This window comes from Dermacentor albipictus, chromosome 7 (assembly GCF_038994185.2).
Source record: "Dermacentor albipictus isolate Rhodes 1998 colony chromosome 7, USDA_Dalb.pri_finalv2, whole genome shotgun sequence".
Classification (NCBI taxonomy): domain Eukaryota; kingdom Metazoa; phylum Arthropoda; class Arachnida; order Ixodida; family Ixodidae; genus Dermacentor; species Dermacentor albipictus.
In genome coordinates, this window is record NC_091827.1 from 102684220 (window position 1) to 102748601 (window position 64382).

Below are 64382 nucleotides of genomic sequence, written 5' to 3' on the forward strand. Positions count from 1 at the left end.
GGCCGAGAACCCGCAGATTTTCGACAAGTGGCACACAGGCTTTGTACCGCCGTCTGCACCGCCGTACATGCTGACCGTCGAAATCTGCGGGCACCCCATTTCCATGGAGCTGGACACAGGGGCCAGCGTTTCTGTAATGGCCGGGAAGCTCTTCAAGCGTACTTTCCCCGGCGTGTCCGTCGAGGCTTCGGGCGTGATGCTGCGCAGCTACTCCGGGTAACTCCCCCAGGTCCAGAATCAGGCACAGGTCAGTGTTCGTTTTGGCGATAGGGAGGCAACCCTTCCCCTTTACTTAACGAAGGGGTCGTCGCCGACGCTGCTGGGCGGAAACTGGATTCATGCACTGGGCGTTCGTCTGCAACAGTACCCGGAAGCCAGCCTGCATGTGGTGCAGAGCTGCCAAATCTGCCAGGAGCATCAGCGAGCCTCGCGTCATGCGGAAAGCACCCCCTGGCCGTTCCCACAGAGACCCTGGTCCCGCCTACATGTGTATTTTGGGGGACCCTTCAAGGGATATTAATTCCTGGTGGTGGTGGACGCCTTCTCGAAGTGGGTGGAGGTTCTACCTGTCACCACTCCATCAGCAAGCGCGACCATTGCAGCGCTGCGACAGGTCTTCGCCGCCCAGGGGTTGCCGGATGTCATCGTGTCCAACAATGGTCCTGCTTTCGCCAGCACAGAGTACCTGGCCTGGCTGACTAAGAACGGAATCCGCCGGATGATGGTTCCGCCGTACAAAAAAAATTAACAAACTGGGGGTAAGGGGGTGCAGCAAGCATGTGACTATAGTGTACTAGAATAATACTAGACATTATTCTAGTACACTATACATGTGACGACCCTCAGGCATAATGTTCGTTCGCCGCCAGGCTCGGTGGCCTGCTAAGCTCGGCAGGCAACATTGATCACCGCACCGTAATAAACACCGACGAGCACGGCCATCGTTCAGCACCACCACGTCAGTCATCGTTCAGCACCACCACGCTGCGGAGCATCCGTCTATCAGAGGGTGCCTCGAGCCCTCCCTTGTTCATGAGCCCGGGTGGATCTTGACACATCATCAAGTTTAGCCTTATTGGTACACATTGCCAAATTTTGCTGTGTCATAATGTCATGATAACGTTGATGATGCCAGACATTTCAAGAGGAACTTCAGTATCAGAAACAAAATATCTTATGGGTGTTTAATCCTTCATGATTGCGAAGTGTCATCCATTTATGTGCAAAAAGCTCATGGTTAAGTTTTGAACACAAAGATATATGCCAGTTCTCCTTGAGCTTCCGTGTTTAACTGAAAGAAACATGAAAGGAATCATCATTGTACGTGCTCCACCAGAACTTTTTGGTGGGCTAGTTGGTGCATATTTGATCGTATATGATTGTCTATGTGTAAAAAGACCACTCAAGGACGCGTTGACAGGACGAGCACATTGACAGAATTTGCACTCTTCTGCCTATGTGTCCTTCTGTGGTTGTATTTTCATTGTTAGAAAATTATGCTATCAAGTATGTGGTCCATACCATCGAAGAAGCAAGATTCTGTAGAAACAGCTGGTTTTTTTTTTAGGTTGAATCAGCCGATTGGGAACGGTACCGAGATCTTACTCATATGACGTGGACTGAGATGTCCGGTATAGCCATAGATGATGCTGTCACATATTTTACAGCTTTTATACTAGATGCCGCCTCTAAGTGTATTACCCAAGCGAGCGGCACTGGTTCTAAGCGGCGTGTTCCCTGGTGGAACGATGCATGTAGGCAAGCGCGGAGGAACCAGAACAAAGCATGGGCGCTGCTTCGCGATTCGCCAACAGCAGAAAACCTGGAAAACTTTAAGCATGTTAAATCACAGGCGAGAAGAACGCGCCGACAAGCAAGACGAGAGAGTTGGGCAAAGTTTATCTCAAGTATTAACTCTTACACAGATGAGAGAAAAGTCTGGAATAGAGTGAAGAAAGTTAACGGGCAACAAACGTATTCCTTACCTTTAGTAAACAGCCACGGAGAAAGTCTGGAAGATCAAGCCAACTCTCTTGGTGCACATTTTGAATACATATCGAGCTCCTCGCACTACTCCGAAACCTTCCTAAAGAACAAAACGCGAATAGAACAGCAAAAGTTACATCGGAAATGTGCTAAACGTGTGGCGTACAACGAATCATTCTCCATAGCAGAAACTGCAGGCAGCACTGAACTGTTGTAATACATCCGCCCCAGGTTCAGACCGCATAATATATGAGATGTTGAAACAACTACCCCCCGAAACACAAAAAACCCTCCTTTACCTTTACAACATTATATGGTTTTCCGGCGAGATCCCCTCTGCTTGGAAGGAGGCTATTGTAATCCCAATTCTAAAGCAAGGAAAGGATCCTTCCTCTGTATCAAGCTACAGACCCATAGCACTAACAAGTTGCCTCTGCAAAGTTTTCGAAAAAATGATTAATTGTCGCCTACTACACTTCCTCGAATCAAACAATTCGCTCGATCCATACCAGTGCGGGTTTCGGGAGGGTCGATCTACCAGTGACCATCTTATACGCATAGAGGCACGTATCCGTGAAGCTTTTGTCCATAAGCAGTTTTTCTTATCTGTATTCCTTGATATGGAGAAAGCTTATGATACTACGTGGCGGTTCGGGATATTGAGAGACCTCTCACACTTAGGTATACACGGAAATATGTTCAATGTTATCGAAAGTTATCTGTCAAATCGGACATTCCGTGTTCGAGTGGGCAATGTTTTGTCACGGAAATTTGTACAGGAGACTGAAGTGCCGCAGGGCGGGGTGCTCAGCTGCACGCTCTTTATAGTAAAAATGAATTCTCTCCGTCTACACATACCACATAACATCTTTTATTCAACATATGTTGACGATGTGCAGATAGGATTTCAATCAAGTTCTCTCGCAATCTGTGAGCGACAGGTCGAGCTTGGTCTTAACAAGGTCTCCAAATGGGCTGATGAGAACGGGTTCAGACTGAACCCACAAAAAAGCACCTGTGTTGTTTTCTCTAGAAAAAGAGGCCTACATCCTGATCCTGAAATTGTGTTGCATGATGAGCGTCTGCCTGTAAACAAGGAACATAAATTTCTAGGGATAATTTTAGACGCGAAATTAACTTTTATACAGCACATAAAGTATCTTAAAAACAAATGTATGAAAACAATGAATATCTTAAAGGTTCTCTCACGCACAACCTGGGGCAGTGATAGAAAATGTCTCATGAACTTATACAAAAGCCTCATACGCACACGACTAGACTATGGAGCCATAGTTTATCAGTCGGCTACTCCAAGTGCTCTAAAAATGCTAGACCCTGTCCACCACTTGGGAATTCGCCTGTCCACAGGTGCCTTTAGAACAAGCCCAGTGGAAAGTCTGTACGTTGAATCGGATGAATGGTCACTTGAACTGCAGAGAACATACTCCTCTTTCATGTATTTTCTTAGAGTAAACGGAAACAGTCAGCACCCTGCGTATTACACCATAAACGATCTGTCCAGTTGTCAACTCTTTCGCAACCGGCCCACAGTGGCAAAGCCTTTCTCACTGCGTGTCAGAGACCTAGCTGAAGATACAAGAGTTCCCCTGCTTGAATACCACCTTATGTCCCCTGCTATACGGCCCCCACCGTGGCAGTGGAAACCAATAGAGTGTGATACATCCTTCATAACTGTTACAAAGCGCGCTCCTCTCGCGCATATACGAATGTACTTCTTGGAATTACAACACAAATACTCATGTCCTGAATTCTTTACAGACGCATCAAAGTGTAATTCTGGCGTATCTTACGCAGCAGTCGGTCCATCCTTTTCGGATACCGGTGCTCTGCACACGAGCACAAGTATCTTTACAGCAGAGACCTACGCCATATTGGCTGCCGTTAAACACATTAAAGAAAGTAATATCCCAAAGGTAATTATATACACAGATTCATTGAGCGTTGTAAACGCTTTGAAAACTGTCAAAAAATATAAAAACCCTATCATTGTATCTCTTTACTCAGCATTACTAACCACCAATGCTTCCAAGCAGCAAATCGTGGTATGCTGGGTGCCGGGGCACCGCGAGATTGAAGGAAACGTGTTGGCTGACCACCTAGCCACATCCATCCACGCGAACGCTGCAGACATTTCCATGACTGTCCCTGTAATGGACCTTAAGCCCTCCATAAGGAAAGCGCTCAGGGCTTTCTGGCAGCGGTTGTGGGATAAAGAAACAGAAAATAAACTCCATGTTATCAAGCCATATCTTGGCAACTGGCCGCCGGTATCAAAGAACCGCCACACGGAAGTAATACTTTGCAGACTTAGAATAGGACATACATACAGTACACACGCATACCTCTTGTCAGGTGGTGATCCACCCATGTGTGATAAGTGTGGTGAGCCACTAACCGTGCTTCACATCCTGATGCAATGCAGAGAATTAGATGCAAATAGGAAAAGGCATTTTCCATTACCTCACCGGCAACAAATTCCACTTCATCCTCAAATGATTGTAGGCATAGAACCTTTCTTCAAACATGAATCCCTGTTTAGATTTTTAAAAGATGTAGATAGTTTCCATATTATAGCCCCAGGAAATCCGTAGCACAGCCTCTAACAGAGGTTTCTGCTGCGGTAGGTGCAATAAAAGAAAGCACCTGCCTCTCAGCCTTTGTATTCAAAGGCCCCCGGAGGCATTAGTGCTATTTACATATTCTCGCATTTTAGCTCCATGATCACTTATCACGCGTACTATATCTAGAGACCACTACATGTATCACTATCATAATTTTATGCTATATCCTATTTTACGCTTGCATGTCACTGATTGATTTTAGGCCACTTTACAGCCATGTTACATTCCACCATCGCCACTCACAAATCAGCGCTTAACACATCATTATCAGTCATGGCGCTCTTTGGCCATACCTGGCCCTTGCGCCACTAAACAACACACATCCATCCAAACAGCTGGTTTTGCTACATGTCATTTACCGTAGAAAAAAGGTAAGCAACAATGCGTAGTATCATATTGAATTCAGCTATGTTACGTTAAAGGGACACTAAAGTGAAAAATGATTTATTCTGCATCAATAAATTACCGTTATACACCAAAAACCACTGCGGCCGCATTTTGATGGGGGCGAAATGCGAAAACACCCGTGTATACTTAGATTTAGGTGCACGTTAAAGAACCCCAGGTGGTCGAAATTTCCGGAGTTCTCCACTACGGCGTGCCTCATAATCAGAAAGTGGTTTTGGCACGTAAAACCCCATAATTTTTGGAACACCAAAAACACTCTTACAACGATAAGACGTTTGGTAACCCAGGAAAAGGGCAAGAACGAAATACGGGTGGTGACGCCTGCTTAAGTTCCCGCACCTGGGGGCTGTGATGTCTTGGATTTTGATGGCATCTTCTAGGGCCTACTAATTATATATAGGGGTGCAGATTGACTGCATTGGGTTCTAAAGGAACCAAATAATAAACACGGCAAGTTTCGGCAACCTTTACTCCGCCAACGCGGCCCAAATGCGAAAACATACTTTAGAATCCCTGGCGTGACACTGACGTAGTAGAGTCAGGGTTTCGGCGCAGAATTCAAATACTGATACTTGGACCTTCATTTCCTCATCTAATAATCAAACTATTTCTTTTTGAAATGACTGCCTGCAGGATTCTCAAACAATGCTTCATTAGTCCAAACTGATTTAATGTTTCGCTTTAGTGTCCATTTAAGTTAACCTCACCCGAAAGGTAGGTTAATGAGATGTCTGTGCTCTGCAAATGGCTTTTGGGGCAGTCTCACTTAAGTGTATATAGGAGGTCTGCATTGGAGATGGAGTTCTGATAGAATGCCATGGAAGTTTAAATAATTTTGTTGAATATGGCAAGCAAAGTTTGTTCAAGCATTTTATTGTCTAACCTAGTTATGCCATTTTTCTTACTTGTTCAGTGTGAAGGTGCAAAGCCTCAAGTGTGCCTTGAGGTTTCAATCACAAAGTATGCAAATGCTCTAGAAAAAACATTGCTAGCTCATAACTTGTAGGTGGAGAACTTAAGTCTGGCAATGAATTATATGATGCAAATAGATGCAACTTAATGCATTTGTTTTATGACTATAATGCATTACTGACTACTGAGACTTGTTTTCAACTTTCATGTGGTAGGTTTTCAGCAAAGTTACTTATTTAGTTATTTATTTGCCGCAAATAAATAGAATCACTGGAATGGCCAGCTGGTAGCTTTCAAACCGTGTGCGAAGACATATAGTAATATATTTAATAATAGTCATTTTGAAATAAAAGGGCGGTTCCTTTGGAGACATGCCGTGAGTGGTAGAGACCATGAAGTACCTAATGCATGATATGAGGTAATTAGTCACTAATAAAAAAGTCTATGATTAACTTTCAAACTTTCAATATCAGCACGCTCACCATAATCGGCAGTTTGAAGTGAGCTGTTTATATAAGCTATATAAACTTTTGGATCTGGAAAAAATGTGACTACCCATGTAACTGTGGCATGACAAAATTCGTCTATCAGAGAGTGCGAAACCGGAACTAGGAGGCTATATCGCTGTGGCCCGCGAAGCAACTGTCTGCATACATCATCCAGTGGCGGGCCGCTGGCACATTATGTCACTTGGCTCCTCGCTGTCGCAGTACGCTGGCCACAGTGACGCTGCCTGTCTGCTGCTGGGTGGTGTATGCAGAATGTCACTTCGAGGGGGCCTCCTAGCTTCAATTTTGTGCGTTCTGATAGCCACATTGGCGGTTATGAATGTACTGAGTGTTAAACATCGGAACTGCGTGTGAAATTTGGGGCGATGTTTGCGATGCTCCCAAACTCTCTTTGTTGCTTCATGAGTCTTGTCTTGTGTGAAGTGCTGTGTTCACTAAGTCCGGAGCTGTAAGCCTACTTGCATGCATTGAGGGAATTCGTACAAAACGTTTACTTATATACTGGGTCTTGAAGTTGTGGTTACGTTGTGAACACAGCTTGAATGTGCATTCGGTGTTCAGGTTGCTTTCATAGTGCTTATGCACTGTTGTATTTATTTTTGCACCTTTGATAGTGTCCAAATTGCAGTGCACTTGCAGATTTGTTTCTATGTTCTGGAATAATATGCTGCATGTTGACGTTTGTAGTACGTGAACAGGCTTGTGGTTTTATCGCTATAGCAATTATATGGACACTCCAGGCACATTTCTGCCATCACCTTAGCCGTGAGGTTCCATATGAGTGAAAGCGTGTGAAGGTAAGCCGGAGAAGTCGGTTCAATCGCGCGTACGCGACTGCGGAACGCGGCCCGGATGCGTACCCTCTCCTTTGGCGCACGAGACGGGTCAGGCGATGTGAGAGGGGCGTTCTTATCTGGCAGCGGCCAAGGTGCCTCAATGTCCTCGCCTTCCGCTCCACAAAGAGTAGTGCAGCAACATCAAACCGATTTTGCGGAAAAACCGGTTATCCAGTTATACGATTTACCGGTTATTCGAATTTGAAAACCGGAAAACTGGAGTGATCGGTTATGCAGTTGGTAAATCGGTTATCAGCAACCGGATATTCGGATAGCCAGTTATTCGGATACCCTGGTATTCGTTCATCTATACTTGTGCCCAAATTACCTCTCTGACTCCTTTGTATCAGATTTGTAGCTATTATTGCAACCGCTCATGCCAACATGATTTCCTGTCTCGTTAACATTACCTTTCGTTTTAAATTGATCTTTCCGAATTGATGTGCTCTCTAAAATAGAACTACAGTTTTTAACCCTCAAATTATTCCAAGCGCCAGCTATTTTAGTCGAAGCGCCAGTCAATTTGATCCCAGCACCAAATAATTTATTCTACACGCCACGTATTTTAATCCTAACGCCAGTGAATTTAATCCAAAGACGCATTTGCAGAGGTGTTATAGAAGTTCAAAACAATGACGAAATGTTATAATTTTCCGCCCACCAAACATAACTGAAGAGCTTTCTTGAAGAGCATTGTCATGTGACTACAAAAATGCCTTTCCCGTGCGATACAGCATTGAAATATTGCACTGTTATGGACACTATTACTGCCATGAATAGGTCATGCAAAACTAGCTGGTTTGATAGCTTTACTGACATGCATTGAAACAAAGCGGCATCCAGCAACAAAATGTTGATTGCTAAAGCTGATAAAAAGTTGAAAAGAGCGTCACGTGACCTATCATCATTTTGTTTTCAACAAGGCCCGTTGACATGGATATCAAATAAATGAGCTTCGAGAAATCTATGTGATTATAACCACGTAATGCATCTGAGATCACGTGGAAGAGGGCGTTACGAGCTCTCACGTAAGATTGCCAGCATATTCCTGATTCTCAACCATACTGGCATGGATACCAAACGATCGGGCTTTGAAGGAGCTCTGTGATAGTACCCACGAAGGATGCACTAGACCACGTGGTAAAGGATGTCACGTGACCTTGCGTACTTTTCGGAAGCCCACACGTGATTCACAAAGGCAGTGAGATATGGGTGTCGAACGAACGGGAAAATCAAAAGCTATGCGATGGTGTACACATAGTTAACGTACATGAAATCACGTGGGAAAGGCTGTCACGTGACCTAATGTATCTTTCGCTAGCCCATGCATGATTGCCAACCATACTGACATGGATATCAAACGATCGGGCTTTGAACAAGGTCTGCGATGGTACTCACTCCGCGTACTTCAGACCACGTGGAAAAGAGTCACGTGACATCACGTAACATTAGCCAGACCATGGGTTATTAGCAACCATGCCAACATGGATATCAAACGATCGGGAAAATCAAAAGTTATGCGATGGTGTACACGTAGTTAACGTCAAATCACGTGGGAAAAGGTACACGTGACCTCACATATCTTTTGCTAGCCCATGCGTGATTCCCAACCATACTGACATGGATATCAAACGATCGGGCTCAGAACAAGGTCTGCGATGGTACGCGCGTGAATCCACAAGAAAAAGGGTGTCACGAGACATTACATAATTTTCGCCAGGTTCATGGATCTTTGCCAACAATACCGACATGAATATCAAACCAACCGGCTTTGATGAAGCTGTGCGACGGTATGCAAATCGTATACTTCAGACCACGTGAAAAAGAGTCACGTAATGTCATGTAAGTTTCGGAAGCGCATGGTTAATTTGCAAAAATACCGGCATCGATATCAAACGAATGGGAATCGAAAAAGCTATGTGGTGGTACGCACGTAGCGAACCTCAGACTAGGTGGCAAATGATATCACATGACCCCACATAACTTTCGCAGGCTCCTGGGTGCTTCCCACTCATATTTTTCATTTATTTTCACCTCCTTGGACATTGATATTGTCACGATTCACAAGCAGCATTAACTGATTAAAAAAGGGCAAGACACTTCAATTGCAGGCCAACTGAAAAACGATCGCGCAGGGACCACTTCTCTTCCGCAATGCGCGAGCTCTTCGTCCTTCTCTACGTGCCGCGTACTGGATGTGGCATTTGCCTCCCTCCAGACAGAGCATCGTCCCGATGCTCACCTAGCGGCAGGAAGATGTCTGACGAGGTGTGGGCACTTCCTTCCGAACAATAGGGCTTCATGCGCACAATGTGCACAACTTCTGGTAGACGTTGCCTCGCCCTGGAGGAAGCAGGACTGTCAGGGGTGACCTCATAGTTCAGGTCGCTGAGGCGCCATAAAACCTTGTACGGACCAAAGTACCGTCTGAGTAGCTTTTCTGAAACCCCTCGCCGACGGATGGGACTATAAACCCACACTTTATCACCTGGCTGATATGTGATGTAGCGGTGCCGTAGACTAGCGTCGAACGTCGTAGTCCTGTTGTCGGGTGATTCTGACGCGGTCGAGTTGTCTCGCTTCTTCAGCACGTTGAGCGAAAGCTTCAGAATCTGTGCTTATATCACCGCAGTCATGTGGCAACATCGCATCCAGCATTGTCGTCACTTCACGGCCACGAAGAAGGCTAAATGGTGTCTTTTGCGTTTCCAGTTGAGCAGTGTTGTAAGCGAATGTGGTGTACGGTAGAATGTCATCCCAATTTTTGTGCTCCACGTCTACGTACATACTCAGCGTGTCGGCGATAGTCATGCTCAAGCGTTCTGTTAGGCCGTTCGTTTGCGGGTGATAGGCTGTGGTCTTTCGGTGAACCGTGTCGCTGAGGCTAAGCACTGTCTTTAGATGTGTAGCCGTAAAGGCTACACATCTAAAGTTTCTCTGTCCGTTATCACCGTTGGTGCACCGAACCTTAGAACCACGTTTTCAATAAAGAATCGCGCTGCTTCGACTGCGGTGACACTTGGAAGGGCCTTGGTTCCTGCATAGCATGTTAGGTAATAGGTGGCAACTATTACCCACTTATTGCCAGTATTGGAAGTCGGGAATGGTCCGAGAAAGTCCATCCCGATTTGGGCAAATGGGGTCGTGGACACTTGGACTGGTTGCAGTAGCCCAGCTGTTTTCAATATGGTGGTTTGCATCGCTGACGCACTTTCACCTCCATTTTCGTGGTGTTGCGTGCCAAAAGTCACAGTGACTGTTCGACTCCTAATCATTTAGTATGCATACCAGTATGTCTGTAAATCATAAGATTACTGGAGAAAGCGCCGTGAGGTCTTGTAACACTCCTTTTGATTACATATGCTATCCATGTCAATATGGTTGAGAAGCATCTACAAGCCTGTGAAAGTTATGCGAGGTCACGTGACACCCTTCGCCACCTGATCTGAGTTTCGCTACATGGGCACCACCTCATAGCTTTCTCGATTCCAGTTCGTTTGATATCCATGTCGAAATGGTTGGAAAGTATGCCCATGGGCTTGCGAAAGTTACGTGATGTGACGTGGCTCTCTTTCACGTGATCTGAAGCACGCGACGTGCACACCATCGCAGACCTTGTTCGAAGCCCGATCGTTTGATATACATGTCAGTATGGTTGGCAATAATGCATGAGCTAGCGAAAGATGCGAGAGGTTACGTGACACCTTTTCCCACGTGATTTGACGTTAACTACGTGTGCACCATCGCATAGTTCTTGATTTTCCCGTTCGTTTGATATCCATGTCGGCATGGTTGGTAATTAACCATGGTCTGGCTAAAGTTACGTGGTGTCAGGTGACTTTCTTCCACGTGGTCTGAAGTACCCGACGTGCACACCATTGCAGACCTTGTTCGAAGCCCGATCGTTTGATATCCATGTCAGCTTGGTAGGGAATCATGCCTGGGCTAGCAGAAGATACGCGAGCTCACGCGGCACCCTATCCCACGTGATTTGACGTTAACTTCGTGTATACCATCGCATAGCTTTTGATTTTCCCGTTCGTTTGATATCCATGTCGGCATGTTTGGTGATTTCCTATGGTCTGGCCAAAGTTACGTGATGTCAAAGCCGGATCGTTTGATACTCATGTCAGTATAGTTGGGAATCATGCATGGGCCATCGATATATACGTGAGGTCACGGGACAGCGTCTCCCACTTGATTTGACGCTCACTACGTGTGTACCATCTCACAGCTCTTGCGATTCCCGTTCGTTTGACAACCCTCTCACTGTGTTTGTGAATCACATGTGGGCTTCCGAAAGTCACACAAGGCCACGTTACATCCTTCACTTCGTGGTCTGGCATACCCTCCGTGGGCACTATCACAGAGCTCCTTCGAAGCCCGATCGTTTGATATCCATGTCAATATAGTTGAGAATGAGGAATATGCTGGCGAATGTTACGTGAGATCCCGTAACACCATCTTCAACGCGATCTCAGGAGCGTTATGGGGTTATAGCCGCAGAGATTGTTCGAACCGCGTTCATTTATTATGCATGCCAACGGGCGTTGTAGAAAACAAAATAATGAGAGGTCAGGTGACGCTCTTTTTAGCCTGTTTTTATGAGCTTTAGAAATCAACGGTTTGTTGCTGGACGTCCCTTTCTTTAATGCATGTTAGCAAAGCCATCAAATAGCTACGTCTTACATGACCTGTTATTCGCAGCAATGTCCATAAAGGTGCATTATTTAATCATGTATCGCTCGGGAAAGGAATTTTTGTTGTGACATGACAACGCTCATCAAGAAAGCTCTTCAGTTATGTTTGGTCTGCGCAAAATTATAACATTTCGTGATTATTTTGAACATGTTAGAACACCTCCGCAAATGCATCTCTACATTGTATTGAATTCACTGGGTTTAGGATTAAAATATGTGGTGAGTAGATAAATTATTTGGCGCTGAGAATGAATGTGTGGCAGTTGGGTTAAATTCACTAGCGCTTTGACTAAGATAGCTGGCGTTTAGATTAATTTGAGCGGTAAAATGTAGTAAAATTGCATATTCGAATATCCGGAAAACCGGTTATCCATTTCTTAAAATACGGATAACCGGATAACCGGTTTTCGAGACCGGATTCACTTCCCGCCGGTTAAACTGGATAGCCGGTTTGACGTATATTTGCAGGAGGAGAGTTTTTAGACATCAGCGCTGCTTCAATCACTAGATACGTCCTACAAAAATAAGATAACATAACTAGGTCAAATCAACCCAAAACTCAGCCAAACCACCAAACAAGTTCCAGCTTGGAAACACCAGGGCTGAGAACGATGTGTTTCAAACAGGCCAAAGCCAAGTGGGTGCCGGTACTGCACGTCGTCCTTCTCTTCCTCGCTGCCCTCCTAATGTTGTTGCTGCTGGTACTGCTGCTCCACTACCTTTGACGCACTGTAACGGTGATATCCAACCCCCATCAGTATCCAACCTCCACACAGTTCAGACGCCTCTAAACGTATCTTCACGCACCGCAAATTTTACGTCACGATTTTATAAGGCGCCATCGGGTGGTTCTGAAAAAACACGCAATGAACTTACACACGTACGCGTTAAGTGTAAATACTTGTTCTGGCATCCTATTTCGAATATAAATATGCCCAGTACAACTGCAAAGACACCGCCATGTTGCTACCTCTAATATTTTTAACGCTGAAATGCGTCACAAAAATGAAAGGTTGCAACATGGCGGCGCCTTTGCGGTTGCCGTTTTTTTCGCCTAGCTTTGCCTCTATATAGAGCTAAACTCTATCTAACGATCCGCGATTTTACGAAGTTCCCAATCTAACGAAGAAATTTACATTCCCCGGCAGGTACCCATAGGATTCAATATTATCATTAACCCAAATTAATGAAACAAACTTAGTCGATCTCGATTTAACAAAGTTTTTCCTGAAATAAATGAGTAAAAAAAAAGCGGTGATTTCTTTCTAATTTTAGCACAGACGGGTTCTACTTCGAGCGTGCGCTCTAAAGCTGTCGCATTAATGCATCTAGGTGCCATGGTCACAGCTCTAGCTTTATTTTGACGCGGCTACACGACGCGTCCATGCACGGAACAGCCGCCTCAACAGAGCCTCGGGTGGCCGTAGTTGCTTTCCTTATTTCATGGTTTATGTGACAGATGGCTGAATTAGAGGCAAATACCATTCCGTGGTAGCCTTTGCATGTCGCTACGTTACAAGTTTAGATTTCGAAGGACCGAGAATTTTCTTTTTTGATTTTACGAGCTTCCTGATTAAACGAAATAATGCGAGTGGGGCCATCACTTCGTTAAATCGAGTTTCAACTGTATATAACCTTGCCTCTGTACTAACGATTTGTTCTAGATTTGCCTTCTAGATTTGGTCGTAATAACTCTTTGTGGAAAACATGTGATTGACGCCGAGATTAAGCGGTGTCGCCGCTTGGCGGGCACTGGCTGAACTGCGCGTAGTGCTTTTCGTCTAGCCTCTATGTATTTACATGTGCGCGCACGGTATGCGCATCTCCTAAACATCGTTTGTTTCATGGTGTAGCGCATTCGTTATAAATTTTTTGACAGTATTTAGAAGGCACTTGGCATCATGCTGGGTAGTATATATGCTGCAATAAGATCAAGGATTAGACCTACTTAGGATCACGATTAGACCTAATTATGGGGTTTTACGTGCCAAAACACTTTCTGATTATGAAGCGCGCTGTAGTGGAGGACTCCGGAAATTTTTACCACCTGGGGTTCTTTAACGTGCACCTAAATCTGAGTACACGGGTGTTGTCGATAGCTCGCCTCAGAAATTGTGAAGGCCACCTATCGCTCTGCTTTCACAGGTTGAGAAGCCAACGAACAAATACACCAAGCAGAACATAGGGTAAATTACTTGTACTTACTAATTGAATTAAAGAAATGATAAATTAGTGGAATTGAAAGTGGATGAAGAAACAACATGCCGCAGGTGGAGTACGATCCCACGTCTTCCAATTACGCGTGCGATGCTCTAACTAGTTGAGCTACCACGACAACCTTTTCCCATCTACTCTCTTGGGTATTTATATTTTCGCTACTAGAACTAACCTCGGGAGTGTTAGCCAGTGCCACCACTCACAAGCCTTGGCGGCCGATGTGGAACATCCTTTCTGTCGCAGGCGTCACGCGTACACGAACTTTTTGGGTGAATGCAACCGGTCAATAAACCCACATATGCTACCTGAAGGCATCAATCTTGCCGGATTCGAGATTTCACAGGTGTGAGTCAAACTGTGGTTAACCATCTACATTTAGACCTTTTCAACCACTTTTGACAATAAAAAGGTGGTGCAATAAGTTCACGTTGTTGTACAGAAATTTCTTATATTTGTACCGTGTTTTTCCCGAAGTACACGCCTACGTCGTGGCTGGCTGGTCCCCCTCGTCGTCGTTCTGTCGATAGACGAGCCAAGCCAACTCATGGAAAACGAAGGCGAAGGCAGCGCCACTTTACTGCTGACTACAACCGAAGGCTTATCTGCACATTGTATGTCAGGAAGAGCTTATAACAATAAAAACTATACTGCATTTCAATACGAATAAAAAGACCAGTAATCGCGTACACCAGCAGAAGGTCACGTGGTGGACATCTTATGGAGCTTCATGTTTTTGCCGCGTGGGGCGCCGAAGGTCATTTTTCGCGACATTTGTTGACGAATTAAAAATATGAATCCACGTTTAATGGGAAAAACATGGCTCATTTTAGCCACTTCAACAGGGAATTATTCCATCAGCGGCGTTATCTCGATTCATGTTCTGAGCGGCTGTTTGTCCCTTTAGACTAAATGATGTCGCTGCCGCGAGACGTGAATGAAGTGCTTTGCAGCTGCTTGTCGTGATGTGTTAATCATGCCGTAATATTTATGATACCACAAAACATGAACTGGTTGCAGGGCACGAGGACCATCCAACAATAGAAGAAAATTATGCAGAAGCTCCTCTGGGGTTGTCTAAGTATGCCTAAGCATTGTGCCACTTCCTCATCTCCACGCCGACCATTGTCATTATCAATATTTTCAGACTTGATCCGATCAGTATAAGCACTTATCAACCCTCATCGGTCGTTATCAATCCTAATGCAATCAATACGATCCTTATGAACCCTTATCTGTCCTTATCGACCTTATCGTACTTTATCCGACCATTACCAACCCTTGTCTCTCCTTATAAACCTTATCAGAATTGCTCCGTCTACTATAAGCTCTTATCGCTCTTTAGCACCTTATCCATCAGCGTCGAACCATTATCAACCGTGATGAGACCCCTATAGCCCCTCATCGCTCCTTATTATCCTTAAACCAACTGATTGGGTGTTACGCGACGCGAAGCACATGAGCCCTCTGTGATCGGCGGCATTTCGGTCGGTGAAGGGACGCTCCAACGGAAGGCGCCTCCCGCGACCCCGGAACGTAATGGGGATATGGCGTGTTTGGCACTAAATTTTGGCAAAGCCAGAATTTCGCTGATGACTACAAGTATCTAAGTCGGCTCTACATGTGGTCCTAGAGATGGCTTTTATTCCACCATCCCCAAATTGTTCAACAAAGCCTTCGTAAAAACTGTCCTCCTTTGTTTTGTACCACCGGTATAACACATTCATATAGTTCAGATATATTCACCTTCTGCATACGTGTGTGTTTAGCCTTTCAATAAAAGATAAAGAAAGGTGGGTATTTAGCTCATTAATAAATATAGCACTTGTAAATAACCTTTTCCGTGCACCTATGTATCGAAAGCAGTATCTGTCTCCATCTGGTGGGGATGTTATTTGCCGTGTCTGCAGAATGAGTATACCGCCAGTACCGAAAACATTTCTTAAGCTCCACACTTCCACCTCGCCATTTAAAAATAACTATATGAAAAATAATTGTATGTACCCTAGAATACAAATTGTAGGCTTTGCAATCAACCCGAGACAATAGAACATTGCTTTATTCTTTGTCATGACGCATTTCATTTTAGGGACCTTTTAAAATAAACTATCAAAAAAGAACTTTCCCTCAGATCTTACGCTATCCGGTTCATTCCTTTCAAAGAGACAGTCAGTAATGCATCACATCATTAGTTTATGTTATTAAGACTCTATTCATTATGGAGAAGCCGCATGACCGAAAGACACGCCGAGCTACCTCGCTCGACAAGGTCTGTCTTTCGAGAAGAGGCTGCCCAAGTGCGTAGTGTGGTTGGAACCTTTGATCCCGTTCCTGAGTGGATTTCACATCTGAACGCTTGTGTTTCTATGCCCGACTTTTGCATTTTCATTGGACTGCGTAGCATGTGCGCATTTGTTTTTCATGTATGTCTATATTAAATGCACCCGCCATGGTTGCTCAGTGGCTACGGTGTTAGGCTGCTGAGCACGAGGTCGCGGGATCGAATCCCGGTCATGGCGGCCGCATTTCGATGGGGGCGATATGCGAAAACACCCGTGCACTTAGATTTAGGTGCACGTTAAAAAAAATTAAATTATGGGGTTTTACGTGCCAAAACCACTTTCTGATTATGAGGCACGCCGTAGTGGAGGACTCCGGAAATTTAGACCACCTGAGGTTCTTTAACGTGCACCTAAGTCTAAGTACACGGGTGTTTTCGCATTTCGCCCCCATCGAAATGCGGCCGCCGTGGCCGGGATTCGATCCCGCGACCTCGTGCTCAGCAGCCTAACACCATAGCCACTGAGCAACCACGGCGGGTTAGGTGCACGTTAAGGAACCCCAGGTGGTCGAAATTTCCGGAGTCCTCCACTACGGCGTGCCTCATAATCAGAAAGTGGTTTTGGCACGTAAAACCCCATAATTAATTAAATATAATGCAACTGATTTTCGCATAAAACTACGCATAATTCCTCGAACAAAAAGGTGGGCGTTTAGCTCACATTTTTTTTACTGACCTTATAGCTCATGTGTCTTGCCGCAAAGACTTGCCACTCTTTGCTTTGTGGGAATTATTCAAACAGGAAGCTAAAATGATAGCTATCGAAGAATCATCAATATTAGCGTTTGAAAAAAAGAATAATTACAAAGCATTGTATAGACTTTTGAGTGAATTGCATGAGCTTGAATGCATACATCCGGGTCAATATATAGATGATATTCATAAGGTCAAGGCACAGTTACAAACTTTGAACGCAGAAAAATACAGAGCTGCACTAGTGCGGGCGCGAGAGCAGCGTTTCCTGGAAGAACAGCCTTGCAGTAGGACCCTTGGTGATGAGCGCCGACACGCGCTCTCTAAACAAATATTAGAGATAGAGTATGGTGGAATCATTGTTAACGAGCCTACTCTAGTAACTAAAGCATTTTTTGAACATTATCAAAAACTATTCCGAGGCCATATGCCATTGGATACAGATGCTGCCAAAAAAATTGTATCGTTGCTGCCCCAGTTAAATCAGGATGAGTACGATTATACAAACGAAAACATTGATATCAATGAGGTAACTTCATGGCATCGATTCGTTAGCGAAGGGCAAAACGCCCGGCCCGGACGGCCTTACTGCCGAATTTTATCAGTGTTTTCGTTCCCTCTTATCGCCATTATTACTTCAGCTCTACCGAGAGGCCTTGGAAGTAGGGTACCTAACCGCCACAATGTACGAAGGACACACCGTCCTTATAGCCAAAAGCGATGATGAAAAGAAATTGCAAGGAGTTGACGGATATCGGCCTATCTCCTTATGCAATGTGGATTATAAAATGTTTGCTAAGGTATTAGCTAACCGTTTGCAAGTTGTAGTAAGATCTGTGGTCGGTGATCATCAAACATGTGGCATCAGGGGGCGGTCCATTCAGACGAACATTCATGTTGCGAGATCGGTGCTAGAGTGTGTAGCTGAGGGGATTGGACAGGTGGCGATGGTACAGCTAGATCTGGCTAAGGCGTTCGACAGGGTGAATCACTCATTCCTATTTACTTTACTAGAGCATATAAATATCGGATCTCTGCTCCTTAGAGGTGTCCGGATATGTTATGCTAATGGCTCAACGCGGCTTATATAGTGAATGGCTCTCTCTCCGATCCGATTAGGCTTTTATCATCAGTACGACAAGGATGCCCCTTGTCACCGCTTCTGTTCTGCTTGTATTTAGAGCCACTTTGTATGGGCATTCTTAAAGAACAAAATTTTCAAGGGTTTAAATAACTGACTAATGAGGTTCGAGTTCTTGCGTATGCAGACGACGTGGCCTTTTTCTGTACCGATAAGAAGAGTGTAAACACTGCTCTTGCAATTACAGAAGAATTTTGTGCTGCTTCTGGTGCAAGCGTTAACTTTGAAAAAAGTTCAGGTTTTTGGTTTGGGTTATGGGCCACAATGCCATCACATTATGCAGGAATCCAATGGAAAGAAGATCTGCGTTATTTAGGTGTGCCTCTCTCGCAGTATAGAAATAGCAACGCTCATCGGTCGGGAGAAGTTGCCAAAATTCAACGTAAAGTGAATTCATGGCGGGGGCGGAATTTGTCAGTGTTCTTTCGTGCTGAAGTGTGTAAAGTTTTCTTAGCTTCCCGCCTTATGTATGTGCTCCAAGTACTGCACTGCTCAAGACTTCGCCTTCAGGCACTGCATCGCTTATTTGCAACATTCATTTGGAGTTCGAGCTGTGAATGGATGCGGCGCGACAATCTGTTTCTCCCCCTTGAACGTGGTGGTCTAGGATTAGTACACCTCTTCGTCAGGCAAATTGTTTCTCGCCTGTTTTTCTTTCGAGACAGTGACCATCCGTTCTTGCGTGAAATGTTGCAACTGCGTTTAGTTCATTATGTTCCTAACATAGTAGTGTCATCAAATGTCAAAGATGTCCCACAGGCTCCTTGGGGCTTTCTCAAGGAGGTTGTTGACACATTTCTTTTCTTGAAAGTTAGATTCAGCCTGGAGTACGTGTTCACAGCGAGTCGAAAAGCAATTTCTGCGGCACTGGTTGACTCTATCTTCCCAGATCCTTTGTATCGTGCACCTTATTTAAACCGACCTTATCAGGATGTACTTAAACGCGTCCGAAAAATGTGTGTGCCTCCTGGAGTAAAAACATTTTTCTTTAAATTACATTCGGAAACACTCCCGGTTAAAACTTGGTTGAATTCGAGCGGTTGCTTTGTGCCGTGGTCAACAAACTGTCGGCGCTGTCCACGTGCCGAAACTATAGATCACTGTTTCATAGACTGTAGGGATGCTGTATTTTTTTGGGACATTCTCCAAAGGACGCTTAAAAAGGACATTGACATGACTCCATACTCAATTAGGTTTCTACCGTTTAAGGTTACAGGTGGTCCTCCCTATGACATGTTCATTGTGCTTGGTTTATATAGCCTGTGGAGAAGCAGACTCTGTGATCGCCATGCCGAAAGCCCACGAACTACAAAATCCTTCTTTCGCGAAAGTGCTGCGTATGTAAGAAATGTGTACGCTGTGCAGGAACCTCCGCCAGACTGGATGCACTTGTTGGATGCATGTGTGTGTTTGCCTGAGTTTTAAGTGTGTAGTTGTGTCCACTTTGTAATACACCTTCAGTTTTCTTTTCCATCTAATAAAGAAAAAAAAGTGGGCGTTTAGCTCAGTGCTAAGACACTCGGCTTCTGAGCGTGGGGTCGTAGGTTCGAAACTCTCACCGCTGACATTTTCCCTTTTGAATTTATTCTGCTTTCTTGTGCACCGTGTTATGCGTGATGGACAGACAGACCGACCGACGGACAAATTGCCTTGATGAGTCGCCTAAGAATGCTTGATGAGTCGCCTTGATGATGAATTTTATTTTAGTGAATGTGATGATGATGAATCGACTTGTTGATGAATTTTCTTGATGAGTCGCCTAAGAAGTGAAAAACCCAACCGAAGGACTCATATTTTACTGCGGGATACACTTGGTGACTTTCGTGTAGTAGCGACGCAGCCAGCCTTAGCTGTGCCCGAGCTGTCCTTCCATTATATGATAGCGGCGCGACCACCGCCTCCAAAGCCGGCGAAGAAGAAACGGGCTCGCGTGCTGGCAGCGCGAGAAAAGAACACGCTACAGCGCAGTCTACCTGAGCAGCCGCGGTGTCGGCCGCTCTCGAGATCTGGCTGCATCATGGCTGGTCGGGCTTAAATAGGCCGTGGCTACGGCGGCCACCTCTTCGCGCCGCCTTCCACAATATCACGCTGGTCCCACTATCATTTTGCCTCGCAAGTGGATTGAGGCACTTTGGGTACTTTGATTCTTTGCAACAGTAGGAAGGTGGAAATATAGTATCACGCGAGAAAAATATGTGACGTGGCAATGGCTAGACGCAAGATATCATAACACTGAGTTGCCGGCAGCTTTATAATCCGCCCTTTAGGGCTGTTACTTCATTTAAGGGGTAGCTGCCATTATTTGCTTAAATAAACAAAACAACATAATTTTTCTTGTCGTGCACATAACCGAACGAAGACAGCTTTGTTTCCAAATGCTACGTTGCTACTGTTACTACGATAACAGTAACACTGTGGGCACTAACATGGCGAGAATGCTAACACATTGGCATTCACAGCGACGCAGCTTCTTTAGTAGGCATAACTCAAGCCGAACAAACAAGTAGAAGCACCAAGAAAGAGCGGAAACACAGGATGTGTTGCTGAGTGGCAGTCCTCCTTTGAATGACAGTTTGCGCTGCAGTCACGTAAAGCAGAAACATTCTACGTGCTTTGTGCATAACTGTGGCACTTGAGGGCAATGTATTATGAATTCCGTGCAAAAGTCCCAAATCACCCACAGTGAAGCGCCACCATGTACATTTCAATGCGTGCCGCCAACCACCTATCCACACAAACGCGGTGACGGTGCTGCTACCTGTATCTCTATCTCGCGGCCAATACGAAATTTTCCCAGGGACGTTATTGAGGCCAGCCTCTGCAGGACTTCGGTGAAGGAACTAGAAGAACCAGGGCTGCTGGAGCCAGAAAGCAGGAAGCTTCACTGAGTAGTGCCTCAATGACGGCGGCTGGGGTACGGAGGAATCTGCAGGGACCACACATTCCGTTGTCCAGGTCGCGTATTAAGGAAAGCCGGTAGATCGCGATAAGGGTGGCTAGAACTCACTAGCCATCCTAGTCATGACGAAAGTTTTTCCATTCCAGCCGGCGACGTTAGCGCTGCCAGGGAAAGGACGGGAAGCACACCACGCCGCGAATATACGCACATCTGCGCCTTGGGGATCAGGGCTTCATCCAGTACCCTGTACCGCGAACATCGCTCATAGTTCCTTCACTATTTACGTAGGTGCGTGCCTGGTAGTAAATCGAACCCACGACCTCTACTTCAGCAGCGCCAATGACATATCCGCTAAGCTTCTGCTGAAACCAGCATGTCTACTTTGCTGCTCACAGGAAGGAACTTTGGAGCAAGTGCATGCGCATCGCTTCTCATTAATACTATTTTAACAGTATATCATGGATATTGCAATGCATCTTTGCATGTCTTACCTGAACGCGCATCATAAATTGGAAATTTTTTTTTCACTTTCATTGCCTACTGAAACAGCATTTTTTTATTGTGTTCTTTTTATCTTTCTTTTTCTCTCGTGACCTCAAACTTCTAGTTCACAGCTGCGAGGGGAAGACCAAAGTGTCGCATATAGGTGGATAGTTGTGAGGGTTGAATGGTTGACAGATTGTCGAGGTGGATGCCCAAGCTTCACAGGAAATATGTCTCGACCTTCATTTCATTGTGTCGCGGCTGGACATTACAGGAGTCAGGATGGATCATATCGTGACGAGGCCGGCTCGCCGCAGATGCATCGCTCAAGCCCTTTTGATGCATCAAGAGTGGAGTTTGAAGTGTCAGCAGTGTACGCTCGATCCACACTGCTGTCACCCCAAACTGCGTTGGCCGAAATACACGCGCGCGTCCTGTACATAGAGGGCGTGTGTGGGTGTGTTTTCCAGTACTGACCTGCGTTGAAGCGCAGCGGCCGCTGTTTTCAATGCCCATTTCGAGCTTTGCAACACCTAAGCTGTACGGATGAGCCCCAACGTTTCCTGGATGAGCTCCAGGAAACGTTCGATGCCAAGACGACAAACCTGCAACATCAACGTGTCCTTGACAAAATTGATTAGAACTTTGCAATGACTGTATATATACCGGTACAAATGCGAAAATGTACCATTTTCCCTGTCGCGGATCAAGGAGCATCAAGCTGGAGGATCTCCTTTCTCCTTTACGGTTGATATTCGCAAAGGTTGTACATATATGCGGCGCTTGTTCCGCGAGCAGGAACGGTATATATCCCTCCTATGCCAAAAACATACAGGAATGAAGCATTCCCTGCGATTCGTTTTTTTACTCTAACTAAAAAACGAAAAAAAATACAAGCCCTATTCGACGTCGTCGAATTCGTCGGCAAGTTACCAAACGCTACGGAGGTTCGCATTCACGCTGATTCACCTGGTGCGCAGAAGAAAAAAAAAATGAAGAAAGTCACGACACTACAAGTAAACTTTGCAACAAAACATAGGCTTCACTGTATGTCACAATTTCAGTGTTACGCTATATTTGATTGTTTGCGGTACATCAGTACAGCAACATGGTTGCGGTTCTTTCAGCCACTCGACCGACCAAGTGACTTCCTCAAGATGTTTATTTGCGATCCCTCTGCAGCTTCCCTCCCCGCGCGAGGCGTGGCGTCCGTGGCGCAGAGACAGCGGGGGAGAAGGGGAACGTGTTGGTGTCGTCACCCACGGTGACTGTGCCGTTGAACTCGGCCTAATAAGCATACAAGATGCTCGAATAGACTAAGCCTGAACTCAGTGTGCCGCATAACGGAGAATTAGAGCCCACGGATTCTGGCCGACCAGGCCGTTCTGAAAGCACGTCTCTACGGGCAGTCTACAGGTAAGCAATAAATAAAACCTGAAGCTTTAGCCCATATGCGTTAAAGATGATAGATAATGTCAGTCATTTTCGAGCTCTGTGCGATGTATGCCGTGGAAGACAGGTCGTTCACTGCAGCAAAATCACGTGCAAATTATTCCGAGCGGCAAAAAATACGGGAAGCGGCGGAAAAAAAAGAAAGCTTATGCGGTCGCGGTGTTTTGAACTCGGCGTCACACAGCTGCTACGCACGTTCCAAGCAACGAATTAACCCGCAGTTTTTGGGCATCGTGCAAAGCACAGACACGTCCGCATCCGCGGTGCGTGCCACATTTGAGAACATCTGCGCGTGCCCTGCACAAGTGGAACGTCCCCGTTAGCCGAGTCGAACGGCTGTGCCGGGCCCGCATAAGCACCGGCAGCGGGCCCTGTAACAGCCGTTGTGCGAAGTGTTACGTGTAGCAGTATATTCTGATATAAAAAAAAGGGAGTGTGGTAGAGAAGCAGCCAACAACTTGTGTGGCCTATTGACGTGTACCACTGGGGGCTCGCGCTGTGATTAACCTGTGTTGCAGAGGACCATCTATCAAACCCCATTTCTTGGGAGGATGTACGCTGCACGTTAGTGGTCAAAGTCACGCAACGGCAAAGTAAGGTTCAAGCAAAAGGCTTCGCGAACGGCACGTGAAGGTGAGTTTAATGCGAAAAAAAAAGAAAGCAATTTCCTGTAACTGCCGAGTAGAGGTATTAGAACTGCAGATATGCAGAAAGATTCGCTTTGAATATTTATCAAATACGGTACAATACGGTACAGTGCCAAGCAGTGCCAAGTCACCGTATGGTAAGTGCGGTAATACCGCATCGACTCAGGACTGCGCATGAGCTCACTTAATCTTCCGGCATACTAGACAGTAAGGAGTCGGTGAGGCTTAGCTCGCACCGAGTTTTGCGAGCCGAGCCGCCTTGGAGGGCCCCTCACCAGGTCTGGCCATTTTGAGCTGACAAGCGCAGAGCGTACATTGCGCGATAACAATCCTGTCTGCAAAGTATTACACCGCTACGCACCGTGGAAAGATCTGAAAGTTCAATCCGAACGCCGTCTCCCTCTTCACTCGCGGCCGCCGCGCTCCAAGCCGGACGGTGACGTAGTCGTGCCCCTCCCTCTCCTCCGCGCGCCTTTGCGAGTCCGGCCGGACCTCGAGGTCCGGCATGGGAGAACGCAGGGAAGGAATTTCGCTTGCACAGGCTAGATGGAGCGAGTGGAGAGAGCGTCTTGTTTGGCAGTGGAGCCCGCCTGCTGAAGTCATGGGTTCGCGGCACTGAAATATTTATATCTCGGCTATTATTGAGCCGATTTAAAATTTTTTTTTTGCGGCAGAGCGCTCCCTAGAGGACACCTAACAACTTCCAGCGTATAACCTAAATTTTTTATGGGGCCTGATGAGGAGCCCTTTAAGCCAAAACATAGCGAGAAAATGGCGTGCGCTACAGAGTCCACGCCCTGCAAGTCCGCGTCTCGCGTGCGTTTTCACCTCTTATTCCAAGTGGCAGCAACTTCAAGTGTGACAGCCCTTCTAACCGTAAGGTAAACTTGAGCTGAACTGAACCTGCGACCGCAACCTTCGTGACAGGCGAGTAATATAGCCAGGCCTAAAGAGAAAAAAAGAATATTAAAGAGAAACGAAGGTCACCTAAAGGAAAAACAAAAATAAAACGCGGCAAAAGAAAACAACAACACTTTATAGCCCTCTACACTGAGGGGCTTTAAAGGGACTGACAAACAATTTTCATGGTACCCATATTTTCTTTAGTGCAATGGAAAGCTTACCGGTAAAAGTGTTTAGTCATGAAACGCTAACGCAGAAAACGCTACGGAACATTTTTTATCACAATTTTTCGATTTGAATTGAGGCTGTAGTCGTTGAGACGGCAAGAGGTGAGCGCGGTATAGCGATTATACGCCGGCATCCACCCCCGGTGTTTGGTTGCTCGTCTATGAAACTTTTGGTTCTCTTACCTCCAGTGCATTATATAAGTCTTGGACGCTCTTCAACAGCTTTTTTGGCCAAAGATAATTTATGTACTCCATCCCAGACACATCGCTGTTCCCATATTAATTTCTTTTACCAGCTAATTACTGCGCATTAAACCAATGACACATCAAAAGTAACCTCGTTATCATCCGGATATACCACCGGACCAAAGCATTACTTAACAGCAACTCCCTTTCGCACGTGTGTTAATATCTTCAAGTACTAGTTCCTGAGAGTTAACGATTGGAACAGTCTAACAGATGCTCAAATTCTTCAAGCAACAGTTAACTTTTTCATTTCGAAACTAGTGTCACCAAATTGTGTTCTTCTTTTATGGTACGACTTGTTTCTGTATTTCATAACTGCGAATGTTTACAGTTTTATCGTAGACTACCCAGTTTCTATGTTATTTACGATTGTCGTATTAATGCCATTAATGCTACATTTCTTTCATTCGCGTCGTATTTAGGACAGAAGTTACCCCAACAAACTGCAAATATATAGTCGTCGAGTAATTTTTGAGAACATTACTTATTGGATCACTCGATTATTCTGACCTACCGGCGGCAGCACCACCACTAATATGGCAGGTGAAACGTTGGCAGCAATTACGTGCATATTGTGCGTATTAGTAATTACACGCAGTTGCATATATGTATGCATGCATGCATGCATGCATTTATATGCAAACGTCACGAACATATCTATTTTTCTGTGATGTGAATAATTTTTTATGCGAATATACAGAAACGACCTTGCAGCATGAAGTCAGGTAACCTTCGTGTGTGTGCATCTTGAGAAAATGTAAAAACGCTCAATATCTTTTCACAAATTATCAGTAGTTCTTGGCTTCCACGGTAGTAGTTTCTTACATTTTGAGGTTGTCAGGTCTGGCATTTCTTACAAAATTAGAAAATCCTGCTACCAGATTTGCTTTATAACTAACCCTGGCTCTTGGGCCTCGAAAGAGGATCAACCGCGGTCGCCTTGCACAACTTCGTTAGCCGTGTACTTGCGTGCGCCTAAAGTTGTACGGAAAACTACACACTGCCTGGTTTCAAGCGCTTCTCTCGTCGACGATGAGAGGCAGGTCACCGCCACGGCCTTCTAGTGAGCAAGTATGGTCTCTCAAACCCGTTAAAAGTCTGGCTTCCCAGGAAAGCCGTACGAGTGACAGCTTTTGCCCGGAGCTCTTCTTCGTGTCTAAAACGGTACGTATGGGTGGCCGTTACCAAGGTGCTTGTAACTGTCGGCTCATTCAATAGGGCCCTCTCGTGGCCGGAACAGTAGACTTTCGTGGTTCTCCTTATCCGTGCCAAAGCGCATTGCGCCTGATTTCTTCGCACTAAAGCGAACACACATCCAATATTGCTTGGAGGTCAGAGACACTATACCTGCCAGTGCCACAATATCATCTGCGTATAGCAGAGCGGGCGGAATGCGTCTGCAGTTGTTCCCTCCCAACATGTATGAAAGATCGAAGCCTCGGCTACATTCTGTCAGCCGCATATGCCAGAAATGAATAGCACAAAGAGCATTGCAGACACTAGATAGCCCTGTCTCGGACCCCTTTGGACCACTAGTAGCGGAGTGATGCCACTTTCCCAGTTATATACTGCAGGGTTGTCTCCATAGACTGCCTACAGTATGTGGAGCAAGATGTCAGGTATTGCCCGTTTCTGCAGTATCGTCCATAGCACTACCTGCTCTGCGGATTCGTATGTCTGAGCGATGTCTGGAAAGACCATTGCTATTTCTCTGCCCTCAAGTGTAGCAATCTCTATTGTATGAGACACAATAAACAGGTGGTCCTATAGACATCGGCCAGTACTACAATAATTCTGCAAGTCTCCTAGGACATTAGCCACTTCAACGGAGCGCCGAATCCGAACCCTGAGAAGGTGACCTCCATAGAGCCGATGCCCCTGTTATTGGCACATAACTCTCAGGAGTGCCTTCGTCAGCACCGTTCCTCAGCTTGTCTGATCTTGGAGACCCTCCAGCTTTGCAATATAGATACACTTAGCTGTAGTGTATAAAGCACGTTCTGCATTACTTATCGCGTCCGTTTGCCACGCTTCTTCAGCAGCAAGTGGGGTAAGCCATCCAGCCTAGCTGCTGATTTTCCCGCAATGCATTTCAAGGCGCTCTCGAGCTCCCCTTGCGTAATGTGTTCTTCCGCTTTCTCAATTTGAAGACGAGATGCGAGCACAGGGTTGTCGGTATCATGCAACAAGTCTATAAGAGCAACGAAATTGATTACAAGGTAAGAAGGTGAACAAAAAAAGTCTCGAATCCACACTGTGAACGTAGCTGGACAGCGAAGCTGTAAACAACTGGAACGAGTACCTATTGCGAGGTAGGTTGAAAGTATTCACGTGCCCACATTCACATGTACTTTACCTAATTATTAGTCTAAAAAGTTTCGACGGCTGGTGACTTGGCTTCCACCGCTACTTCGTGCACCTACAAAGATCTGACCAGAGAGAAGAGAAATTCGTCACGCCTGTACGCACGCTGCTCTTCAGGAGTCCTCACTACACGGGGCCTTCACATAGAACTGTCACGACACAAACCAGTTGCTAGGCGGGTTCTTCTTTTATGTGCGAAAGTGTAGTTACATCACTCCCTGCTCCGCATGCTACAGTCAAGCTGCCGTGGGCGCGGAAACTTGCGTAACAGTAATTACCGGCAAGCCCATGCGGGGAGCGCTGCGTGTTTCGCATTGCTTATATGATATTGCTTTATTGCTTATTATAGGCGCAGGAGTGCCTTACCATCAATTAGGTGGTTCGGATGCTTGTTTTGAGCATGTTCTTTATTGAAATGTATGCCGTTGTGTATTTTGTATACATGATTTCAAAGAATGTATGCACTGTTCGCTTCACTTTGATGAGTGCTTGCAGGGACCCAAATAAATGCGTCGTCGGTTTCCAGAGCGAGCGCTGCGGAGGCAGAGGAAACTAGCTGTAGTGTTAGGCATCACGACGAGACCGCACAAGGGAGTGCGTCATAGTTCTGACGGACTCGCAGACGGCATGCAGAAATTTTTCTAGGGCCAAGAGTTCCAGGACCGCACATCGTATTCTAAGTGGGGAACACCAGCTCCCGCCATTCATACAAGTTGTGTGGACTTCGGGGTATGCGTCCTTACGCGGCAATCAGCAGGCACACACCTTCGCTCGAGCGCATGCACACCAAGAGCCGCGAGAGGGTCACGCTGAGCAGTTCCACCCCGAGCTTTTACTATTAACTTACAAGCACATCCTACAACGCTATCGCCTTTCACGAAGACCACTACCGCCAACTCATAATGCTCTGACGCGAGAGGAAGCCGTAATATGGCGAAAACTCCAAACAACCACGTATCCTCACTTCAGTCTCTACCACGCCACGAACCCTGCGCTGTATTTTCCTATAAATGCCCACACTGCGATCAATGCGCAATGCTTCATCACATGGTATAGGATTGCGCTAGCACACCACAGCTCATACCCATAACACACCCCACCACACGGCAATGGGAGGCAGCGCGGTCCAGCTCAGACTACAGTGGCTAGAATAGTTCTGAGACTCGACGGACCTGCTCAACCTGGTCAACCGAGCGAGAAGGGTAGCCAAGGCCGTTGGACTCCTGGACTGAGGAGACCACCCAATGCAGAGCTACCTACGCTCATGTTCTCTTTTCTATAGAGTTTACTCTCTCTAGCCACTGCTGTCGGCGGTATGAGCCATTGAATTTAGGAGTATGAGCCATAGATGATGATAGTTTTCTGCCGATGCTACGCCACGAAGAAATCCTTGGATCCCCTTGACAGCGTTGCTGTAAAAGAGCAAATGAGGGCTGCAGAGATTAATAAAGAGTGATGAAATTAGCTCCGTTTGTCGCTGGACATGAGTAGCTAGAGACTTATACTAGGGCACTTTGTTATTACTGTATTTACTCGTATATAGGTAAAACACGAATAAAGGCCGACCCCTATATATTGAAATCGCCGAGAACTAAAAAAAATAAAGATTCGAATGTAGGTCGACCCTTATATTGACACGTGTATTCATGTATCTTTCTCCCATGACCGCTTTTCATTGGCTAAGAAATGTTAAACGTATTCGGTCGGTGCAGGATGCACCTACATGTATCGGAACTTTCTCGAATGTCAGCGGTATAGTTCTATCAGTTGTCTGCTGTCACCGAACCTTGTGCAATCTGACTGCATGCGCGACGCGATTGCACAGTACTTTCTGGAAAACACGCAGGTACCATAGATTACGCTGAAACCTTCGACGAGTTGTAGTGACTGTGTTCCTCACAGTAACTACCACGTGACAGTATAGACGCTGACGAACTTGACCTGCTGATCAGATTTTCGACGATCACCGACTGCGCTCGCCGCTATCGTTGTGTTTTGAGGGTAGCCTGTTTTCTGTGCACGGATTCGCCCAATAAAAAAGATCGTTCTTGGAGCTGTGTTTTTCACCGTTACTACAACGTAACAATATACTGTAATAACTGTAATTTTCGGTTTTCTAACGTATCAGCAGGTGTTCCTCAAGGGTCAGTCCTGGGTCCACTTCTCTTTCTAATCTATATTAACGATCTTCCGAACTGCGTTCTTTCCTCTTCCATAAAGCTTTTCGCGGATGACTGTGTTCTTTACCGTAAAATTACTAATCCTTCAGATTCCCAAGAGCTGCAGGACGACCTTAGCCGTGTAATTGAGTGGTGTTCTAATTGGTGCATGCAATTAAATTCAAATAAATGCAAGGCCATGCGTATATCTCGTGACACTGCCACGCACACCTACGTTATTAATGGTGCACCTGTGACGTCAGTTAGCTCTTACAAGTATCTCGGCCTTCACATATCAAATAACCTTTCTTGGCACTCGCATATTGACTATGTTACTAAAAACGCTAATAGCATGCTTGGTTACTTACGCCGTAATTTTAGCTCTGCCCCTTCTTCCCTGAAGCTAACTCTTTATAAAACTTTAGTTCGCTCCAAATTGGAATGTGCTTCAGCCATTTGGGATCCGACTCAGTCGTCATTAGTTTCTACTCTTGAAAGTATTCAAAACCGCAGTGCACGCTTTATATTATCTAATTATTTTCGCTATGCAAGTATTTCTTCAATGAAACGAACTCTTAACTTACCTGATCTTTCGTCACGCCGCAAATCTTCCCGTCTCTCCCCTTTTCACAAAGTTTTTCACTTGAACCCCCTTTTAAAAGAGACCCTTCTTACCCCTCCGTCTTATATTTCTGCCCGCACTGACCACAGCCTTAAAATCGGGGTGCCATTGTGCCGTACTAACCGGTACAGTGACTCATTCATCCCCAGGACAAGCACGGACTGGAATCGCCTTCCCGCCTCAATCGCACTCATCACCGACCCTACTAACTTCAAAACCGCCGTTCAGAATGCCTTTTGTTAATATCTTTTGTTAATTTTTTGTTAATACTTGTTTGTATTTTTTAAAATTTTTTTACTGCATTACTTCTTGTTTTGACTCCACTACATTCTGTAACGCCTTCGGGCCTTGAAAGTACGTGAAATAAATAAATAAATAAATAAATAAATAAATAAATAAATAAATAAATAAATAAATAAATAAATAAATAAATTGAACTTGTTGATAAATAAAAAAACAAATGATTGTAACATAGGTCGGCCCACATCTTAGAAAAACGAAAAGCTCTCAGCATGACAAACCTTTATTTAACGTAAGCTCAGCTGCTTAACCTCGCCAGTCGGTGCCGCAAGCTGCATCCTGGTCGGAACTGTCAGGGAAATCATCCTCGTGGAATGCTTCGCCGGCGTCTTCGGCACCGTCGAGTGCGCTACATATGCAGCATTTCTTAAAGCCGGTGTGGATAATCTCCAGACTGAGTTTACGGCGGGCGAGACGAAGGAATTCCATTAGATTGGTGCTACAACTACCTTTGTTCACGAATATCAGTCAAGACTCTGTGGTAACGAATAAGGTAGATAGCTCATTTTGAGTATCATAAAAAAAAGAACGATCGATATTAAAATAAACATGTTAACTGCTAGCTGCCGCTATTGACGCCTCCGCATTTGAGCTGCATCTGTTCAAGAATTAGCGTACGTTACGTTCATTCGCACAACATTAGAATACGCCTCGGCGATCTGTAACCCGCACCAAAAATGGTTAACTCGATCGAGGCCGTTCAAAATCGCCCAGTGCGCTGCATTGGCTCGCATTACGACGGCAAACAAAGTGTCAGTGCAAATAAATCATCCCCGGACCTTCTCCCGCTCGCTCACCACCGACGAATAGCCCGTGTACGTCTGCTTTCGTAACTTCTATTACAACTTCTCTGGCTTGCGTAATTCCTCTAGCACGTATTTCGCGAACGCTGCTTATCTCTTTATGTATTCAGCGTTTATTCGGCAAAGCAGTAGCCGTTAATGAGTCACTGTTACCTGCTGCCACTGACGACTGCATTAAACTCCCATATATGATTGCAACGGAAACGTAACTCGAAAAGCTTAAGGAGCTAGTTGCTACTTACTACAAGTGGTAACGTACGACATTCATATATTATTATGTCATGTTGTATATCGTTTTCTGTGTTCGGCTCGGTAACTCTATCGTTATATTTTTCAACTTTTTGCCTTTCTCGCCTTATGCTTCCAACTTTTTCAGACATTTTTGTAATTTCTTCTCCCTCGTGTAATGCCGCACTGGGGCCTTTAAAGGTAAAAAAAAATAATATGCTTGATGATGATGACGACGAACGATGGATACCGGTCGGACAGCAGCCGCAGAGTCATGCTGTGGAGCTTGCTGAGGACTTGGTTCCTGGCGACGAGCGCTTTCTACGCCCTGCGGCCCGCCGTCAGCGCGGCGCTGTTCCTGGTCTTCGGGGCGTGCGAGCTGCTGCGGATGTGTCTGGGCGTTGCGGCAGCTGTCTGCCTGAAGGGCCGCTCGGTGCTCGAGGTCAGGGAGAGGACGGAGGAACCGGAGTGCCTCAGGGACCCGGCCCTGGGAACTCACGAGTTCGTCACTTTGGATGTACGTGAGTTCACTTAACCGAGCCACAGAGAGCGTATACCACTCTGTACGCTCGCGGCTTGCACCTGTGAATGCGGCACTCGCTATATACTCAACGTCTGTAACTGCTCGCGTCATGGCGCCGATCGAATCGTCCGTGTGCCATCACAATGCGGGGAAAGTCAGCGATTCACCAGGCTGACGAGGTGGCGGGCACATATACAAAAGCAAAAAAAAAAATCTTTGTATACCTACGAGGGTGAATCAGAAAGTATTTGCTCCTACTTTTTGTTAGCCACAATAAGGTACATACATGTAATTACCAATATACGTACCCCATCCCCCCATCGATTCAAACATTTGTCCCATCTCAGCAGGAAACTTGAGATGCCCTGGTCGTAAGTCAGCGACGCACGCGGCCCCTCCGAGCACTGTCATGTAAGTCTTCACGACATTTAGCGAACTCGCAGCGACCCCCCCCCCCCCCCCCCCTTCACATTTCTCAAAGCGCGACACTTTTTCCCATACGTCGGCTGCATTTCCCTGTGGATTTCGATGGGCGGTCGGCCCTTGCTCCACAGAAGGTGCATCACACTTTGTTGCTTGTACGCCATGGAGGTGTGAAGTACAACCGCCATCTTCAACAACTGACAGCAGCGCCGTGCCACGGAGCTATCGGCAGATAAGGCCGGGCCGGTCCAAGAAAGGTCCACCACAGGTTATGGATATGTCGACTTCGCATTTGCAGCCATGATTTGGCAAAAAATAGGGGCAAATAATTTCTGATTCGTCTTCGTAGGATGCAGGGATAACGCTGCGAAGCGAACCTTCCACGTGGGTGAAGTTGCATGTTGTCCTTCGTGACATTATTTCCTTCTTTCAATTCAACTTTATATTCAACTTCAATTAGCATATTTAAATACATATTCAACTTTCAATTAGCAATTTCGAGAGAGTGTGCCCTACTAGTAACATGTGTTTTTGTGATACTTAATCGTAATTTTCCTGCTGCGTAATAGCAGTCTTTTAACCCAGACCAAAACACTGCTATAACGCAGCAAAGACGTAAATAAGCATCTTAAAAAAAAAGCCTACCCTCTCAACGGTGCTGAATGTTGCTGAAATTCGGGCGGGCTTCTGAAATGTAATTTTGTTAAAATGCTGTGCATTGAGTTACGTTGGTGCTCTGCGGTGAAGTTCGGCAGGTAAAGGGGCACTGTCTAATAATTCCTGTACATGAGACGGTTCCGAGCCCCGTGTTCGCATCTGATCCATAGAAACTAGGGCACATTTCGTGAACACTGACGGCTTCTCGAAAATGATGCCGTATACTATGTGAAACTACTTGATGATGGTGGACTGGTTGATTAATTCCTTTCAAGTAAATAAATTTTGAACACTCTTATGGCGGCCTTACGAGAGTTCATGACGGCCGGTAATAGCGAACACGCTTATTGACATGCTTATCTGGCGTTTCCACCAAATTTCCACATGCCGTATTTTGCAGCCCACAAATAAGGCGACATTACGTCTACTCGCGTGTGTTTGGAACGCCACGTATACAGTCCTTGCGTGAGACAAACTCATTTGTATGTGTGCATAATGTGTGAAGTGCGGTGCACGTGTTGATTGCGTGTCTCTCTCTCTTTGTCTTTTGCCTCTACAGGACGGTGTGACATTGCACTATGTGACTGCCGGAAGTCGAGAGAGGCCCATGGTGCTTTTGCTCCACGGTTTCCCTGACATTTGGTACACGTGGCACAAGCAGATACTCGAGCTCAAGAAAAACTACTGGTACCTACGTTTCTCTATCTACCAAAACATTTCCCTTTCTTTGCATTTGTAGTATGTCTCATTGTATCACGTCCAACTTATTGCGGTGCGCTTGGTGCGTCTTGCAAAATATTAGACTTATAGTGAACTCATATATGCGTTGGAACAGGCGATCTTGTTTCACCGGTTACCACATGAACTGGCCATAGTGAGAATGGCGCAAATATACAACAATAGTGTTTTTTCATACGTGATGGGTGCACGGAAATGAAACAGTCCTGAAGATAAAGGGAGACTGGAAAAAAAAGTTTAGGTCCAACTAGATTGAGAGATTTGTTTTATTTAACACCAGATTCGTCATTCGCATAGAGAGCAGGGCTTTTGTAAGCGAGAAAACGACGAAAATTGATAAATCAGAGTGGCGCAACCTATTACGGAATATGTATTGCCTCTTAAGTGACGCCAGCGCGGGCCGATTCACAGAGAACGGTAGAGACAAATGCCACGTGGAGATTACGTCAACTTGTCCATTGTGGCACGGGGGATTAAATATGAGGAGCAGATGCGGGAATAGTTACTGATAATTTTTTTACGACAAAGTCACATACTGGCACTGTATACGATGGCAGACTTCTAGACGAATAATCTCTTGATCTAACTAGGCGAAATACTTTTAGTCCCCTTTAATGGAATAAAGACCATTATTAAATGAATGAAGTAAGAAAATGATAGTCGACCAACGTACCACTTCGGGCTAATTGTCATTCCGCACTAGAAACTTTATTTGCGCTGCGAATACGAGTGCAGATGCTAGTACTACAAAAAACACGTGTCATGACGTCATGTTTCACCCATTTGACACGAGGCCATGATTTCTTGCTGCACGCAGTGTTTTTTAAAGGGAAGATGCTGCTTTATGGGAAGTATAAATTGCAGTAAACGTTGCAGAAAGAGCTTACTAATACTAACTAAACTCGCATGACTGATGTCATGCAGCCAAATTTCTCAAGTGTAACGTTTTATGCTACCGCTCCCTTCTCCGGTTGACTGTGCCATGCCTCCGAAATTCAAACAACGCCATCTTTTTAAACCCTCAGTGCGCGCTAAAGGCCTTCTCGAATCGGCCTCGCACGTGTCGCTCCCTCTTCCCTAGCCTTCCACCGCTTCAACTATCCTCTGGGGCTTCGCGCTAGGCTCAATGCAAGGCTCGATGTTCAAGGACATCGCCACACCAAAAACGTTTCTGGTTACGAGAAAAAAAGGAGCGCGGAGGGTGCACCGTGTTAATTCTTGATCTTGAGCTGGATTACTCAAAGAGGCGTGCATTACTAGCATGAGCAACCGAAACACATGTTTAACTAAATAACAAAAATTAACTAATGAACTATCTTACAGCACACGCTGAAATTTACATATTGTAGCGGGTGAGTTTTCAAGACGTGTCCACTTGAAATGAATTTCCAGAAGCACATCCGTTTCGATATATTGTTTCCCCAAAAGCGGGACAAAATATACGGCCGTTCCAGTTACTTCTGTGCTCGAATGCAAAAAGAGCTGCCGATTAAAGTTGCACGTTGGGCTTGTTTGCATATCATGATGAAGGCAAAATGCGTAGCGCATCAGAAGCAGGACAAAAGAAGAATACTACACACACGGTTAGCGCAAACGTGTGTGTCGTCTGTGTTCTTTTTTTCTGTTTCTTACGCGCCGCGTCTTTTGCCTCCTGCAGAAAGAGCGTTCCGTAAATGGAACAACAGTGCATTCTCGCGGTCAGTTTGATGGCGCATATCTCCACAGTGGTGTCATTCTATAAATTTATCCCAAGGGCATACGCCTTTTAAACTTAGCGGCTACAATTCGTAAATTGCAATACGAGCCGTAAAGCAACTAAATGAGAATTTATTTGCTGATATTTTTATGAATTAGCTGAATATGTGTTTGATTTCTCGTGCAAGTAATGTCGGCCTCTCTGAACAAGCTAGCTATGGGACTTGAGTTGGGGCATTTGCAAAGCCAATTTTTAAAGAATCCGTAAAACTTAGAAATGATGCCCCTATGGACTGCAATATTATTCTCAATTACTCAATTAGTTGAGACTGTTCACGATCTCGCACAGGCAATTAATGAAGGGAAGCAAACAGATATTGTGTTCATGGATTTTCGTAAAGCATTTGACAAGGTATCACATAACAAATTAATCCATAAATTAGGGTATTATATAAAAAATGAACAGATACTTACATGGATCAGAGCCTATCTTACTAACAGACACCAATTTGTCACCTTAAACAATACTTCTTCTAACAATACAGAGGTTGCGTCTGGAGTCCCCCAGGGATCAGTTTTGGGACCACTTTTATTTCTATTATTTATAAATGACATAGTCGCAGAACTTTCAGTTTCCGTGAAACTTTACGCAGATGACTGTATTTTGTATGAATAGATATCTTCTGTTGATGATCAGGTGCGTCTAAATAATGACCTGGCAAAGGTCACTGCTTGGTGCGAACAATGGCAAATGTCTATTAATTTTGAAAAAAACTGTTTTTATGAGAATCACACATAAGAAAGAACCTCTTCAATTTGCATATAATGTTGACAACGTATTCTATCAGAGGTAAGAGAGTAGAAATATTTGGGCCTATGGATAACCAATGAGCTTTCCTGGACGAAGCACATAGATACTGTTGTTGCGAATTCTTTGCGTAAACTGATTTTCTTGAGGCGCTCACTGAAATCATCTACGTCTGATGTTCGTTTACTGGCGTACAATTCCTACATTCGTCCGTTGTTGGAATATGCCGTAATTATTTAGGACCCATTCACTTTAACCAATATTAAAAAACTGCAACGTGTACAGCATAAGGTAGTTAGGTTTGTTTTTAATTCATACGGCCGCGCGTCTGTTGGTGAGCTCGTAAGGCGCAGTAGATTACCCCCGGTGACTGTGCGCAACCGTATCTGTCGATTAAAGTTCCTCTTTCAACTTGTAAACGGCCATTAGAAGGTTAACACTTCCAAGTTCTTTACTTACTCATCAGGTTATAACACGAGACGAAGGCATGCTTTATCGATAACCCCCATCAACGCACGGAATAACTGTTTCAAATATTTTTTTTTTCCTAGGACAATAACAGACTGGAATAATCTTAATTCTCATATTGTTACCCAGAATTCCTTATCAATGTTTGAAAAATGCTTGCAAATGTTATGAATTCGTGTGCGTTATCTGTTGTATGTTTTTTTTTCTTGTATGTATTCTTCACCAATGTCCTAAATGCCTGCATATGTGATGGATTTGTATGTGTTTACATGCTTGTACATTTCTATGTATACCCACCCTGCTATGATCTGATTTCAGATCGCAGTATCTATAAATAAAAAAAAAATAAAAAGAAATATGTGCGTTGGATCTGCATGAAAATTTTCTCTCGCGGCGTCGCCCTAAGAGGGTTTCAGGCAGTTAGGACAGCAAAGACATACACGCAAATACATACAAGGTGTTTCAGCGAACACTTTCAAAAATTTTTAAAGGTTGCCTGTGGCGGATATCACATCTCTAGTTGATGAGCTGGTCTACTCGAAGCGGCGGACAATACTTGCTGAAAAAATTGAGATGCAAAATCGACTAATAAATAAAGATCACTAATTAAGTTTCTAACTAACTGCATTATGGCCCATGTCGTAATTCACAAATTCTAGCCGTGGACTTGGCAAGGCGGATCCACTTGGAACGAATTTTCAAGATGACACCAGTTTCGAGATATAAATTCCCAAACTTTGCGGAGTAATGCATTGGCGTTCCAGTTAATTTGTTAACAAAACGTTGTTTCATGCACTGAAGCACACAAGTAACTGGAACGCCAATGCATTTCTCCGCAAAGTTCGGGAATTTATGTCTAAACTGGTGTCGTACTGTAATCTCGTTCCAAGTGTATCCGCCTTGCGAAGTCCATTGCTAAAATTTGTAAATTGTAGTATGGGTCATAAAAGAATTAGCCATTAAGTTAATTTGTGAATTCTTGTTAATTCGTCGATTTTACATTTCAATTTTTTGTGCGAGTAGTGTCCGCCGCTTCGAGTAGACCACCTCATAAACTAGAATTGAGCTCTCTGCCACAGGCAACCTTTAAACATTTTTTAGTGTTCGCTGGAACGCCCCGTACATACATACATACATACATACATACATACATACATACATACATACATACATACATACATACATACATACATACATACATACATACATGCATACATACATACATACATACATACATGCATGCATACATACATACATGCATGTATACATGCATGTATACATACATACATACATACATACATACATACATACATACATACATACATACATACATACATACATACATACATACATACATACATACATAGGGACATGACGCCGATACCCGTCCGTAGTGAACGAGAAAAAGGGGGGTTGACCGAGGTGCACGAATTTTATTAATCATACCATGAGAAGCCAACAAACGAAGACGCCAAGGACAACATAGAAAAAATTAATTAAACTAACTAATTGAATTCAATAAATTATAAATTAATGGCAACGAAAGTTGATGAAAAAACAACTTGCCGCAGGTGGGGAAAAATCCCACGTCTTCGCATTACGCATGCAATGCTCTATCATCGCATCAGAGCATCGCACGCGTAATGCGAAGACATATGGCATCGTTCCCCACCGGCGGCAAGTTGTTTTTTCATCCGCCTTCGTTGCAATTAATTTATCATTTATTTAATTCAATTAGTAAGAAAAAGCAATTCCCCTATGTTGCCCTGGACGCCTTCATTTGTTGGCTTCTCATGATAGCATTTCCCTAGTGAGGCTCGAAGGTCCGTATAATTGATCTATCAGTAAAAAAAAAAATGTCTCGATGGCGCAGTGAATCACAGCACCCATTTTCTTGACCGATGGTTCCAAGCTGGAAGTTCGCATGGCTTAATTTCATCAATTCTTAATTTAACACTAGGCGTGACCAAATGGCCACGCTAAGGGTACAGCAGTGTTGTAAGGCAATGACTTGCAGCGATGAAGGAAATACAGTTGTCAAGTTTTTTTTATAATAGCTAGGTTCAACGCGTAGTTTCCTTATCTCTAATAAAATCAAACTCCTCCTTGCGAGAAAGAGGTTATTTTTTAATGGCTTACTGTCTTCTAGACACCAGGTTTGCACGTCTTGAGTTGGTTTACTCAGAGAAGCATCACATTTATTTCATACACGCCCCTGACTATTTAAAGACGTAGCACGCGCAAAGGCACGCGCACAGCGTCCGTTTTGCTAATAGACGTTACCTTCCCAATTAGGACAATTGACTTGCTTAATTAATGCAGTGGTTCCTTGTACATAATCTTTTAGGTGTTTACTGGCGCGGATATTATTGAGTCATTGATTTCTTGCCTGCAGGGTCATAGCACCAGACATGCGAGGGTACGGACAGTCCACGAAGCCGTCCAATGTTGAGGAGTACCAGATGTCGTACCTGATCGATGATGTCAGAGGACTCCTGCAGTCGTTGGGTAAGACTCAAAACGGCAGATCTGGAAATATTATTAAACTGATAGCAGGAGCTAAACAAGGACGCAAGCAAACATGTAGACTTCGCTATATCATGCTATGGTTGCTCGCGTCACCTTAGCCCATTTTAGACAACTTCTAAACGGTATCGGGCGTGATACGGCACCGCCGTACATTCGAAACGCTGAAGACTCGTCGAATTATGCCGAAATTAGGATGGCTAGCTAACGTGATGACTGTTGCCAGTGTGGACACGAGTCGTCAGATTGTCCGTGAGGAGCTCCTTCGACACGAAGAACAAGTACGTTGTGTGGCGCCACATCACGGTTCCTGCACTTTCCCAGACGCCGTTTGCGCAACCCCCTCGACTCCTTGGCAGCACTCGATAAACGCTGCGGACTTTGACAGCTATAGAGACGGCCCGCATTATGACCTGAGCGAACCATCCTATAACGATCCTTGTCACCGAAGCCTTGATCAGCGCCCACGCTACGTTCGTTCTCGGCGACCAGCCATTGCCTATAATTTACAAGGCGAGAATATTTGATACTCTCCACGCACGGCCGCGGCAGAAAGTTGTCATCAGCATTCCGAAGTTCGCCATATGCCAGTGTGCTACAGCTTTGGCACACCAGGTCGTATGACCAGATACTGTAACCAACGCCTACCATCCGGCTATGGGCAATCGATGCCGTATACGTGGCACAGTGGTCGCGTCTTGGTCATGCAGCGGCCAGGGAACTCCGCTCTAGGAGGCCACTTTCGAGAATACAAGCCACGTGTTTCCACCCTAGGAAGCTAGTTTGGAGAAAGAAGAAACCGCAACCGTTCGCCTGCTTCCGATCGCACTGTGTCACCATCACCAGCCTTCCGAGCGCACCGATCACCATCTTCCCGGCGGCGCATCACGTGCCGCTTCACGTCACTCCCGCCGGAAGACTAGCCAGCGCGGCCGATGGAGGTGAGGTCGCTGGAAAACCTCCGCTGCCGACTGAGATACCTCCAAATATTTTTATGCTGAAGAATAGGGTTCATGTGCTTATTGGCGATGTCTCCTCCATGGCTTTAGTCGACACGGGAGCAACTGTTTCCGTCGTGAGTCTGCTGTTTAAGGGCCTTCTGGGACCCAAGGTTCTGTTTCGTTCGGACCAGAGCACTAGTTTTCGTGGAGCGAGCAGTGACTCGTTATTCCCGGTTGGTGTTTGCAATGTGGATGTGCCCTTGAGCGGCAGCCCGCACGACAGCCGCCATCGACAGCCGATCGATCTCTGAGTGTATGACTCGCCACCGCAACAACATAGGGTCTGCCCAACCGATTCGACAAAAACCCTATCGTGGGTCGCACGAAGAGCGCAAGGTAATCAACGATCAAGTCGAAGAAATGCTAAGCAAAGAAGTAATCCAAGAATCATGTAACCCTTAGGCCGCACCGGTGATATTGGTAAAAAAGAAAAATCGGTGATTTTGCGTTAATTACCGACGCCTAAGCGCCATTAGAAAGACGTGTACCCGCTTCCCCGAATTGATGACGCGATCGATTGCTTTTTTGTGGTCCCTTACTTATCTCCTGTTGATCTGCGGTCAGGTTACATGGCAAATTGCTATGCACAATGATGATAAGGAAAAAAACAGCGTTTGTAACTCCTGACGGATTATTTGAATTTACCGTCATGCCTTTCGGGCTGTGCAATGCGCCCGCAACGTTCTAAAGATTCATGGACACTATCTGCGCAGCGTGAAATGGGAAGTTTGCATGTGCTACCTGTACGACGTTGTGATGTTCGAGCGAACATTTAGTGAGCATAACAAGCGTCTGAAGTTGGTGCTGAAATGCTCAGAGAAAGCCGGCCTTGTCCTGAATTTGAAGAAGTGCCATTTTGGTAAACGACAAGCTCTTGTGCTGGGACATCAGGTCGATAAATACGGCATACGACCAGATCCACAAAAGACTACGGCTGTAGAGGCATTTAAAGAACCTCACGGTGTCAAGCAGCTACGAAGCTTTTTAGGCTTATGCTCCTTCTTTCGCCCATTCATTCCTAGATTTGCCGACGTGGCCCATCCTCCGACGCGCCTTCTCCAGAAAGGCTTTCCTTTTCAGTAGACCACAGAGTGCGACTTTTTGTTTTGTCTATTAAACTTCCTCTTGACGTCGCAGCCTATTCTTCGCCACTTCAATCCCTCAGCACCAACAGAGATTCTCATCGACGAGAATGGTGTTGGCATCGGCGCTGTGCCTATTCAGCGCATCGGCGGAAGTGAGCACGTGATCTCGTACGCTAGCCACTCCGTGAGTCGCTCCGAGTGCAATAATACAGTGACCGAGCAAGAGCGCTTGGCGGCCATCTTCGCGGCGCAACGGTTTAGTTCTTACCTCGACGGGCTCCCCTTCACGGTGGTCACGGATCGTCATTCACTGCGCTGGCTCGTGAATCTTCTGGAACCTTCTGGTCGACCTGCGCGTATGGACTCTACGTCTGCAAGAGTACGATTTTGTTGTTTCGTACAAGAGTGGTCGACGACACGCTGATGCTGATTGCCTCTCTCGGATGCTTCTTCCAACGACTGAATGCGACGCTGACAACTTCGATCAGTACATCGCTTTTTATGCCTGGGATTTCCAGAAATCGGTACCTTCATCTCCGAACAGCAGAAGGACGAGACTTGGCGACCACTCTTCGCGACCGCACACGAGCCTTCAGGAAATAGCCGCTTTCACCTACGTGACGGCGTACTGTATAAGAGCTACTCGACCACTGGCGCGCGCTACCTTTTATTACTCCCCAAGAGCCTCCGTATTCAAGTACTACGCACCATGCCCGAGGATCCAACTTCTGGCTATCTTGGCTCCACAAGAACGCCCTACCGTGCTCAAGAGGGCTTTTACTGGCCCAATATGCGTCCCGATAACGAATGGTACGTCGCCAGCTGCACCGAATGCCAGCGTTACAAGCGACCTCCAAGCGTACCACGTGGTCGACTTCAGCCAGTTCCGCCTTCCAGCGCCCGTTTCGAACAAGTTGGTATAGGTCTCCTGGGCCCCTTCCCGCGATCCTCGAACGGCAATCGCTGGATTATTGTGTGTAGACCACCTGACCCGTTATTGCGAGATGGCAGCGCTGCCATCGGCAACAACAGAAATCTCTTTTTTCTTATTATATTCCGTCATTGTCCGACATGGGCTTCCTCGCATTGCAATCAGCGATCGTGAGAGACAATTTAACGCAGGCGTTGTTGAAGAGATCCTTCGTCTGTGTTCAGGTAGCTTCCGGCATTCGACGCCATACCATTCACAAACTAAAGGTCTGGTTGAACGTACAAAGAGAACGCTTGCCAATATGCTATCCATGTATGTCGATTCCGCACATAAGAACTGGGACAGTGTGTTGCCTTTTGTCACCTATGCAATCAACACCGCAAGGCACAAGACCACCGGTTACTCACCGTTTTTCCTTCTTTATGCTGGTCCGCCTCGCAAAGTGCTGGACACCATGTTTCCTTACTTGCTCATGACAATGACTCTATTACCAAGCTCCTCTGTCGAGCAGAAGAAGCGAGAAGCCTTGCAGGGCTACGCACCCTGGCTTCGCGGGACCAATCAAAGTTCCGCTACGACGACCGTCGCCTACATGTATATTTCGATCCTGGTGACCTTGTGTGGCTCAGGGCGCCGTTACGGAAGTGCGGCTTCTGCCAGAAGTTCTTGACCAACTACGTTGCACCTTACGTTATACTCGATAGCCTCAGCGAGGTCGACTATCACATTGCACGCCTCACAAACAGTGGATGACACTCGGCCAAAACTGAAGTCGTGCACGTTGCCCGCCTGAAGCATCACAATCCACGAGCGACTGACTGACTTACCCGGCGGGCTTCGTCTGCCAACGGGGAAATGTCACGAGCTCTCCTAACAAAGGGCAGAAGGAGCGCGAATGACAACAAAGACGGGAAGTGGAGAAAGAGGACGACGTTCGGCCGGCTACCTTTGGACTGGTCCAGAAAAACGCCAACCGTTTCCATTGATCTGCGTTGCATATTGTTAAAGTAAAAGCTGCGCCCCTAACAACATGTTGCCACTACCGATATTCACAGCTCATTAATCAGCCTTCACTTTGTCAGCTGGGGAACGAAGGCTTCTCCCAATGATCCAGGTCCGCCTTGTACACTCTGCTCCCGTTGACTGCCACGAGTGTTCCAACACGCGAAATTCTAACATCATCTCTCTAACTCTCTGTCGCCCTGCCAAGCGTTTTAATTCGCTTGCCATTCGTTCCGACTACCTGTTGTCATTTCTGCATGCATGGCGTTACTTGCCTAAGTCCGCTTGTTCTTGTTCACCAGAGAAATAGTAATAGAAAATTTTACTAGTGACAACTGTGGCGCTAGTCTATATGGGAGCTGCAGGTGTGGTGGACCAGTCAGCATGGGATGATTTGGAGAACATTGCTTTTCCTAAACTCGGTCCATCTGGGTCCAAATATGGGTTTGTGAATTCGCAAGCGGATCAATTTTAACAAAATATTGCTTTGTAAATGCAATGCTTTGCAATGACTAGCCATGTGTGCAGAAACTTATTGCCCTCGTTGTTAAAGAAAGGGGTTTTGGAAACTTGGAATAGTAAATCATAATAAACAATGTCACAAGAACGCCTAAAGCTACAACCACGAAGACTACAGAAATCCATGTACTATCTCTCATTTCCACGGTAAATTAACGATATTTTAACGCCAGAGATTCCCCCAGCAATTCGGGTAGGAATCTTTACGCTATTTGCAGTCGTCCGCGTTTGCTCTCTAATCTGTACACTTACAGGAACACGAAAGAAAAGAAAATAAGAAGTTGGGCTAGGTTGAAAGATTAGTCTTCTGTACTGAAGAATTCGTCGCTCGTAGCGAAAGGAGAGCTTTTGTAAGTTATAAAAGAGGAGAAGTAGGAAACAACTTTAATAAATCGTAGAGGAAGAGGGAACCAGGTCGTGGGGGGAGGCTAGGTCGGGGCCCAGGGGGCCGCAGCTGTCGCCGTCCATTCCGCCAGCCTGGACTGTGATTCTTGGCCGACAATTCTCAGCGTTTTCTCCCATTCCTCAGGTGAGGGGGCTAGCCGCAGGAGCTCTTTTGGGGGCGGGTGGCGGTCGCATCCCCATAACGTGTGATCCTGTCCAGCCTTAGCTAAGCCTCACCGAGGAAGATGGCCTTAAGCCCGACTCTAAGCTCATCAGCTTCTGGGAAAAGTAGCAGACTCTCCAAGAAGAATGAATGAAGCAGGAAAATAACTGCCCATTTAAACTAGCACTGGCCCAATCTGACGCCTAAGTGCTGAAACATTCACGCAAGCTAAATTCGGCTCAATGGATGCAGCTGTGCAGCAGGTATAAAGCCACAAAAATGAAATATCAAAGTGGCGCCACCTGCTGTGGACTACGGTACCGTTCATGCAACGTCAGCACTGTCTGATTTACAGATAGCGGCATAGAAGGAGGTCAGATGGAGGTTACAACTCATCCGTTGGGTGTGATGCGTCGTTTGGCGAGTAGCATCTGTTGTCCCCACCAAAATTTCTATTCGTTTTGAGCACATGATTAGTAACTGAAAAAAAAAAACTGTGTTTGACAGCCTTTGCGGCTCGTGCCCTCTGGAGGCGCGCCTTTGAAAGATTTTCGTCCAATTTAGCGGCACAGCAATTTTGTTGATGAAACTACTCTAAACCAGCGTTTGAATGTGAGTGTTCATGGGACCAACGAATGTCTCTTTCTGCCGATGTCTATAATACATTCCAGTTTTACAGCGAAGCTGTTAGCCTCTGGTTGGTCGGGGTTTTTCGTGCCGTGCTCACCCAAAACCAAGTGGCAGCTGGAAGGCTTTGTGTTTACGTTTCCGCCTAACAGAATTATGCTTTGTCTTATATTCCAATTACAGTCTGATGCTATTATGTTTGGAGGTTGTGTGCAAGTCGTGCTTTACGCATTTTCTGACGCATTCTTACTTTGAGAAATTCAATTAGTTAAATACCGCACTTCCGCTAGGCGGAGGGCCTACAAGAATGAGGATGTGTGCTGTGCTAACACTACCGTTACATAGCGGCCGCGGCCACTCAGAGAGACCTCAAACGGCAGCCGGATAAGGGCTTTGCCTTTCAATTTCTGCGTACTATATTTAGGTATTCTCGTATGTTCGAATGACAATCCAAAGCTATCATGCCTGCAGCTTGTTTGTAAGTCATAGTTTACGCATTTTCTGACGGAATTCAGTATTAAACATTAATTTAGTTCACTAATGCACTTGCGCTTGGCGGAGGGCCTAGGAGAATCAGGATGTATGCTGCCCTTCCGCACACGCACGCACACACACACGCGCGTGCACGCATCACGCATGCCGTTTTGGTGATAACGTCGTCTAACATCGCCAACAGCTTCGCTGTACATCCGCTTTCGCAGGTGGAATGGAGACAGATTTTCTAGGGCTAGTGATTTTGCCATTTCATCGTATTCATCATGTTCCAGTGAACAGCCAATCTTACATTGGAGGCTTGTAAGGAAAAGCGCTCACCGCAGTGGCTACCCTTGTTGGCCTGATCAGGCGTTTGTTGACAGGAAATAAAACCAGACGCGACGGATCTGATTGTGACAGTACTTATTTGGCACCGTCTTTTCTTAGGTCGTTACTTAATAAACTTTCAACACTTACTGCGACAAGCACGTGAACGAGAACATAGACTGATCGTGTTAGCTAGCTAGTTTGTCGTGGCTCGGGTCCGCGGCCCTGTATCAGGTAACGAAATGAAAAAAGGTATCCGAGCAAGTGTACCTGTGACTGCACGCTCATTCAGAGGTTTCAAACCAAGCGTTCAAATAGGATGCTTTTTGATGGGACAGCTTGCACTTAAGTTTGCTCGCACTTCTTTGAATCAGTTATTGTCCCTCCTCCCCGCCCTACCTGTGTTATGCCCAAATGGGCCTTCAGGTAAATAAATAAAATATACACATATATACGTCAGCAATAGCTGGGCAGCAATCGTTTCAAATAAACGTTTTGTAGTTAAGAGGAAGCTTTAGCTAAGGGGCCTAGTACGATTTTACTACTCAAACGCATCGAAAACGAAGAAATACTTTTTTGAGACTACCGGTGAACCTGTTTGAATGAAATTTGCTGCATTTGAGAGGTAAAGTTAAGCTCTAACAACTATAGCCGAATAATACCGATTTACGACTTCGAATTTTTAGAGCGCAGTTCTTTGGCGCCCGTTTTATGCATTTCGTGTCGCTGTCGAGTCTCGCCGTCGTCCCTCGCCGTAGCCAGCTCCGTAGCCGGGGCCAGCGCGCTGCTCTTGCTGTGCGCGCTCCTGGCGCCATCTCTTGCGCTCGGCGCGAGCCTTGCTCTCTTCGCTCCTTCTCTAGTGCCAACACTGTGCGGTGGCAATCAGAGCGCCGGCTCGATGGCGGCTGATCTCGATGATGAGCTGCTGGCCGAACCGAAACGCATTGCGCCCGCCATGCCACCGTCGTTCACTACTGCAAGTATCCCTGCTCTGTGGCGGCGACCGTGCGCTCTCGCGCAGTGTTTCCCGGTTGCCGAAGCGCCGGCTCGCTATCACCGTATCACGGTGCGCGCTTCCCACGCCGAAACGTACAGTCACCTTCAGTTGACTCGCTAGCAGCGTCAGCGGCGTCGGTCACTCGCTGCCATCGCTTCGCCGCGCAACGTTCCTATGCGCATACGCGCTGCCTCCCGCGATCCCCCGATAAGCGATGCAGTTGCGTCAAGCTACGCTCCGTTTGCGGCGGCTGGTGCAAAATGTTCCGCACGAGGCGGATTGTCCGAGGCTCATAGACAGACGGTTTAGCTGAAACAGCTGAAGTGCTGCGCTCAAATTTCGCATTAGGAAGTAATCATCGGCGATTATTTTAAACAAAAATTTCCCAAGAACTATTATAAGAAAGAAAACAGTGGTTGAAGCAGCATATGAGCGATCTAAGCAAGAAAAAAATGACCTCAAACGCATTGGCAAAGCGTGCAGGTGACTTGGGTCACAAAACTGATTGTGATAACGCCAAGATATTAGAGAAAAATCCCTGCCCAAGCACTCTACCAATGGTTCGTCAACCAAGCTGAAACGTGTGGCCCCGGTGTTTATCGATGGGGTAATCCCGACGGTTCATTAAACGACGGCTTGGTAGGCTGCCGGATCCTCGATAGGCAGTTGCTGCTTGCGCTCGGTGGCACGAGCCTGTTCATGTGCCGGGGCTGCAGCATCGGCACGGCATAGACGAGGGCGTTCCCGGTTCTTCTCCCTGCGTTGCTGATCGAACGCTGCCTTCTCCTAAGGAGCGCGTATGACGCGTGGCCTACCAATTTCGGAGTCGGAGAAAAATTTCTGTGCGCGCGATCGGCTGCACCGGAGAGCAACGATGACACTACTGGCGCTGCCAATCGCGCGCCTCTCTTCATTTCTTTCTTTTTTTTTCGCGCATGCTCAGGAGTTTTCCGCGTATTGGCGAGAGATGTACGGCCGAATCGGCCTGCCATATACAGCTTCGCTGTAAAAAAAAAAATTGACTTCAAGACACCACATCGAATCCATTCTCACCCAAACGACAGATAGCACACTCAACCGAAATGACGGAGCCCTTTTCCCCATCTGCACGGGCTACTTGCGTCATACAGGTTTTCTTTCGCTGCACCAAGTTTTCTAAATTAGAAAAATATAAATCATGGTAACGCTATGTTTACCACTTGAGTGTACGGATAGGCGGCCTCTAGATACAGAGCAATTTCCGCAATTACCTGGGTAATTAGCGAAGTTACAGTAGTTAACTCTCTAATTATCAACAATAAGTAGCTACAGCAAAGGAGTACTTTGTGGCCCGTCCTCGACACTACCTATCCCAACGATCAAATTTTGAATAGCTGATATCATGTTGGAGTTACGCGAACAATTAGGGCCCCTTGGCAGGCTCCTTGAAACCTAAACTCACTGGAAAAACAGCGTCTGTGTCGTCGATGTCGCCGCCCCTTGCCTTTCGTCACGTCTCCGAGATCACCACCGGTTCTACCGGCAAGCAGCTTGCGTTATCTCTTTGCTGTCTGCGGCGTTGGCCTAGCGCTTCAATGCCGGCGGGCCACCAAACTTACTTCGTCATTCCGTTGTGTGCAGAAAGAAGCGCTACAGATAAGCCTGGTTGCTGCATGACGCATTTGTCAGCGTTTGCACGCACCGGCGCGCCATTAGAGGCCACGCGCAAGCTTCGTGGCGGCGGTGGTAGATAGCGCTGAGTGTTCTTAAGGAAGTGCGAAAAAGGATTGGTGCTGCAGTACATGCCTCATGCATAACTCATTTCAATGGTGGCATTACGTTGTGTCGCTATGTTGACTCAATGCTAACGTGTTGGAATCGACATTCATAGCGAGATGGGTTGTGCTGCACTTTCGGAATAAATATTCATAAGCTTGAAGGCCCTCGCCACACCCTCTTCCGTGATTCACACGATCAGCCTCGCAGTATCCTACCATTTTTTGTTCGTTTGCTTGTATAGTACACTGGAGGAGGAGTAGATTTTAATGAGCAGAAAGGAGGAGAGGTCGGCCTGGAGAGCGTGTCTCTAGCCTGCTACTCCTCACTGGGGAAAGGGGAAGTGGGAAATACAGGGAAAGGTAGGTGGCGGGTGATTATGATATGGTACAATGATATACTATATACACGTTATCCAATATGCGGGTGCGCAGTGAACGCGCATACACGTAACGGTAAGCTTGTCCATACAAAAAGTAATATTGTCCCAAAAAGTTATTGCGCAAATACGCGCATACACGTAACGGTAATCTTGTCCATACAAAAGTAATATTGTCCCAAACACTGATATTTCATGCAGGCAATGCGTGTGTGTATACAAAAAGTAATATTGTCCCAAAAAGTTATTGCGCAAATACGCGCATACACGTAACGGTAATCTTGTCCATACAAAAAGTAATATTGTCCCAAACACTGATATTTCATGCAGGCAATATGATTATGATATGGTACAATGATATACTATATACACGTTATCCAATATGCGGGTGCGCAGTGAACGCGCATACACGTAACGGTAAGCTTGTCCATACAAAAAGTAATATTGTCCCAAAAAGTTATTGCGCAAATACGCGCATACATGTAACGGTAATCTTGTCCATACAAAAAGTAATATTGTCCCAAACACTGATATTTCATGCAGGCAATGCGTGTGTCCATACAAAAAGTAATATTGTCCCAAAAAGTTATTGCGCAAATACGCGCATACACGTAACGGTAATCTTGTCCATACAAAAAGTAATATTGTCCCAAACACTGATATTTCATGCAGGCAATATGATTATGATATGGTACAATGATATACTATATACACGTTATCCAATATGCGGGTGCGCAGTGAACGCGCATACACGTAACGGTAAGCTTGTCCATACAAAAAGTAATATTGTCCCAAAAAGTTATTGCGCAAATACGCGCATACACGTAACGGTAATCTTGTCCATACAAAAAGTAATATTGTCCCAAACACTGATATTTCATGCAGGCAATGCGTGTGTGTATACAAAAAGTAATATTGTCCCAAAAAGTTATTGCGCAAATACGCGCATACACGTAACGGTAATCTTGTCCATACAAAAAGTAATATTGTCCCAAACACTGATATTTCATGCAGGCAATATGATTATGATATGGTACAATGATATACTATATACACGTTATCCAATATGCGGGTGCGCAGTGAACGCGCATACACGTAACGGTAAGCTTGTCCATACAAAAAGTAATATTGTCCCAAAAAGTTATTGCGCAAATACGCGCATACACGTAACGGTAATCTTGTCCATACAAAAAGTAATATTGTCCCAAACACTGATATTTCATGCAGGCAATGCGTGTGTGTATGCTTTAACACACACGCATGCACGCACGCCGACTCGGATTTTTCGGTTGCCCCTCACGCACCTTTAACGTCCATTCTGCAGGGAGGAAGAAGGTCATCCTCATTGGCCACGACTGGGGTGCCGTGGTGTCGTGGTGCTTCGCCAACAAGTACCCGCAGATGGTGGACAGGCTGGTCGCTATCAACGGAGGCCACCCGGATGCAATGAGGCAACTGCTGCAGACCAGCCTCACGCAGATGCTCAAGTCGCGGTGAGGCCAGGCCCTAAATCACAGGGGCACACATTTACTGTTGTCCCGACAGCTACCTAGTACTGTAATATGAGATCGTTGTTGCTGACTGTTTTCAACAAAATGGAGAACTGGGCGAGTTGTTGTGGATTCATGGTTAGGAAAGCGGCGAAGACACACAAACCAGCGAAGAACACAGGCCGAGTGCTTGTTATCAGCATAAAAGATCTTATTTGACCCGCACAGAATATATACAGTGCACTCTCGTTAAGACGAACGCGGCTAAGATGAATTCTCGCATATAATGAACAACATAGGCACGTTTGTTTCGTTTTCATAGATTCAATGCAAGAAAACCGCTTAAGACAAACCGCCTGAGACGTGCTCTTCGGTTAAGACGAACATTCGGAGTGAACGCCACCTAAAGCCCTTCCATCCACGCGCCACCGCCGCTTTCTTAAGTAGCGACAACCACCTTTCCCCCTCACACCAAATCCGGTTCCAGCATTTCCGCTTCCGGCATTTTCGGTTCCGGCATGTCCGGTTTTAAGATTTCCGGTTCCGGCGTTTACGCTTCCTGGAGTTGCGCTGCGAGAATTTCCACTGTGATTGCAGACGATGGTGAGACGCCCGTGCTTAGCAACCGGTGCTAATTTGAGTAGCTCGCTCTAGCCATTCCACCAAGCGTCATTCGTGTGCATCTACGTGCTTGTTTGCGTACGCTGCGCCCGCACGCTTTGCCTGTCGTCCCCTTTCTCTGACAAAGTGCGGAAAGCCATGGGCTGGGGCACAACACACGAACATAATTCGCCGTACACATCTGCTCGCGTCACAACACTAACACAATTCGCCGTACACCTTTGCACGCGTTACAACACGCACGCACGCACCAATTCACTGCACACCTCCGCTCATATCGCACAAGAAAAGCACACTTGTTTTCACCCTGTCACTGAATGCCCTCCACGCAAATTTGAACTTGTTATATTTCATAGCTTCACGTCATTGCAGTTCTTCACGTAGTGCACGCACTTGGGACGTTCGTTACCTTCGATCTGCCGTACGAGACAAGTTCAACCTCGGAATCAAGAGCATAAACTCTATGCGTCTGCCGTACAGATTGGCGTCGCGAACTCCTTCACTAAAGTCCCTCCATACGTGCTGGCTGGAGGGGATGTATGCTTCAAAACAAGAAGAATGCAAAGGGGACAAGCTGTTGTATTCCGCTGAAGTAGTAGTTTGCGGTCGCTGTTTTCCAAATGCACGGAAAACGGGAGCGGTCTCCAAGCACCCAGGCCCTACATTCCCCTGTACGTTGTCTCTCGTGGCACAACCCGTCGCAGGTTGACGCGAAGCAGCGAACACGACCAGATCGCCGATTACGATAGGCGGTGGTTCTTGGATGGAATCGCATTAACACTTTCAACCGCAGCTGGTGCAATTAAAGCCTCTCCGTAGACGCGAAAGTAAACAACGCTAAAAGCATCGCGTCACTTCCACTCGGAACAGGAAGCTGAAGCTACGTAAGTTCCGCTTGACGCCGGAAGCTGAGGGGGTGAGTGGGAGAGGAGCGTGGAGGAGGAGGGTAGGTTGGCGGTACTTAACCTGGTCGGCGGTGGCGCGTGGATGTAGGGGCTTTACCGCCACCCAGCCCTGGATTAAGGGGGGGGGGTGGCTAAGGGGGCTGCAGCCCAGAGCCTCACCTCGGACAGTAGGAGAAGGTGGCACATTTATTCTAACCTGCTTATATAGTATATGGAACCAAGGGCAACGGAACTTCGAGCGACATGTATGAAGCGAGAAAGCCAGAACGAGCAGACGGGGCCCCCGCCTAATGTAACAGCATGCGTTTAGCCTGATCATTTGGGGAGAGTTTGTCGAGCTGCAAAAACAGGAATCTCCCGCCACTCCAGCGGGTCCCTCTTTCTTACGAAGCGAGGTGCGTTTGCTTGGAATAGTTTTCATGGTTTCCTGTCAGTCCGTCTGTCCAGTGCTGTCTGGAGAGGAGGGGCAAGGGCGAAACACCTAAAACATGTAATGTGGGATGAGGACCTAAATCTCACTTGCCCCTCGTCACTACCACAAGTAGATCCGCCGCTGTCGTTCTCATAGAAAGGATTTGCTGCAGTAGCCAACAGTGCTTCCCATTCGACTTTTCTTTACCGTGATGATAATTTGGGCGGGGGAGGATGAGTCCGATAGCAGATGATGATGAGTCTGATGGCAGAGCCGAGGCAGGAAAGGAAAGAAGACGTCACACGCGCTTTTGTCCGCGTGCCGTGGGGCATGGAATGTTCACTGTTCGGGCTAGGGTTGTGGAAGAGTGAAGGGGGAAGTTGGAGAGCTGGACACAAATGCCTGTCTCCAAGACCCATTTCTGGCTAGTGGCTGCGCACACTCGCGCGCGCTCGACGAAAAAAGTGGGTCAGACTAGCTGCCGAATTTTCCAGAAAGAAGTAGAAAAAGATGCCTCAGAGGCGACGGAGGGCGCGTAACTTCGCCCGCGCTAGGAGTCGCCCTCTGCCCTTCGTTCTCGCGCTCGGCGTCGACGGGGCGAAAGCAAAATCGAGAACCTCCAAGAACAGACGACTGCTCCTAGCCAATAGGAAGACGAGACCGGAACGGGAGAAGGAGTGAGTTTGTACGGAGAAGGAGGGATTTTGTACGAGGAACTCTATGCGTATGTGAACGCCTGCTTTGGCGCTAGGAACAGCCAGGCGCGGCGCGCGTCTATAAAAGGAAGTTGATCGCGGGCTGCGATTCAGCGCCGAGCCGCCGGTTAAGCTTGCATAAACCCGCCCGCAGAGGAGCTCCCGGAGGACGCACCACTCTCGGCCAGCCACGGACCATCCAGGCAGCGTGCGCCAGTCATTGAGACGGCCACAGTTGGACACCTGTGGTCACGTCGGACTGACGAAGTGCCCGGTGAACAATTAGCATCCATTCATGCGAAAATGCTTGGTCGGAAGCATCAAAGTGGTGCGTTAAACGAAAAAGAGAAGAGCGTGAAAAGAAGCTACAAAAGTTGACAAAGTACCTACTGAATGCAGCTTCCGCGGAGTAGTATGATCGCTCTACCCAGAGTCCGTGTCAAACTCCCAATAGTACCGACTGTGCTTCTGTGGAGGACTTGCCAACTCCGTCACCATGGTTTACTGGCAAAAAACAAGGTTTGACTTATCTTGGTTGTCTGGATTCTGTGAAAACGGTTACATCCTTTGTCGTCCATATTTCTGAGCAACCGATGCTAACGGAGCCCTGTCCTGTTCCTGAGTCAGCAACGTCTATGCTACTCGGCCGGGCCCCTGCCACAGAGCTCCAGGTGTATGGTCCGCCACGCCCGATTTCTACTACTGCTGATCAAGAGGTGCCAAACCTCCCCGATGAGCCTCCTTCTACTGACGAGCGCCAGGAAACAACACCACAAGAACAGACTCACTTGTTTCCTGTTTGTTGGGCTTCAAATAAACATGTTCCCACCCACAAAGTGTGCCTCGAGAGGATGAATGAGGCGGCTTCTCGTTGCGGCAACGGAGAAGTACAGACACCCCTGCAGCAACAGGTACGTCGCGGGTTTCTCCGAAGTGACCCTGCTAAGTGGCCGGACGTTACTACTGACAGCTTTCGGAGTGTATGCCTTGAGAAAGGGTCATTGTATGTTCAAAATTGGCTGGGAAATTTTCCGTCTTCCGAAAGGCAATACAAAACTCAGAAACGCTATATGTCCCCTTATCTTTTCGTGCGAAAGGATGTAAATGGGGAGGCGTACGAGCGACACTGGTTAATGTACTCGGAGTCCAAAGGTTCCGTTTACTGTTTCATGTGCAAGGTATTTTCTATTTCAAGCAACCTCAGTGCTTTCACCACGCACGGCTTTTCTGATTGGAAAAGAGCAGAAGAAAAGGTTTGCGCACATGAAGATAGCGTCGAGCACCGGAGCTACGTTGCAGCATGGCTCGCCCGCTCTAACTCGAGCAGTACAATTGACAAGGAGCTGGTTAAGCATCTTGTCACTGAGCCCGCTCACTGGACAGAGGTGTTGAAGCGCGTAGTCATTGTAGCTAAGCTTCTAGCTGAGCGCAACCTAGCGTTTAGGGGCAGTGAGGAGATTTTTGATTCGTCGAGAAGTGGCAATTATATGGAAGTGTTTGAGGTCATTGCCAAGTTTGATCCCTTTCTAGAGGAGCGCATCAAACGCTACGGTAACAAAGGAAAAGGTCACCCATCGTATCTGTATCTGTCAAAAACCATTTGTGATGAATTTATCGAGCATATGACAAAGGCTGTCAAGAAACGTACGTCTCGTTGACGAAGTGAAGCGCGCAGAATAGTTCTCTTTAATTGTTGATTCGACTCCAGACCTTACTCACCTTGATCAGCTGTCAGTTGGTTTACAATACGATTTAAATGGGAAAGTGTACGAACGCTTTTTGGATTTGTTCCAATTGAATTGCATACCGGCTTGTATCTTTTTGATACCGTGATGTCCCTCTTGATGACCAATGGCATCTCACTTGATGATTGCAGGGGCCAAGCTTATGATAATGCAAGTAATATGTCGGGAAAATACAAAGGACTGCAAGCTCAAATCAAACACGTGAATGAATTAGCAGTCTACGTCCCATGTGCTGGTCATTTACTGAACTTCGTTGGCGCGTGTAGCGTTGACAGTTGCCTTGAGGCAGTCAAATTTTTCACTAATTCAGAGACTGTGTGTGCTTTGCTGTTTCACCTAAGCGATGGAGGTATCTTTTGGACAGTATTAGCGGAACTGGCCAGCAGCTTGTTTTGAAAAGTCTCTCTGAGACCAGGTAGTCAAACACGCTGAATCATGTAAGGCCATTCTGAAAAATTTCAATGCAGTCTTGTGCTGCCTTGAAGTTAAATCAAAGAACGAGGAAGAAAACGGTGACACTAGGAACGAACCGCACTCTCTCTTCAAGAAAATGACAAAACTAGAAACTGCATTCATGGTGATTTTCTGGAGTGAAATCTTGGAGCGCTTGACGAAACGAGCGTAGCACTTTAGAAAACAGGCCTAGACATTTCACCTGCTGTCGACCTGCTGAGCTCTAGAAGGCGTTGCTAATTCTTCGCGACCTCTCTTTGATACCTTCGAAGAGAGAGCACGCACGCTAAGTGCCAATCAATGTTATCAGGATGAGGGCAAACGCATCGTTTTGAGTAAGCACCCGGACGGAAAAAGCGATAGTACGCTACAAGGTTGAAGAAAGTTTATGGTTGAGGCCTACAATGTTGTATTTGACAGTCTAGGCTCTGCTTTGCGTGTGCGAAAGCCTGCCTACACTGAACTCTGCGAAAGGTTCGATTCTTAAAATTGCTGACAGAAGTTGGGAGCGAGGCCTCTCTGGCACAGCAGGCTGAGAAGTTGGTGAAAACCTACAAAAGTGATTTAGAGCCAGCATTTTACGCGGAAATCGTTCACTTTGCGAACTTTCTGCACAACTCTGTATGCCAGGACACTAGTCCCCTGGGAATAATGAAGTTGCTGCACGAAAGAAAGCTTATTGATGTGTTTCCGAACCTTTCTATTGCTTTGCGAATGTACTTAAGCATACCCGTGGCAAACTGAGACCGAACGATCGTTTTCCAAGTTGTCGCTGATAAAAAATCGCCTTCGTTCGAGCCTCCTTGACGACAAGGTGAACTCGCTTGCTATCATGCCCATTGAAAGTGACCTCCTCCGCGATCTATCCTTCGAATAGACTATATCTGATTTCGCCAAAGCGAAGGCGCGAAAGATGCCATTTTAAAAGAGGACTGTTTGCGCTATACATGAACAGTTCCAATAAGTTCGTTGTGTAGCCTCCCAGCCTCCACGTTGCCAATGAAACGCTGAGCAGTGTAATTCAAGATGGGGAAATCTTCGTCGTCCGTATCTTGTTTGTTCCTCTTGTGATATTTAGCGAGCTTATAAAGAACTCTATGTTTTTTTATAATGCCACGTTTATTTGGCGTAGTCCTTGCTTGTCTTACTTTTAACGAAAATATTTTCAAATGACGTTTTGTAATTACGGTTGGTAATTTTAATCTGTATTCTAGTGCATTTTATTGGTGTTTGTATTGCCTTAAGTATTGTATATATCTATTGCATATTTATAATGTATAACGATTACTGCAGTCTGATGCTTGAATTTTCATAAAGAATCTTTTGGATACAACCATGCATCTCCTCACGGGATTAAACTTAGTGATGAAAACAAAGCCTAGCTCCCGAAAATTTGACATCTGATCTGTGCTGTCTTTTCTGCGTTCTTGTTCGTCTTGAGGGCACTAAACGTTTCCTTAAAGCCTAGCTTTTCCTGAAAACAGAATGCAGATTAATCACAAAGTGAACACATGTGTTGGTGTTTACAACAGCACGCGTTTTAAGCAAGTTTTGTTGTTTTGCTTATAATAATAGCAACGATAATAATCCCGTTGATCGCGCTTCGTTCTTTTTAATTTGGTGGAATTAAAATGAAACGTGACATATTTCCAATAGCGTAGCAGGCGACAGAGAGGGGGCGACAGTATAGAGAAAGGGGGCCTGCATGTGCGTGTGCATGTGCAAGGGAAAGATTGTGCCACGGGTCCAAAAAATCAATAGTTTTATAAGTTTGCGCCGTATTTTCGGAAGCAATACATAACGTTGGTGGCCTTGAAAAGACTGAATCACAATTTCTTTTTCCCTGTAGCTACATGGTCGCCTACCAGTGTCCCCGCATACCGGAGGCATGGCTGACCATGAACGACTTCGCCAAACTGACGAGCCTGTGCCAAAGCGGTGACGGCGCACAGGGAACCTCCGTGCTCCAGTACACCTTCTCGAAGCCAGGTATACATCGCAGTAAAAAAATTACGCAGATCCTACGCACTGTGGGAAACAACGCTAACGCTAGGAATTTGCCTCACAACGCTTGCGATGATCATGGCTTTGTGTCACGTGATGGGAGCATATTGCATTAAAAAAAAGACTTTAACTCGACTTTGACCAAAGAGTGTGTGCTGCTGAGAAGCGCAGCACACAAGCGGGCCACAAGCGGCTCCCTAGGAGGCTATCTTGCAGATCCTTCGTTTATCACTGAAGTTTTTTTTTGCACGTCTTATGCCTCCCAATATTTTTTTTTTCTCAGAAAGTTCAAGAAGTACGCAGTGCCTGCGGAAGTAGTGAAGCAGCGAGAAAAAAATATGTCGACTCTTGAGACTTTCACTATAAAGGGGCTGTTTTAATCACTCGAGCGAGGAGTTGTCCTATTATACGCAGAAAGAGCGGTGCGCTACAAAGCAAGAAGAAGAACGAAACATGAACTTCGCTCAAGCCATGTTCAAGTTTTTCAAATGAAGTATGGCTTTGCGTGAGTGCGTAAATTACGAGTGTATAAATGAGCTGTTTGTCAAGATCAAGCTCCTTGGTGAAGTTAGTTGTTAACTGAAAATAATGACGAACGAACAGAGCATGGAACCGCACCGACACGAGCACTTATGCCTACGAGCAGTGACTCTCGTACTGAACATTAACGACGAAAGGCATAGGAATACTTCACATTTGCGAAGGAAAGGCTGTTGCGACGCATAGCGTAGACGAAAATAGCAGCCGATTAGGTTGATCCTGTTTTTCTTGTGTTTACCACTGTAAAACGTAGTCTTTGCCATGTAAATGAAAACCTTTCTTCACGTTTTAGCTTATAGGAATTCTGGCCAGTGATATCTTGCTGCATGGGCTGGAACTGACGTCAACACCACTGCATACTCCTGACATGTCATTTCCGAGCTTATTGTAATGAGCGAGAAGAGTCTGGAGAATATCGGCACTCACTCAGGAGTATGCTAGCTCGCTCCGCGCTCGCTGCAAAGGCGTGACTTGTTAGATGGAGATCTAGTGTTTGACGAAGAGAGTGGGTGGACGTGAGAGTACGAGCGAACGCCGGTGGTATTGAATGGACGTGAGTGACTGTCGGCCAGTGTGCGGGGACGTATGCAAGTGAGTGCCGACGAGCGTGAGTACACACAAGTATGAGTGCGAGTTGTGGCCACTTATTTTCCTTACCCATGATCTGGAATACCAACGAGCTCATTTTTTATTATCGATCACACGAAGACAACAGGCAGTGAAGCCGTGGAAAGAACAAGAAACATTAACCGTTATTTTCTTTATTGCATAGTTTATTATAGATCAAGGCAAATTTTACAATAAGCTTAATATTCACCGACACCCCCCACACACACATACAAAAAACGAAGAAACAGAAATGAAAGTGGAAGAAAAGACGCTTTGCCACTAGCAGAGGCGAACCCGTAACCTGCGCATGACGCATGTGGTGCTCCACCAATTGAGCTACGGTCACGGTTTTCGCTTTCCTCACTTGCTGGGGTATTTCTGCGCGCGAGTTCGAACCAAGCACTGAGAATGTTTGACTCAGCGCCGCACATGGCCACGTCCACTGGATGTGTAACAACCTTTAGACCGCAGGCCCTTAGCTCACACAGTACGTGATCTCGGGTTGCGATTAAAAACGCGGTGACCTGATTCTCCTGGTTTCTCTAGCTCAATCCATAACGAGGGCATCGACGCCTACAGCTTTGATGTCGTGAAGTACAGCATGCAATGTTTTATTGGCCAGGTTCCTGCTACGAATATTCTGAGATTGCAGCATTTCGTTCCGCTGCTGCAACAACGCAGCGTTCTATAATTTCGAAGGTTGTTTTTGGCGCATTGCGGTGTCACCGTTTGCAGTAGATGTTGCGCACGAACTTAAATTCAAGAACCCAGTGCTCTGTTTGGGCAATTTCGTTGGCCCGGTTCTGCGCTAGAATTTGCGAAAAGAAAGCTGAGTTCCGTTATACCGAGTGAAATTTAGAGCAGCAAAGGCGCGGGTAGTCTTTGCCATGTAATAAAAAACCTTCCTTCACGTTTTAGCTCATAAAAATGCTGATAAAAATGCTCATAAATGTGCCAACAAGAAAACACTCGTTCTTATCTCGTTACTACGGCTTCAACAAGACACAATGGACACCGAATGCACCAGTGACGAAATGTCGCCTGGGTTCGACGAACGCGCAGGTGCTGTGACGGCGGCAGTCAACTACTACCGTGCTACCTTCTGCGAGGAGCGGCAGCTGAGGAACACGCGCTACCGCCGCCTTGACGTCCCCACGCTCGTGCTCTGGGGTTCCCGAGACCCGTACCTGACGCCGCAAGTGGCTGAACTGAGCAGGCGTCATTCGCCTGAAGCGCTTGTGCGCGTCTTGCGTGAATGTGGGCACTGGCTTCACCAGGAAAACGCACCGGTCGTCAACGAAGCCATTGAAGCGTTTCTAGCCGCCGGAGCCCCGGCCGACACGGTCGAAAAAGCTGGACTCAGACGCTGCCGGTCATCGCTGTGACCGAAACAACAGCCTGGCCAGATAATGTTGTCCTCATTTGAAACCGAGGGCTTTGTCCTCGATCGAACGCTTTGGACCGTTCATGACGTAAGCCCCAGCATAGAAAATCACATCTGTAGCTGCGAACATGCGTTGGTATCACAGTTTTACGGCTTTTTGTCCGGCCAACGCACAGGACATGATTTATTCGACGTGAAAATAAACGTGCTGGCAAACAATTTTCTCAACATGACCTCGTATTGTGATCCGGCTGAATATACTGCTTTCTGAAGAGCGCAAAGGCTTGACAAGCCTTCACAGATACAAGGTACCACGTTCAACAATTTGTAAAGTAACTCTGGCTTACGTCATGCATAAGTTTGATGGCTCGTCAGGGCTAGCGCTTCCACTACCACAAACACGGCAAGTCGATTAAAACACACTGAAGCATCAAGTCTACAGCTTTGTCAGTGCGCACTAAACAACAATATGACAATTCTGTAAACTGCACCAATTTAACCTCTAATGCTGACAAATTGATCTAGTACTCACAGTTCTGAAATGTGACACTAATTTGTGGCATAAGATAACTACAGCGATAGGAGCATTACATATTTCATATGAACCCTAATTACCCTACACAGGTCAATATTTGATGGCCCATAACCTCTGATATGTCCTCCATCTTCTTCACATTAAAGCAGGATGCGTAGCCCGGCTGTACCAGGAAACCGGAAAAAGCGCAGCAATAACGTTTTCGAGCACCTTTAATGGCGCTAAGGCTTGTGCTGTAAAACGAACTGTCACGATATTTAGGTATCAGCATCACTGTTCCAGCACTTTCGTTAGCCATGCACATGATGGACACTGTGGTATGAACGCCGCCAAAGGTTAATACGAAAGTGCAAGAACAGGCGAGCATACGCTATGAAATACCGAACTGCTGCAAACATAATTGACCGCTGTCCCGGACTCCTGGCACCACAGCGGCATCCCAGTATTCCAAGCGTGTTACGTCGTCTCTCTCTTCGGCGGGCTGCGCTTTGTGTGTTTTGATCGGGCGGCCGTGCCAGAACCCTGAAGTTTGCATTTTATCTTTTGGACCGTTAACCACCGTAACCAGCAGGTAGTAGCCCCCAGCTTGAGAAGGGCTTTAAATATATGCCAAGACTTTATACTTCTAGCTTCATACCTTGCCTTAGTTTAGCGTACTATACCTTACCTTGGTTATAGCTTGTCCAGTCTTTACACCATATGAAAGGTAGATCAAGCTTTCTTTTATTCCGGTCATTAACGCTGCTCCGCTACGACTAATTCTTTGTCTGGTTGAATGCGAACCCTAATCGAAGGCGCCCAGGCTGCAGGCAAAATATCAGGGTTTTCTTAGCTTTATTTCAGGCACTGGGATAAATGAAGCAAAGCAGCATGGAGACAGACCCTTTCGCACTATCGGAGAACTCTCCGACCTATCAGGCCGGTGATGGCCTATCATTCCATTATTCCCTCATGTTCTTGTGTCGCTGTAACTACTACGAATTAATTTCGATAGGAGTGTTGTGACTTCGCCGCGTAGTAAACCCCCGCTCCATGGTGAGAAGCTTCCCATGAAACCTCAAATCTATGCTCGCTACATTCATGGCAGTGTCTTTGCATGAAGACAACGCTAGCCAGTTTCTTGCACGGTTTCACCAACCGATTGTTGGTTAAATAAATATATATAAATGAACGTTTGAACCACATACTCAAACGCATCTGATAAAGGTTAAATGAAAGTCTCAGCGCTAGCAGGAACTCATCGGCCACACCATAATGAAACCCTCATTCGGATTGTTACGACAGCCTCAATCTTTACGGATGCAGCGCGTTAAACTCATTGATAGTGTGTTCGAGGGGCGGTGTCTTTGAGGGTCAAGCCCCGGCCCTCGATCCCCAGCAGCTGCGAAGCAACTGACCACGGCAGCGGTCAGACCTGCGACGCAGCCCAGGGTGTAAGAATCCCTGGCTCCGGAAAGGCCGCCATTGGAATATGAACCTCGCAATGCTTAACGCTAGAACGTTATCTAGTGAGGCGAGTCTAGCAGTGCTATTGGAGGAATTAGAGGGCAGTAAATGGGATATAATAGGGCTTAGTGAAGTAAGGAGCCCAAAAGAAGCCTATAGAGTGCTAAAAAGTGGGCACGTCCTGTGCTACCGGGGCTTAGCGGAGAGACGAGAACTAGGAGTCGGATTCCTGATTAATAAGAATATAGCTGGTAACATAGAGGAATTCTATATAGCATTAACGAGAGGGTGGCAGGTCTTGTTGTGAAACTTGATAAGAGGTACAAAATGAAGGTTGTACAGGTCTACACCCTTACATCCAGTCATGATGACCAGGAAGTCGAAAGCTTCTATGAAGACGTGGAATCGGTGATGGGTAGAGTGAAAACAAAATACACTATACTGATGGGCGACTTCAATGCCAAGGTAGGCAAGAAGCAGGCTGGAGACAAGGCAGTGGGGGAATATGGCATAGGTTTTAGGAATAGCAGGGGAAAGTTATTTGTAGAGTTTGCGGAACAGAATAATATGCGGATAATGAATACCTTCTTCCGCAAGCAGGATAGCCGAAAGTGCACGTGGAGGAGCCCGAACGGCGAGACCAGAAATGAAATAGACTTCATACTCTGCGCCAACCCTGGCATCATACAGGATGTGGACGTCCTCAGCAAGGTGCGCTGCAGTGACCATAGGATGGTAAGAACTCGAATTAGCCTAGACCTGAGGAAGCAACGGAAGAAACTGGTACATAAGAAGCCGATCAATGAGTTAGCGGTAAGAGGGAAAATAGAGGAATTCCAGATCAAGCTACAGAACAGGTATTCGGCTTTAACTCAGGAAGAGGACCTTAGTGTTGAAGCAATGAACGACAATCTTGTGGGCATCATTAAGGAGTGTGCAATAGAAGTCGGTGGTTATTCCGTTGGACCGGATACCAGTAAGCTCTCGCAGGCGACGAAAGATGTGATCAAGAAACGCCAATGTATGAAAGCCTTTAACCCTACAGCTAGAATAGAACTGGCAGAACTTTCGAAGTTAATCAACAAACGTAACACAGCTGACATAAGGAAGTATAACATGGATAGAATTCAACATGCTCTCAGGAACGGAGGAAGCCTAAAAGCAGTGGATGAGAAACTAGGAATTGGCAAGAATCAGAAGTATGCGTTAAGAGACAAAGCCGGCAATATCATTACTAATATGGATGAGACAGTTCAAGTGGCTGAGGAGTTCTATAGAGATTTATACAGTACCAGTGGCACCCACGACGATAATGGAAGAGAGAATAGTCTAGAGGAATTCGAAATCCCACAGGTAACGCCGGAAGAAGAAAGCCTTGGGAGCTAAGCAAAGGGGGAAGGCAGCTGGGGAGGATCAGGTAACAGCAGATTTGTTGAAGGATGGTGGGCAGATTGTTCTAGAGGAAGTGGCCACCCTATATACGCAATGCCTCGTGACCTCGAGTGTACCTGAATCTTGGAAGAACGCCAAAATAATCCTAATCCATAAGAAAGGGGACGCCAAAGACTTAAAAAGTTATAGACCGATCAGCTTACTGTCCGTTGCCTACAAAGTATTAACTAAGGTAATCGCAAATAGAATCAGGATCACCTTAGACTTCTGTCAAGCAAAGGACCAGGCAGGATTCCGTAAAGGCTACTCAACAATAGACCATATTCACACAATCAATCAGGTGATAGAGAAATGTGCGGAATATAACCAACCCTTACATATAGCTTTCATTGATTACGAGAATGCGTTTGATTCTGTCGAAAGCTCAGCAGCCATGGAGACATTACGGAATCGGGGTGTAGACGAGCCGTATGTAAAAATACTGAAAGATATCTATAGCGTCTCCACAGCCACCGTAGTCCTCCATAACGAAAGCAACAAAATCCCAATAAAAAAAGGCGTCAGGCAGGGAGATATGATCTCTCCAATGCTATTCACAGCGTATTTACAGGAGGTATTCAGAGACCTGAATTGGGAAGAATTGGGGATAAAAGTTAATGGAGAATGCCTTAGTAACTTGCGATTCGCTGATGATATTGCCTTGCTTAGTAACTCAGGGGACAACTTGCAATGCATGATCAAAAATAATGTACAGCGCAACGGACAAGGACAGTGATAGACGACATACACAGCGCTGTATGCATGCTCATGAGCTGGAGAGGCAAAGCAGAAGAGTGGGTCTAAAAATTAATCTGCAGAAAACTAAAGTAATGTTTAACAGTCTCGGAAGAGAACAGCAGTTTACTATAGGTAGCGACGCGCTGGAAATGGTAAGGGAATACATCTACTTAGGAC

The 64382-nt window shown here is 46.1% G+C and overlaps 1 protein-coding gene across 2 annotated transcripts; it reads left to right on the forward strand.

The window, feature by feature from the left end:
- Positions 1-23592: 23592 nt before the first annotated feature.
- LOC135917715 (epoxide hydrolase 4-like) lies at positions 23593-60340 on the forward strand. 2 transcript variants are annotated; one of them, XM_070521401.1, is made up of 7 exons: positions 23593-23849; positions 31977-32232; positions 33878-34005; positions 39423-39535; positions 50522-50690; positions 57368-57507; positions 59734-60340. In XM_070521401.1, the coding sequence occupies exons 2-7, from the start codon at positions 31990-31992 to the stop codon at positions 60054-60056; spliced, it is 1116 nt and encodes a 371-aa protein (XP_070377502.1). In that variant the 5' UTR covers positions 23593-23849; positions 31977-31989; the 3' UTR covers positions 60057-60340. The 2 variants fall into 2 exon arrangements, with proteins under 2 accessions (XP_070377502.1, XP_070377503.1); XM_070521402.1 differs by having other exon boundaries at positions 31980-32232.
- Positions 60341-64382: the final 4042 nt, after the last annotated feature.

Coding starts and splice junctions, on each gene's coding strand:
- LOC135917715 (XM_070521401.1), top strand. CDS start 31,990: ATGCTGTGGAGCTTGCTGAGGACTTGGTTCCTGGCGACGAGCGCTTTC. Junction 50,691..57,367: donor ACGCAGATGCTCAAGTCGCG/GTGAGGCCAGGC, acceptor TTTTCCCTGTAG/CTACATGGTCGCCTACCAGT. Junction 57,508..59,733: donor GTACACCTTCTCGAAGCCAG/GTATACATCGCA, acceptor ACGAACGCGCAG/GTGCTGTGACGGCGGCAGTC.